Raw genomic sequence first — 61,704 nt, 5'->3', positions numbered from 1 at the left:
GGGTCTGATACACATGATAGACAAAAGAACGAAAATGCCCATGTTTATACCAATGCTGGCTGAACAATGAAGAGAGTACTGTTAAAATAACTGGGGATGTTAACACTCGGTAAAGTACAGTAAAATAGTGCCTGTCAGATAAGATGGTCCAAAAAATTTGTGATTAAGTCTTTTTTGCGTGGTTGATAACATCTTTCCAATGATTACTTTGTACCCATCATCACGGTTGAAATTATGTCTGTGTTTGTATATTTGTATGGCTTCGTGTACAAACCTTTGATGGTAGCCGGGAGGTTTGCAGAGAACCTTGGTCTCGGAAAAGACAATTTCATGAGAGCCCACCGAGTTGTAGCAATGATCGGCCACGGCAGAAGAATCAGTTCTGCCGTGTTTCAGATCTGACTTGTGCTCGCGGACACGATCAGAAACATGACGTTTCGTTTCTCCAATGTAGCAATCACCACAAATGCAACTCAATTTGTAGACTCCAGGATACTGTAAGTCAGGAACGACATCCTTCACAGATGGAATCAGATCACGGATTTTATGCACTGTACTGAATCGGACTTGGATCTTATGTTTGTTTAGAATTTTGGAGATCTTTTTGGTCACGCCAGCTATGTATGGTAACGTGATGGTTTTTGTCGGAGTTTCATGTGGCTGTTTCTGTGTGGTGGGAGAGACAGCTTGGCGGATAGTACGGTCAGAGTATCCGTTCATCCTGAGGGCCCGATGTACATGTCTTAATTCACCGCCAGGTGGTGTTTGTCAGAAATGCCATGTGCTCTGTGGTATAGCGTTTTGATGAGAGAGTTCTTTTGAGATGGGTGGTGGTGGGAATCCGGTTTCAAGTAGGAGTCTGTGTGGGTGGCTTTTCTGTAGACAGAATGTCCCAAGGAACCGTCAGGACTCCTCTCAAACAGAATATCCAAGAATGGTAGTTTACCGTCTTTCTACGTGACTTTACCGAAAAAACCTAAGAAGATGATTCCTTGCAGTCACGAAAGCTTCAAATCTAGAATTAGTACGTATATGCTTTGTCTGCTGAGCGTCACGTGATCACAACTGATATACGAGTGTTTTGATATACGAGTGCTTTGGATTACAAACACGTTTCCGGAACGAATTATGCTCGCAATCCAAGGTTTTTACCGTATTTGAAATCAAAGCACTGATGTGCCTGAAACGATGTGCAAAGTTACGAAGCAGAAAATGCAAACGGGGAGGATGTGCGTGGGTATGAATGAGAGTGTTTTGAAAACAAGTGGATGGATTTGGTTTCAGTTTGGTGGCATTTGCTTTTGAGTGTAATTTTTTAAGTAACTTTTTAGCTGAGAAACAAGGCAGCCGCTGCCACAGTAGTGTCAGCAGAGTTTACTCTCCAACGCACTCTCAAGCACACAAGTGTGCTGAACGAGTAACGAATTTGCACGTTTTGTTTACGTGACAAACCTTACTAACTGGTGGTGGCGGGTTTAACGACATTTATATGAACGCGATCTGACCCAAAAAACCTCCATTAGGGATAATATTGGTCACGAAAGCCCAACTACTGTTACGTGTTAAACTGTCAGTGGTGTAATTTTCTCCGCACTGGACTAGCACAATAGAGGTCGCCGGTTCGATGCCATCTCCCGGGCACGGCAGCGGAGGCAAAGAGGATGAATTTCTTCAATCACCTCATGTCCACCTAACAGTGTGTAAATGGGTTCCCATGTGATGAGATAAAGTGTGGTGTACGCCCACCCCTTGCCACAAACAATTGCACCGTAATCAATTACCGCTTGCTGACTTTGAGAACCAATTTAGAAAATGTTTACCGCGGTTACAATTATACCGTCTGGATAGTTTTACTCTTTAAACCTTTATATAAATGCAAATGTGTATTGCCATCCTGTGTTTGTTACGTAGACGCATTTAAGTGTCAATGTGTGTCAATCGCAGGGTCGATGGTGCGTGCGTGGCGGGTGTTGAAGTGTGGGCCTAGCACCGGCATTGTGGGGACGCACAGCTTCCCGCACATCATCATGGGAGAAAGTATGTTAAACTTCTTTCGCACCGTACCTAGCCAACCGTGTTAATCGGAGGGGCAGTTGGGGGGGGTGGGGGACAACAGACTAAGCGCAACCACACCACCTGTAAATTTTTTGTCTACAATAAAATTATTAATTAATTCACCGAACGCTATGGATTATTATTATTATTTTTGGGCTGTCCCTGTGCAAGTTTAGTGAGTGACTTCCGAGACACAACGTGTAGAGGGCTTCTTATTTATTTCTCAAACTTCAATCACTGAGCGACATATATATATATACACGGCTACGCATAGCTGACCCATCTACACAGCCCTATCGTCAGCGTCTAACTCTATAGCTGGCTGGCTAATATAGCGACGACAACGATGGGAGCCGTGCAGAGGATTGGCCATGCGGCCGGACGATGAAGAGAGATGACGGCGAAGACAGCGACGACAGCCAAGACCTGGGGCCCCACGACAGCCCTGAACCTTCGGTCATGTCCCCCTTATCTACTCCCCGACGTGGCCAGACCCCACCTCCGGCCACGCCTCCTTCTAGAACCTTCGAGCAGGTTCCCGGAGCTTTCCGACTGACCCCGCCTTTTACCTTTAACCCAATTAACCCCTTCTAGTTGGTTCTTATATAATGCACCCATATTTGTGATAATCCCTCCTGGTCAACAGATGGCACCCTGTCATTACATCACCCCCCCCCCACGTTTAAATACTAACTTTTTGTTAAGGAGCAATCCACAATGAAAAAGCAAAACCCAAGCAACAACTCGGGAAGGTAAAGGGAAGACCCAAGCTACAACTCGGGAAGTAGGGGTACAGAGAAAGAAAAACACATTTTCCTTCCACATAACGCGCGAGCGCGACCCCAAATACTCTCTCATACACACGGACATTCCTATCACCGGAATCTAATTTGACTGAGTCCTCGACGCTGGTCTATCCATGGGGGCAATCTTCGCATTCTTCAGAGGGGATGTGGGCTCAACCAGAAGACCCAGAGAAGTTGGTTCCATCCCCGGCTTCACAGGTGATGTGGGCTGGGCCGCAGCCGGCGCCTCCCAGCATTTGGTGAGACCTCGTGACCCGCCAACCTGCAGGGGCTCGGAAACTGTGGGCGGCACAACACAATCCTGATGCACGCTCTCCGTCGCTGCTTCCCCCGGCTCGTCGGACACATCAGACACCGGTCGTACAAAACTTGGAGAGAAGGTGTCAGTTTGGGGAGGAACGTAAGGCTTCAACCGCGACGGATGAACAAACCAACGGCGACGGCCCAACGGCAACGGCCCACCCGTATATGCACGCACTGCGGCCATTTGACCTCTACCACTTCCACGGGAACTTGCCATGGCCGATGCAATTTAGGGGACGTTCCCCACGTCACCTGCGGGCAGTGCAACCACGCCCAGTCCCTTATGGCTCAATGCAGCACATGGTCATGGTGCCCCGCATTCCGTTCGTGTTTGCCTCAGCCGCTTCGCGTGCTGCTGAGTTGCGCTTTGGCAGTGTTTGCCTTAGCCGCTTCGCGTGCTGCCGAGTTGCGCTTTAGCGTAAGTTGCAGGGGCGTAGGTAAGATCGTTTTACCCTTGTTCTTTGACAGACCCAATTGGACCTCCATGGAAGGTTAATTTTTTCTTCCATATGTTGTGGTCATGATTGACACACGCGCCACAACCAGGGGGAGGGGTAGAAACCGGTCCGGACCGGTCGGGCCAACGGCGGTTGGAACCCCTCTGAGGGGAGGGGGCTGGCAGAAGCTACGATCCCTCAGAACCCCGCCCCTCAGGCAGAAAGAGTATATAAGGCGGGTCCCTGAGAGCGCGAGGGAGTCCGTCTCAAGCCGAAGCCAGAAGCCGCCGGAAGAAGAAGAAGACCCTGGACCCCAAGCCGCCGATGTCCTTCTAAGGGCCGGGGCTCAGTGTGGTGCCAGTGGTCGTGGGGTTAGGACCCTGAGGATCCCTCGGCCTGATGCCCTTGTAAGGGCCAGGTCCGGACGGGCCAGTGGTCAGGGACCCACTGGGCCAGCGGTGGGTCAGCCTCCCCTAGGTCTAGCTAGCTGGAGGGCTGGAGTAGAGAGAGTTGTAGGTACGATAGCCCGGAGACTGTACCTCCCCAGGTTGTGGGTGGAAGGGGCCATTACCCCTTTGTGTTAGGGATTAGTGTAAACTGTTGGTAAAATAAACCGTGTTGCCTCTACGAAGACTCCGTCTCCCTTCAAGAACATTACACATACATGAGAAAAAACGGCCAAAATGCAATGGAAGCGTGGGGAGCCATCCTGTATGCTACCAAGACTCCTGAAACATGCTGATCCCAATAATTTTGAGCCGCACTAACCGCCTGACAGAGCATGGATGTCAGGGTTCTATGCAGGCATTCCACCATCCTGTCTGTCTGGGGATGGTACGGCGACGTTTTAATCTTCCTAGTGCCCAGCACGTCACAAACTTCGCGCAGCAGCTTCGAAGAAAAATTCCGCCCCTGATTCGTGAGAGGGGCAAAAACGCCTCGGCAATAGAAGTTGCCGACTGGTCAGGCAACGGCCAGGCCATCGGCCAATGCGAAAAATTCTAGATTTGAAGCTTTCGTGACTGCAAGGATTCATACTCTTAGGTTTTTTCGGTAAAGTCACGTAGGTAAAAAATAAAATTAAAATAAAAGTTATTATAGAAATAAAATAATTAATACTCTCTACGGGGAGAAATTTCACCTCTAGCTGTGACGGTCCGACCTGATGAAGGAGACTTGTGTTGCCTCTGAAACGTTGTGATTTATTATTATTTTATTTTATTTCTATTATTACTTTTATTAATTTTATTTTTTACCTACGTGACTTTACCGAAAAAACCAAAGTGTATGAATTCTTGCAGTCACGAAAGCTTATAATCTAGAAGAAGCATGTAATGTAGTTAACAGGTATACGTGTACTGTAGATGTAAGCCTAAAAGTAAAGCTGAAAATAAAGATAAGGGTTAATTGTGATGCAAAAAATATTTAACACCAACGAGGAGAAACTTATTCCCCCTCTGCGTGGCCGAAAAGGGTCCTAGAATGTCGAGCGCGACCAACTCGTTCATCTGCGACACTGAGATGGACTGCAGCGGAGGCTGGAACTTCCTCAGCGGTTTTCTGCACGCGTAGTCCGTACAACCCTTAATCAAGTGGTGCACATCACTCGACATTTCCGGCCAATAAAAATCACGCTGCAACGTTAACGTCTTCCGCACCACGAGATGTAATAATTTGTCCTCGTGCACCACCTGAGTCAACTTGCCTCGGAGGGTGGTGGGAACCACAATGCGATGACGATGCAGCCCTTCATCCCCCAACATCAAAAGGCAATCCCGAAGGATCGGTTGCGGGGTGTCAGAGGGAGCAGACTCCTTGTCCCCCAATTCAGCGCGACGCCACAAAGCCATAAGGGACACATCTTCCATCTGCAACTGCCCCCACTCGGCGCACGTATGGTGCAAAAGACTGTCACCCGGCGCGACCACCTTGGTGGGCTCCCCTTCATCAAGTGCTGCTATGACGGCCGCAGGCCCCACCGCCGGAGTTTTACAGAGACCCGCGCCGGATGAACACGCACAGCTCGCCCCTTGGGTTAGGCAGGATAATGCGTCAGCATTGGAATGCTGCACCCCTTTACAGAATATCACGCAGAACGAGTACTCCTGGAGAATTTCCAGCCAGCGTGAGAGCTGGCCGGAAGGTTGGTCCACTCGCAGGGAGTACTAAAGGGCTGCATGATCCGTGCGAACAAAAAATGATCTGCCGTAGAGATAAGGCCTATACTGTTGTACAAAGTACACCATGGCCAACTATTTCCCGCGGGTAACACAGTAGCACTGTTCCACAGAGGACAAAGCGTGGCTGCCATACGCGACTACCCTCTCTACTTCATTCTTAACCTGGGACAGGACGGCTCCTATACCCGTATCACTAGTGTCTGTGTCGAGAACAAACGGCAGGGAAAAATCCGGATCGTCGAGTGGGAACGCGTTGGATAGACGCTCACGAAGGGAAAAAAACGCAGCCTCCTCCTTCACCCCCCACTTGAATCTCTGGTTCTTGGCAGTCAGAACATGTAGGGGCTTAGCCACCATGGCAAACTGCGGCATGAATCTGCGATAAAATGACACAAACCCAACGAAACTGCACACCTCACCCATGGACTGAGGGGGTCGGCCAATCTCCTACGCACGCCGTTTTCTCAGGGTCCGTGGCTATTCCGTTCGAACTAACGATGTGACACAAGTAATGCACGGAAGTTTGCAGCAAATGACATTTAGCAGGCTTCAATTTCAGATTAGCTGATTGCATCCTAACGAACACAGATTGCAACCACTGGAGATGTTCTTCAAAAGTGCGGCTGAACACGATATCATCTAAATAGATGAGGCAGCCAAAACGAGTTCCATAAGCCGTTGTAAGGTGGCCGGGGACAAATGCAATCCCATCGGGAGACAGTTAAATGGGAAGAGTCCCTGGGGCATGCAGAATGCGGTCTTAGGCTTCGACGACTCCTCAAGGGGAAGTTGCCAAAACCCTGATAATAAGTCTAGCATAGAAAAAAAACACGCACCGGACAATGTGTGGGAGCGGGTATGCGTCGGCCACCGAGACCTTATTTAATTTACGAAAATCTACACAAAACCAGAATGCCATCATGCTTCTTAACCAGCACCATGGGCGCTCCCCAAAGGGCTGGTAGAGGGAGAATTTATATCGGCGGCTCACATGTCGCTCACCGCCTGTTGCACAGTGGACTCAAGCGATACAAGTTCTGACGAATTGGGATCGGCCTCCCCCATATCAATGCAGTGCTGCCAACAGGGAGTTACGGCCGATATCAAATTTACTTTTACAAAACACATCCGAAACCCGGCGCAGCAGCGCCTAATTCTCCTTGCCGCACCGGGGACAACTGCGGGTTTTCCTGACACAACGTCTCTGCCCACGACTCGTCGGATCCTACACCCTGTTCCACCGCGCCAACAATCCCGTCGCACGCAATCCCAGTTCCCTCGCAACAAGCGGCCATTGCGTGAGCCAGCACCATCCCTGCCTGAACCACAGCCGTTCCCGGGCCCGCATTGAGCACCTGCAAGAACGGCTACTGGTTCAGGCACTAGGCCCCGGGTCGCTGTATTTGATGTAGTCAAAAGGACACCCGCCTCCGGGTCAGTATTTCGTTTGCGGTAGCGCAACGGTATCAACATCTGCGTGCCTGGCGGGATTTCCACCGAGTCCCTCGCAAGGGCCTGGACAGTGACACTGGCCACTGCACTTTTGTGTGGAGATTGCAAGAAAAACAGTCTACGGCCCGACCGCATCTCCACACAGCTCTGATCAATCAGGATCTTGAGGGGCATCTTACTCAAAAATTCCGTGCCCAAAATGCAGGGCACTGCCAGCATCCTCAAGATCAACACAGGTCCAACCACCGCAATCTCGCCAATCTCGACACGGGCCTCAATCTGCCCTATGACACCAATACTCCCTCCGTTCACCGCGATGTATGCATTTAACACTGGCTTAAGATGCTGGTTCTTCAGCGGCAACAAATAAAAAATCATGCCTAATATAATGGTGGCGAAAGCACCAGTGTCCACCAGGACGCGTACCTCGATCCCCTGGATGGAGCTCGACACCGCTGAGGAACCCGATGCGGCCACGATCACCCAGCGCGCCAACTTCCTCCACTGCGTACCTGAGCTAGGCCACCCTTGCGCAGCTAGCCCCTGCCGCCCGGCGGCACTATCAGCGCGATGCGGGGTGGAGATGACCCGTGGAACCCCAGATGCCTGAGATGGTGAAATGGGCCGGGTGTGTCACGACTCACCTGTTGGGGTTGAGATGCGGCCGTTGGTGGAGCTGAGGGTGCCGGAGCCGTCGTCAGGGGCCGAGAATGGTTCTGGCAACCCCGCGCAAAATGCCCCGGCTGGCCGCAGCGGAAGGCGATCCCCCTCCTCTCGCGGTCTCCAGCCCCTCGGTCGTCGCATGGCCTCCCTGCGACTCCGACTCCATGCTGGGATCGCGGCCGCGACGTCCCCGCTCGGTGGCAGGTCTACGGCTGACTATCCCTCAACGCATCGCGGCGACCAGCCATCTGACTCGCCATCTCGGCAGGGTTCCCCCGTCCATGCCGCCATCTGGGACCACCAGTGCAAGTTCTCATGGGCCTGCAGACATCTGGCGGCCCAACGGAACGTCTGCTCTTTTTTGTCAACCACAGGCAGGACGACCCCCATCTCCTGCGCTAGAACCAACAACATCCTCTTCATAACAAGCAAGTCGAGGGCCTTCGGGTCCACTGCAGGGTACGCCGCCTCTCCCAGCGCCAACAACGCACTGCGTTAGGTGAGAGGCATCTCGGCCTCCACTCGCCTCCACTGCAGAAACTTCTTGCGTGTGTCGGAAGGCAGCTTGTATACTGCTATCTCGGCATATGCCCTTTGCAGAGTGGCCTTCTTATCAGCAGGGATGGCCCGGAGCGCCGCAAGGGCGTCGTCGTCCAATGCTGTCGGCAGAGCATTCAATGCCTCCTCCTCGGTCGAGTTCACCGACCGGAAAGCCGCTTCAAAACGCCAGGTAAAGGCGCTCCAGTCACCCTCTGTAGCAATTAATTCCCTGACAGGAGGTAATTGGCGGGTCCGATTGATCCCTTTTTCACATTTTTCTGTATCGGGCGTCGCTTCCGGCGATTCATGCCCATGTCGTACAATGGCCGTGTTTCTCCCGCGCGTTGCATAATGGTGGCTCCCGGCCATGTTTCTCCCGTGCGTTGCATAATGGCAGCCGCCAGCCATGTGTCCTCCGTGCCACGTGTGATGGCGGCCGCCGCTCCCGTGGACGTTCCCGCCAGAACACCGATTGACGGTGCCTGCTCCGTTCTCTCTGGCGAAGTCCGTGCAGTCCGACCCGCCACTGCAGTCACCATCATGAGCACTACAAGCTGCAAGACCGTCGCCCGCAAAAGCTCAAGCTGCTCCGTTACAGTGTGCCATCCGTCTTTGGGCTGCGGCTGTGGGAAGATCGCTCCCGTCTCCTCCGCCTCTGGCGCAGCCAATCTTCCAACCGCGGGGTCGGTGACCGGGACCGCGGTTCCCGGGGCTCTGCATGTCGTTTTAATCCCCACAGGTGGGTTCTGTTTCTTCTGATATTTAGACATTCTTGCTTTTTCCAACCACTTCTGACTCCAAATGTAGTGAGTGACTTCCGAGACACAACGTGTATATGGCTTCTTATTTATTTCTTACACTTCAAGCACAATCACTGGGCGACATATTCACGGCTTACGCATAGCTGACCCATCTACACAGCCCCATCGTCGGCATCTAACTATATAGCTGGCTGACTAATATAGCGACGACAACATTGAGAGCCGTGCAGAGGATCGGCCATGCAGCCGGACGATGAAGAGAGATGATGGCGAAGACAGCTACGGCAGCCAAGACCTGGGACCCCACGATAGCCCTGAATCTCCGGTCACGTCCCCCTTATATGCTTCCCGGCGTGGCCAGGCCCCACCTCCGGCCACGCCACCTTCTAGAACCTTCGAGCAGGTTCCCGGAGCTTCCCGACTGACCCCACATTTTACCTTTAGCCCAATTACGACCCCCTTCTAGTTGGTTCTTATATAATACACCCATATTCGTGATCATCCCTCCTGATCTACAGATAGCACCCTGTCATTACACAAGCACCGATAAGCGGCTCCCACGTGAGTGGGCGTCCGTGCGAGCGAGTCTCCAGTTAACGCATGATGCTGCGTTTTGCACCGCCCACAAGTTTGAATCTGCACTCACGCTCCACGTGGCCTCGGGTTAGACTCGGGGAATTGGCACGTCACAATCAAAGACAATGACACCCCCCCCCCCCCCCCAAAATATCCTTAACAGACTGATGGGGCAAGTGCTGTTCGCGAGCACCGATGAAGGCCGGCAAGGCAAACGAGGGGGCGGGTGGCTAACACCATGCCCGACCGCCTTTGTCTCCCTAGTGTGCGATGTTTACATACCACACTAGGTACTCATTTGAGGCTGAGTCGACCTAGGGGAGGCCCAGAACCGGTTCAGATAATCGTCACTGGTGTTGGCCGTGAGCGGTAATCGAACTTGAAGCCGCTGTGTTCGTAGCGCAGTGCGTTATCCACTGCGCCACCGCTCCCCAGGAATGACAACACACACACAGACAAAACACTTCAACCTGCCACGTACGGAGAGGGGCTCGTTACGTGACCGTTTAAACGCCGGGGGCATTTGGAGCGAGCGAGCCGGTAGCCGGCTGCTCCCCAACCCGCCCGGCACGCGCTGCGACCCTCAGGCCTCTTCTCGTCCCCTCTCGAGGGCCGTCGGTTGCTCCCAGTAATCGAGTTCGCAGTAACAGCCATTTAAGGCGACTCCCCTCCCTCAGTTAGCTCCTGATGTTCAACTCCAGGTGCGTTCCCCGCATCTGTGGTATTATTGGGCGCCGTGGTGGCGAGGAAATGTTATCTACCTCGCCTCGATGTCGTGGGTTCGATCCTGACCCAGACGCCTGCTGTATATTTGGAGTTCTCTTCCCGTGGTCTCGTGGATTTGTCTCTGGGTCCTCTGGTTTTTCCCTCCACAGTTACAATCGTCGCGCGTTTAGAGCATTTGGCCGCTATGATAAGCCACTACTTTGTTTAGCTATCATTTGTGATAGCCAGGTCGCTTCTGAAAAAGAGCTATGTATCTCAGTGGGGCCTTACCTGGTAAAATAAATAACAAATGTTTATTTTATGATTATTTATTATTTATAAGGCGCAGCAGACCCAACAAAAGGGCTTCAGAGTGCCATATCATTAAAATCTAAAAAAATATTTAGTTTACCTAACATATCAAAGGAATTTAGTAGGTCTAGTTTATTTCTAAATGGGAGAATCTCAGCGGTTAGGTGCAGTTCGATAAAGAGCTTCCGATGATCTCCGCGCTCAACCCGACGGTGGGACTGGGGTTCAGTGGTGCGAGCCTGGCACCAGCATGTACTGTGTGTGTATGTACTGTGTGTGTATGTACGTGTGGGCGGTCCCACACGGATGCCATATTTACTCTCTACAGCAGACGTGTAGGGAATTCCAACAAGACCTACATCTCTGCTTTATTAACCCGGTCAAGGCCTATGATACCATCAGTAGGCCTGGGCTCTGGGTTGTTCTTCGTGCTTTAGGAGTCCCTGGCCCTCTGCTCATGATCATTAAGGACCTTCATGATGGTGAGCGGGCCCGGGTAAAACTACGTGGCTGGGAGTCGGAGCCATTCAGTGTACATCTTGGGGTGCAACAGGGATGTCCTCTGGCTCCCACATTATTTAACATCTATTTTGACCACGTAGTTCGTGAGGCCTGCAATAGCTGATGTAATTCGTGTCTGACGAGGCACACACTGGGATAGGAGGCACCACACTTTATTCACTTAACAGTAACAGCTACAACAAGGCTATTCTACACCCCAACGAAAGAGAGGGAGGATTCTTCATGCCCAGAGCCTCAACACTCTCGGCTCCCGCTTCCACCAGCATGACCATGCACCATCCGAACCCCACACTATCTGACTCACACTGTCCCAAGGCCCCGCCTCTTCCCTTTCCCTTCCCCGAGCGTGGCCCCACCCCGCCTCTTGCCACGTCACTTCTCCTGACTCTCCCGATGGCACCCGAGCCAACGTAACAGGCCCCTCGAGTCCCCATCGGCAGGCAAGTGCAGGTAAGGGAGCGCGTCCCCTCACAATAGTCACACCCCAGGGACGCCATTTACGTCCCGGAGGAATTTCCATCTGGTACAGATACAATGGGAGGCTGATCGATGCCCGGGTGCGGTCAAGGGATGGCTCCCTATTGCTCAACCATGTTATGTATGTCGATGATCTGGTAATTGCTGCTCACTCAGAGGAGGAGTTGGAGGCGCTGCTGCTAAACCTGGAGATTGCCACGAAGAGGTGTGGCCTTACCATCAGCCCCACCAAAACTAAGCACCTGCTAAGGTATTTTATACCATCGGACACTCCACCCCGACAACTCCCAATTGGTGATGGGGCAGTTGTGGAGATAGTGGAGAGTTTCCCATATCTGGGCAGTGTGCTTATGACCGGCTCCAGTTTAACAGCAGAGGTCTCACTCTGAATCAGTCGAGTGGCATTATCTTTTCATCGGTTGCGTAACGCTGTGTGGAAGCTACTTGGTCTGTCGCTCCGCACGAAGCTTCAGGTCTTCTCGGCCAGTCATTCCCTCCCTTCTCTACGCTTGCGAAACGTGGACCCCCCTAATGGAACATCTTCACTAGTTAGAAACATTTAGGCTGGCCTGCCTACGATCCATCCTGGGTTTAACCAGGCTGGATTGTGTGAGGAGCTCACAAATCCTTGAAAGATCTGGACAAAGTCCCATCGGTGAGCTCCTCCGGCAGTTGTAAAGGAATGAGTTTACAATTTAGATTTAAAAGTGCATTTTTGCAGTGGCTTCCAAATATCGGAAGAGCATTCCAGACTGCCACAGAAGCGCATCTCAAAGGGCGCGATGCGGTGACCACCGTTTTTATTCGATGGTTTGCCAAAAGCCGCCGCCGCCGCTGCGAGGATGACCGAGATCAGCAAGGAGGCCATGGCAGCTGCCCTCTACACGATTTGCCTCACGGCTGCCCGTCGGGATGGTCATATTTTCTCAACTCCAATGAGTTGGTGGCCTTAAATTTTAAAACATGGCCACACATTGAGTTTGCTTGCAATTGAACCAATACTGCTGTAAAATGGACACTACCAGAAGACGTTGCTGATGTGGAGGGACTACGTTGGGGTATATCGTCTGCTCATCTATTTCGCTTCTACTTATATTCTCCACGAGGCTCTTCTTGCCCCACTTCACTGGAACAAACTCCCCCCCCCCCCCCATTAAGCCGTCACCGGCTCACTAAGTTTCCGCTCCTCACTCAAAGCTCACTTATTATATTGTTCGCGAGCTCACCCCACGACCCCCCTTAATCTCCCCCTCATAATCACTGCCACCGTGACTGTTCCCTCTTCATATTCTCATTACATGGCTGTCACTCATTCACCCCGTTGATTTAATCCATTCCTCATCATTCACTATAAAAATTTTGCTTTCACCGAATTCACGCATCACAGATTCGCCCCCATTGCTTCCTCTCATCTATTTCATTCACCTCATCTCCACCATTACATTCACACACGCTGTTGTTGTACCGTTGTTAATTCCTCGTAAAACGCCTTGGTTAATACGCTATATTAATTCCGTTATGGCTGATTATTATTGTGTTTATATAATGTTGTGCCGTGTTCTTTGTACACAGGAGGTACACAACTGTCCACCGTGCTTGTTATCTACTACTCACCCACAATTCTGGCTGGGTCTGTACGGGGACCAATCTCCATGGTGGAGAACACCAAGACCGACGAGGACTTTTTATCTCCTTGCCGTGTGGCAGCATCTCGTTTATTTCTGTCGACGGCTGTTGCTGCTGTGGCGCAAATTCTCATTGCGGAGAACTCAAATCACAAGCCGTCCCACGAACGCGCACGCAGCTTCAAGACCGGCTCGGTGTTAATCTGAATAGCCTTTCCAAAATTCTGACTTACTCTCCTGTGTGCTTGCCTGTCACTGACAGTCTTATCTCGTATGCAATTTTTGGGGATTGCAACAGATTACAAATTGATGTCGAGATTTGATATCCCCGTCCGTCGGCTTCAGGAGTAGCCACGTGGATTTGTATCAGATCGGCCATTGAATGATCCGATTGGGGCAGCCATTCACGAGATACTGCGCAGGTCTGAGATGTGGCACCACCACAACAGTCACAAACTGAACTCTTGTTAATTGTCCATTGATGGAGAAAGTATCCAAACATCTTCCACGCAGTGTTCGGATCCGATCAAGGAGGACCCAGGTCGTCATCGGTAGGTCGGATCCTGGTTGGAGGATTGTCGGGGTCGCTTGATGATGGGTTTCTGCAGCAGGTTGATGTTTGCCCCATCGTACTTTGGTGGTATTGTCATCGTGGCGGTTCTTTGCATATTGCCAGAAAGGTTTTCAGGATTTGAGCCTGTGCGGTGTACATTGCACTGTCACAGTGTCACGGTGTAATGTCAGTGAAATTGACAGTCAGGACGCTGCAGAGCTGTTTAGAATTGCAGACAACCATGCGCCTCGTCCTCCTCACTCATGAAAGGCGTCCGACGACATCGATGGGCGAATAATTCTTAATCAGGGAATTGGCAGCAACTTTGTTGAACCCTTGCAGGGCATTTTAAGTCACGGTTTCATTGGCAACTTATCTCTATTTGGATATATTGGCCGCACACCGGTGCAGTGCAACACACCGGTCCTCATAAAACTCTAAAATCTAAATTTGAATCACTAAATCTGTTTTATCAGTCTTTAATTGACCGTGTAGCCAAGTTTGATGTGATTCTAAGGTTTATTCAGTCTATTGAGACTTGATAACAAAAAAGGTCAACATTAACCATTGATTTGGGTCTGTTGAATCGAGGAATCGTCTGGCCAAGTCTAGAGCACGAGGAGTCAAATCTGCCTTGGGACACAGAGCAGCCAATCGTCATCAGGCTGGGTGCTGCTATATAGCAACAGACTGAAGCTTCTTCATGTTCAGCCGCTGATGTAAACATTCGTCTTCCGACTGCTTCGACATCCCGATAACTGATTTTGACGCACCACCACCCCGCAAGAGTTTCTGACTGTTGTTGTGAATTGCTGGAAAAAAGTAATTATTACGAATTAGTTTTTTTTTATACCGGTGTACAGCCAAATACGTTCATTCGCTCTTCATTGGTCACACGAAATCAGCATTGACGACACACGCACAGGAGAAAACGCTCGCACATTGATTTTTTTTTTATTCCCCAGTGTTCCAGTATTGCTGGTGTGAAAATACTTGTTACAGCGACAACATTGCATCCAGAGATGTGCAAAAATCTACTCTCACCGAGGCAAGTCCCCATGTCCAGCAGCATCAGCAATCGCTGACAGTCACCCCCCACTCCCTCTCTCCGTGTTATTCTCAAAAAGAAATTGCTGTGCATTAAATGCTGCACGTTTGCACAAGCATAAAACTGGTCCTAAGGCAACACCAGAAAACAGAGTTATAGGTCGACAGGGAAACGAACAGCTTATCAATCAACGGTAAACCACACGATTTCAGGAAAGTTTGCGTTCAACCAAAACGCGACCATCGCACTCGGTCATCATAGGATCCCGGAAATAAACTGTAACTGTGCCATCACTCACAAATGGATAAATGCCCCCAGTGTTTTACGAACACTTTCAAGTGTGAGTAAAAAACGTGATAGGAACATCACATGCCCAAGATTCAATAAAAAAAATCTCCGGCGATGCAAAAATTCAGTCTCAATTAAACATTGAAAGGAAAATCAACTTATTTGACAGCATTCACTATTTCCAGCCACTTTCCATAGGCGTCAGGACACCCAACACCACACCCCCTCTTGAAATGTCTCTGCAACCAACCCATCGTTTAGAAGCTACAAATCACTCGCCCGCCATGCCCATCGTGCATTTCTCAGCAAGTGCAGCAAGCTCATCTAGCTCAGCTGTGCTCGCAAAAAAAAACGGTTATAAAGTTATCGGAGCGGATATAAAAAATTTACATTTAGAATTAAGTCAATGTGTGTGCGTTTTTTTTTCAATAATGCCCAGAAATGTACCAATGAATTAAGATAGTTTGGCTCTTCTGCGTCAGGAATAAACTCGTACTTTGCAGCCATTAGAAACGTCGCTCTCTAAAGTAAAGTTGCATCCTCTGAATATGCCAATGCAGCGGCGTGGTTGATGTGGAGCGTTGGAAACCGAATGTAAAGTGTAAATCTCGCAGTGTGCACCTCAAATGATATCCAACGCGGTTCAGGTTTAGAGTTTTGCCAAGGCAGAAAGGTGCAGGCTTGAGTAATGCATTGCCCACGTGAGCGAGTGGGTCAGTGGATGAGCCAGGTGGAACATGGTTGAAAATGCTCCACTCGGGGTACCGATTTGTCATTAATAACTGAATACAAAAACTAAACATTTTATTTTACCAGGTAAGGCACCACTGAGCTCTTTTTCAGAAGCGACCTGGCCACAAATGATAGCTCAACAAAGTGTATTATCATCGTGTGGAAATTTATAGCAGCCAAATTACTCTAAACGCATGATGATTCTAAATGTGGAGAAAAAAACCGGAGTACCCAGACAAAAATCCACGCGACCACGGGGAGGAAATTCAAACTGCAAATGTGCAACAGGTGTCAGGGTTGGGATCGAACCCACGACCTCCTGTACACCAAGTGAGGGAGGCAACATCTCGCCACTGCGGCACCTCAACGCTTGGCTTCGTACAACAAATATTTCACGCTCACAAATAAGTCGCCTGCCATGGTGTGCGCCTGTTTGTTAGGGCAAGAATGCTGCAAATGCAAGATGACGTTAGAGAGTTACGTGAGCGCAGAAACACGAACCGCATTTTTTTTGCCCATGGAATTAGATGTGCGTGCACATGTTTTAATTCCCAAAGCACTGTGTGCAACTCACACTAATCACGTTGTTCTTACGGGCTGCCGTTTATATTAAAAAAAAGCGTTTGCCATCAAGAGACGCACACCGGCGAGCGCGCATGGGGGGACGTAACGGCGAAGGGTCGTCATCACCAGGGCATGCACGGGTCCGGGCAGGACCTCAGGTAAGCTTCGTAGGTGCCCGTTCCGATTTCCATGAGCGCCGTGTAGGTGGTCAGCTGTGCGCACAGACACGCAAAAGAGGAGCTCTCTCTCTCACACACCGCACCAGGGAACTCAGATGTGGCCTGAACACACGCCAGGGGGATACGCCACACCGGCACTGCTCAGAACGCCAGACACGTGTACCACCACCACTAACCCCCGGCAGGCTTCGCAACGGTTCCTGCTCCTACGCTATGAAGTCTCCGCGGAGAGGAAAAGGACAGTCAAGAAGGGCTGCTGTAGGAAGAACAAGTTCCACATTTCCACCGCTGCTTTGACAAGCCCACACCAAGACAAGACAAAGATCCCCTGTGCAGCCTTAACAGAATGTTGGGGCAAGTGCTGTTAGCAAGCACCTATGAAGGCTGGCAGGGCAAGCGAGGGGGTGAGTGGCTAACACCACGCCTGGCCGCATGCCTCCCAGAACCACGCCCGGCCGCCTTTGTCTCCCCAGTGCTGATGTTACACACCGCACGGGTACCAATTTCAGGCTACATCGACCTAGGGGAGGCCCAGGACTGGTTCAGATAATCATCATCACTCATGTTAGACATGAGCAGGAATGTCGAATTTCCAGCATCAGCTCTGTATGGTTGTGAACATGAGATGAGCATCAATGCCTCAATAATCACTCGTGATATGGGATCTTCCTTGCCAGTATCAAAATATAACAATAGATTTTACCCTTTATGGTAATAAAACAGTTGTGTTAAGATTTTAAAACACCAAATATAAACCTTTTGCTCACCCAGGGCTATAAATGCCATGATAGTGCATTGTATTTGTGTTGTTCACCTTTTGGCGTTCTCTGGTCTAACACTTTGAGACTAGGCTCTAAAGAAAGCTGTCTCTGTTAAAAAAACAATGCATATAGTATCAGATAATGTTTTTGTTTGCGAGTTCACCACAAGTACGTGTGGTTAATGCAAACAGGATTCCTTTCAAAAGGTTTCCGTTTGGTGTTTTAACGTCTTAACACAACTGTTTTATTGCCAGAAATGGTAAAATATTTTTTTATAATCACTCGTGACTTGGCTCTTGCTGCACCACTGCAATGTAACTGTGGGCTAAGCCAGAGGCTACGCGACTGCCAATTCGAGAGGGGCTGGCTGAACCACAGCAAATGCACGAACAAAGAAACATGCACCTTGTTGAGGACAGGCTTGGTTGAAAGGACATCGTAGATGGTTTCCAGCGTGACATTCTGTTGAATAAAAATAAGAGATACACATTATCACCATGGAGACATAGACACGCTCTCTCCCTACAGAGACACACTCTCTCTCTACAGAGACACTCTCTCTCCCTACAGAGATATGCTCTCTCCACAGCTACCTCTACGGCACTGCCCCGAGGAGGCAAGCACGCAGGCCGCTACTCTCCCCTCATGTCCCTAGCATGCTTGTCATCTTGTTCTACAAGTCACTACAATGCAGTAAAAGTAGAATTAAGAACAATTTGCTTTCCTCTTGATTTATTTGAAGAGTATTGCATTCATTCGTGCTGAGCTACAAAATGATCCTGGCCTGTTGTGTTTTTATTGCAGTCAGGAGCAGTTGAGACCAATAAACGTTTTCTCAAAAGGTAAACATCACTCTTGGGATTCTTCAGAAATACATTGATGCCCCTTCAAGGGAAATGTATTTTTTTTATTAATTAAGTTTTTAGAAGGCGCAGCAGTTCAAACAGAGTGCCGTAGAGTAAAATTTTCGTTCTTTTCTCACTCCGCTTGTCCCGGCGAGGGTCACGCTGGCGGCAGCGTGTTGAATAGTGGCGGTCCACACCTCCCTTTCCCTGGCGACAGACTCTAGCACGACTACACTATACATTACACCATAAACTACTACGCTATACACTACTATGCTTTACACTACTACACTTTACACTACACTATGCACTACTACACTACTACGCTATACACTAATACGCCATACACTACTACGCTATACACTACTACACTATGCACTACTAAACTATACACTACACTATACACTACTACGCTATACACTACTACACTATACACTACTACGCTATACACTACTACGCTATACACTACACACTAATACGCTCTACACTACTATACACTACTACGCTATACACTATTACGCTATACACTAATACGCCATACACTACTACACTTTACACTACTACACTATACACTACTACACTATACACTAATACGCCATACACTACTACGCTCTACACTACTATACACTACTACGCTATACACTACGCTATACACTACTACACTATACACTAATGCGCCATACACTACTACGCTATACACTACTACACTATACACTACTACGCTATACACTACTACACTGTACAATACTATGCACTATACACGACTACACTAGACACTATTATACACTATACACTATTACACACTACGCCACACTCCTATACACTACTACGCTATACACTATTAACACTATACACTACTCCACTATACACTACACTATACACGACACTACTATACACATCTCTAATTTATGTAACATATCACAGGAAACAAGAAGGGTTTTTAGTTTCTTTCTGAATGGAAGACTCGCGTACACAACCATTGCCATAGTCGAGACGAGGTCTTACAAGGGGCGGCATTCAGGACCACAGCTCAATCTCTGTCAGAGAGGAATGGTTCTAATTGTTTTGATTGATTGTCCGTAAGTAGAAACCAATCGGTTTCTACTACTTTCTTTACCCGGGGCAGAAACGACAGTTAATTCAGAATCAGAATCTTTATTTACACTGCAGGAGGAGGAATCCGATGAGCTATCAAGCTCTTTTATTCACAGATGTCCAGTAAGGGTATCACCAAGACGTCCCAATTACTAGTCGGGGTACCATTCCATTGACAGTTAAAGATGCTGCCTTGAGCCTCAGGTCAACAGGTTTACACTGCTGCCAAAACCCAGCAAATATTCTGTTTAGTCCTGATTGAGTTTCACCCAGTGGCCTTTTAAGTCTCTCCAGTTTCCTCCCATATCTAAACCCAAAAGACAAAGATCCCCCTGTAGCCTTTAACAGACTATCACGGCAAGTGCTGTTAGCGAGCAGCTGTGAAGGCCAGTATGGCACACGAGGGGGTGGGTGGCCAACTCCATGCCCAGCTAACCTTTGTCTCCCAAGTGGCAATGTTTAAACACCGCATCAAGTAATCATTTGAGGTTGAGTCGACAAGGGGAGGCCCAGGACCAGCTCAGATAATCGTCACTGGTGTTGACCGTGAGCGGGAATTGAACTCGGGGCGCCAGGTTCGTAGTGCAGCGTAGCGCTAACCTAAACTACCACTCCCCAGCTAATCCCGCACACACAAACAATGTGACCGGTATTGGCCAGACCACATCCCCAATGCTGCAACTTTTACCTGAAAATTACGCAGTTGGTATTACACACAAAGCAACAACATCGCCCCCCTTACTGTGAAAACTTGCCTCAGGAATTACCTCCTGAAACGGAGTCTTGAGACTCAGTGGGGCCGACCTGGGTGAACACGAGCAGCCGTAATAATTCAGGGGCATTGCGTCTAAGCTCCACGAATGCATACACTTTCTGTATATCGAGGTATTACTACTATAGTAGTCTCTTGGGCAGGAGTGACCTGGGCATGAGTTTGCATCAGTCTGGAACCCGTGCCTAACGGAGGGGGCCCTTGCCAATAAACAGCTGGCGGGTAGCAGGGTGGCCTCAGTGGGAGCACTCGTGGCCTCACACTCGTGTGGAGAGGCTTTTGAGTGGTGGTTCTGCCTCGGAAGCTACTGGACGGCTCGACGCTAAAACACAACAGGGTGGCCCCGATTGAGACACTGGAGATGCCACGACTGCAATGCCACGTCTCCCATCCACCCACAATGGGGCTTCTTCTCAACTCTCACAACACCACCACTGCCATTTCTGCCCCTCTCTCATCAGCCCCCTTGACGTGTTTATTTAACAAGCGAACAAAACCTCTGGAGATTCACGTCATCTTTCAGGGGAGGTCAAAAGCCATTCCTCTCCCCGCCCCCACCTTCGAATAAACATCCTCGAATCTGTGCTCTATGTCAGGCTCCTGCTTTGATCTTGGAGGTAGCCGACTCTTTGTCATGTGTTCCTAATAACCGTCAGCAGCCCTCGTGATTGTATTCATCTCTTGTTCTAAGTCTTCTTCTCGCGTGCTGCCTCCACAGTCGTGTACATTTGTCCAGCATCAGGCTCGTGTTGATATGGCCAGCGGTGGATAAACCATGACACACATGGTGGGTGGGTGAGCGAACGGGTGAGTGAGTTAATGAGTGAGCGACTGAGTGGGTGAGTGGATGAGTGAATGGGTGGGTGATTGAACGAGTGATTGAGTGGGTGGGTGAGTAAGCAAACGGGTGAGTGAATTAGTGAGCGAGTCAGTGGGTGAGTGAATGAGCGAAGGGTGGGTGGGTGAGCGGGAGAACGGGTGAGTGAGTGAAAGAGTGAGAGAGTTGGTGGGCGAATGGATGGGCTGCCTGAGTAGCCACACTTCTGCATGTTGACGCAATAGCCGACCACTCCTTGTGGGACAGCGATTTAAACACATCCAGGCCAACCAATTTGCCCGTGCAGCGGCAGCGATGCGTTTGACTGCGTCCTGCTTATCTGTGTTAACATCTCTTCCCACTGTGCTTCACTTACACGGCATTCGCTCCGGTTACGTATGCACGTCGGCTACGCGCGTGCGTGTGAAGCGCAACACGAAGCGGGTGTGCATCTGTGCGCGCACGCCCGTGGCAGAGCGCAGGCTCGGCTGCGCGTCGTGTACATGGGATTTTACGTACGGCCTGCGTGGTCCGGTTCATGCAGAGCATGGCGGGCGTCCTGCGGTCGTCCAGGAAGAACGGAGGCCTCCAGTGGTCATAGTTGGTTTCCAAGACGTACCACAGGCCATGCGCGGGGTCCATCCTGCACAGCAGAGACATACGCGGTACAACAACGACCACGGTCACCGTTAGCCTCCGAGTGCACCAACAGCCTCCACACGGTGGTGTCCCCACCGCTGCGTCGATACGGCCGTCAAGACGGCTGTATAATTGAGGGCGCTACGGTGGCACGATGTTTCCTACCTCGCCTGGTATACACAGGACGTAGTGGGTTCGATCCCAACCCTGACGCCTGCTGTATATTTGGAGTGTGCACGTTCTCCCCATGGTCGCATGGATTTTTCTCTGGGTACTCCAGGTCCCTCCACATTTAGAATCGACGTGCGTTGAGAGTATTTGGCTGCTATATATTTCCACGTGATAAGACACTTCGCTGAGCTATAATTTGTGGCCAAGTCACTTCTGAAAAAGAGCTATATAGATCAGTGGGCCTGACCTGGTGAATAAAACATAGTTTAGTTTTTACTTCAGTTTTATACCCACCTTGCAACGGGAAATACATAAAACACGCTGCTCATCGTGCAGAATTTACCATGGTTTCAATGTATATGTTGCACACACACGCCCACACAGATACACCCAATCTAACCTGAGTTAACAGCGGGGGCCCACACAAGTCTAAAGGCCTTATTTACATTTTAATGACTCTCTACTTACCGAACAACTTAAGCTTAACTGAATCATTCCTGTGCAGTGTTACTGTACACACGCGTCAGCAGGCATCTCACGACACGGCGTGCTGTGTTGTGTCTCTAGTGTGCGTATACTGCGTCTCATAGCCACGTCACAGCGTCTCATAGCCACGTCACAGCGTCTCATAGCCACGTCACAGCCTCGCATAGCCACATCACAGCCTCTCATAGCCACGTCACAGCGTCTCCCTGCTCAAGCTACGTCACAGCGTCTCCCTGCTCAAGCCACGTCACAGCGTCTCCCTGCTCAAGCCACGCCACAGCGTCTCCCTGCTCAAGCCACGTCACAACGTCTCCCTGCTCAAGCCACGTCACAGCGTCTCCCTGCTCAAGCCACGTCACAACGTCTCCCTGCTCAAGCCACGCCAACAGCGTCTCCCTGCTCAAGCCACGCCACAGCGTCTCCCTGCTCAAGCCACGTCACAGCGTCTCCCTGCTCAAGCCACGTCCCAACGTCTCCCTGCTCAAGCCACGTCACAGCGTCTCCCTGCTCAAGCCACGCCAACAGCGTCTCCCTGCTCAAGCCACGTCACAGCGTCTCATAGCCACGTCACAGCGTCTCATAGCCACGTCACAGCCTCGCATAGCCACGTCACAGCGTCTCCCTGCTCAAGCCACGTCACAACGTCTCCCTGCTCAAGCCACGTCACAGCGTCTCCCTGCTCAAGCCACGCCAACAGCGTCTCCCTGCTCAAGCGACGTCACAACGTCTCCCTGCTCAAGCCACGTCACAACGTCTCCCTGCTCAAGCCACGTCACAGCGTCTCCCTGCTCAAGCCACGTCACAGCGTCTCCCTGCTCAAGCCACGCCAACAGCTTCTCCCTGCTCAAGCCACGTCACAGCGTCTCCCTGCTCAAGCCACGTCACAGCGTCTCCCTGCTCAAGCCACGTCACAACATCTCCCTGCTCAAGCCACGTCACAACGTCTCCCTGCTCAAGCCACGTCTCCCTGCTCAAGCCACGTCACATCTCCCTGCTCAAGCCACGTCACAGCGTCTCCCTGCTCAAGCCACGTCACAGCGTCTCCCTGCTCAAGCCACGTCACAGCGTCTCCCTGCTCAAACCACGTCACAACGTCTCCCTGCTCAAGCCACGTCACAGCGTCTCCCTGCTCAAGCCACGTCACAACGTCTCCCTGCTCAAGCCACGTCACAGCGTCTCCCTGCTCAAGCCACGTCACAGCGTCTCCCTGCTCAAGCCACGTCACAGCGTCTCCCTGCTCAAGCCACGTCACAGCGTCTCCCTGCTCAAGCCACGTCACAGCGTCTCCTTGCTCAAGCCACGTCACAGCGTCTCCCTGCTCAAGCCACGTCACAACGTCTCCCTGCTCAAGCCACGTCACAGCGTCTCCCTGCTCAAGCCACGTCACAGCGTCTCCCTGCTCAAGCCACGTCACAGCGTCTCCCTGCTCAAGCCACGCCAACAGCGTCTCCCTGCTCAAGCCACCTCACAGCGTCTCCCTGCTCAATTTTCGGGATTGGCGTGCGTGGCCAGGTGGTCACGAGGGGTAATTATAGGAGGGAACCATGGGTGGATGTTCGGGTTTGGCTGGGCCAGTTCGGGAACGAGGGCGTGAGCGTGGCCGGGGCAGGGCGAGGCCACACGCGGGGGGGGGGGGGAATAGAAAGCGGAGGCTGAGAGAGCTCGGGGCTGCCCTGGAATCGGGATGGACTGGTTCTATCGGGATGGACTGGTTCTATCGGGATGGACTGGTTCTATCGGGATGGACTGGTTCTATCGGGATGGACTGGTTCTATCGGGATGGACTGGTTCTATCGGGATGGACTGGTTCTATCGGGATGGACTGGTTCTATCGGGATGGACTGGTTCTATCGGGATGGACTGGTTCTACGCCGCCATCGTCTTCGGGCCATCGTCTTCGGGCCATCGTCTTCGGGCCATCGCTATCTCCGTGTCGTCGCTGTCTTCATGCAGGCGTTGCTTGGGTGCTGTCCTAGCCCAAGTATCTGTTGTTATCCTGGCCCAAGTATCTGTTGTTATTCTAGCCCAGTCGTGTATGCTAGTCATAGCTAAGTGTTGTAGGATATGAGAGTACGTTATCTGCGCCCTACTAAATAAAGAAAGACAAGAAGTGTCCGAGAGTCATTACACAAACAATAGGGAGGCACCAATCCAGCTCGAAGCCAATGGTGAAAAATTCCCATTCCCAGAGCAGAGGCAAGTTAATAATAATTTTAACAATAATAATATTATTTAATATAGCGACGCTAATGCAAATTGCATCTCAACTTAATCCACAGCACGACATTTGGCACGGAGTGGTTTTGCTGCGTGTTTGAGCGGGGGTGATGTGCCGGTGTACATGCGTGCACACGTGCGCGCGTGTGCGCATGTGTGCGCATGTACGCACTTCCACACGTCGAGCGTGGTCTTGCGGGCGCGCGTGATCACGCAGCCCTCCCCGGAGGCGGCGCCACCCAGGATGAAGTACGCGGGTGCCAGCATGGGCGTGTCCGTGAGCATCTTCAGAGCCTCGTCGTAGCTGGGAAAGGCAGTGACGTGTCACGCATGCTCGCCTCCGCTTGGCGACATGCACGACAGAACACGGAAAGTTAAATTTCGATATCTAGCTTCGATAGCCAATCGGCGAATGGGCACAGGTTGTCAGCCGATGAACGCCTTTGTTGCCGCCGTTCGATGATATTGAAGCGAGGAAGCGACCGAAGACAACTGCGATTAAATTACACGTTCCACGAATTCCACCGTAATAAAAACAATGTACATACAAAACCACGGCGAGTGTTCTGATGCACAATGTACAGAAGATGCCCCTCGCAGCAGATACGCAAAAGGACAAAAAAGCAGGGCTAAGCTGTCGAAACGAAGCTTTCTAACGTGTGATTAAACTCGCAGTAGATAAGGGATGAAAAATACATCACCTCACTGTGATCTGTTAAACGAGGGAACAAAAAACCCAATAACCCAGCTCTTATCTGGGAGGCATTACTGGCAGCGAGGTGAGGCGCTGTGAACACGCCGCTCAGGAAACCTAGAGGACACGTTTTACCGTCGGTTATCTGCGCGTTCCACAGCGGGCTCGTTGAGACGACTTGGCGTGGGGGTCGGGCACAACACCAACGTCATGGCAAAGCTCCAACAGGGCGCAGCGCACGCATGGTCAGGGCACCGTGGCCACCCCAGGGAACCTCCGTCACCATGAAAGTCAAATGTGGGTCATGCCGCCTCCCGTTACCCACAACAGGCTGTGGACCTCGGAATCGATACGGCTTACACGCCCTCGAATAAATGAATACATAAAACGTGGCAATATTGGCGATTCAGAATGGATTACGCGGGTCAGGTCACATAAAGTGAAATGCGCCATACACCCTCCTCCACCCGACACAGTGAATGATATAATTTCTGCCACAACCAGTGACAGCAATTATCTGAACCTGGGTCCTGGACCTCCTCTAGGTCGACTCAGCCCCAAATGAATACCTGGCGCGGTGTGTATTAAACGTCGCCACTTGGGAGACAAAGGCGGTCGAGTGTGCGTGGTGCTGGCCACCCACCTCCTCGTGTGCTGTGCCGGCCTTCACAGGTGCTACTCACTAACAGCACTTGCCCCAACAGTCTGCTAAAGACTACACAGGGATCTTTGTCTTTGGTGCTGGCCACCCGCTCACCCACCCTGTTTTCAACAGGAGTGCTAAATGACCCGAGAAGTGATTCTACTGCTATAAGCGCCACGACGTGTAGGAAGGTGATCACATTGCAAACCGAATTATAATTATTACGCCGCTTTTCAGCAGGTGTGACATGCCTGTTATTGGTGTGGATTGAAGATCAAAATCAGCGCCACATTCCTCTCTGTTGACTGGTGATCCGGGAAAGACACCGACATTTAAGGCCGAGGGTGCCGAGTTAGGGTGTCACCACAGCTCCCGGAGCTGCCGAACCTCCAACGAGGCGTGGGCATTTTTATTGAGAGTGACGCAAGTAGGGAGCGTAGTGCTCAAGTGTGCAGGAAAGCAACTGATACTTTGTGATGCTACGAGAAACTCGACCTGGAAAAGAAGACTAAAGCTGTGCAACCATCACTGGACGTGTCGCTGTGGCTCCAACACCTCACTCCACCTCTCGCAAGCTCCACGACCATCACTGGTGAATGTTAACCTAACCTAACTTTTTTCTCTCAAGACAGCTAGTTAATCCATGATGTTATTACTCGTTTTTCTATTAAATATGCACGTTAAGAAAGTCTGCTATGTTCTTAAGCTTGATAGGAAATCTCCCAGTGACATAACCTCCACATTATTCACATCGTTTCTTGCAGGAGGTTTTCCGCTTAACATCGCCTCGCTTAAAATATAAGTCCTATCTTCCAGGTGCGCAAACACCCGTCGCTAAGCGAGCGGCGACTATACGAGGCGATGTGGTCCCTGTGGATTTGCCAAACCCAGGATTGGACGGGACCTCAAGACGCTGATCCACTGTAGGGAAAAAAAAAATCTGTCGTCCTTTGGGGTGAAGAATTACTCAAGAGGTTGCGGCTGCAGTGAGTACGTTGTGCACGCGCAGAAATTTATTCCCGTCTGTGACTCCTGTTCTTTGGGTTCAAGAATAAGAATTAATACAATTTATTTATATAAAACATAGTGATGCCCTCGAGGCTCCTGCAATGTGGGCCATGGTCCAAAAAACAAAAGCAGTCCCTTCTCTTGGGCAAAAACCGGACACCCTCTGCGTAGGGCAACGTTCTCCATGGAAAGGACAAGCCAGGGCACGTCGGACGGAATCACGATGCCGTGGGAGGCCACGAGCACGACCACCAATAGCAATTAAAACCGACTCGCTCACGTTCAGACCGCACACACAACACAGCTCGCGTACCAGCTCCCAGGAACTTGGCGACAAACGCGTCCTCCGCACACGACTCAACTGGCAGCGTACGGCGTCGTGTATCGTCAGCGACTGTCTCGCTGACAAAATTCGGCGGAGGCCCGCAACAGCTACATGCGGCCACCGAGGAACGTGACGAACCGCTGCATCAAGCCAATTCGTCTGCGTCGCGCACTCAAGTCTGTTAATTCGCGGTCGCGCAATAATTTCTGAGAAGGACCGTTTTGACGATGTTCAACAATGGCAACGTAACAACACGCTGAGACACGTGTTGCTACGTTGCCTGTGATGTTATCGTATGCCGTTGAAGGAGGGTCATTGCCCGACACTTTTATTTTTATGGTCACATTGTTGTTGACGAGTGCGTCGAGTTTTTTTGATGATTGTACTTTGCGTGCGACATTGCCAATGCACCAGCAGCATCACCCAGGTAAGGCCCCACTGAGCCATATAGCTCTTTTTTCAAAAGCGACTTGACTTTGACAAATTATAGTTCAACAAAGTGGCTTATCGTGTGGTAATTTATATCAGCCAAATACTCTAAATACGTAACGTTGATTTTAAATATGGATCGAAAAACCAGAGGACCCGGAGGACAAATCCACGCGTTCACGGGGAGAGAGACAAGCAAACTCCAAATATACAGGCTGAGGCCTAAAGTTTTGATGCCGTCCTCTCTACCGGCAATGTCGAAGGGTAACTTGCGTCACACCAGCAGTGGATTGATCACGGCTGATGTGAATTGAACCTCACCTGGTTGCATTTTCCAGAACTGATCTCGTAAGGAAACTCATCCAATGGCCGTCCCTCTGCCCCAGGATCCACTCAATAATGCCTGCTCACATCCACACAGATGCACACACACACGCACACACATGCACGCACACACATGCACGCACACACACAAACACACATACGTGCACACACACGCGCACACATTCACACACACACACGCACACACTCACACATCATACGCGCACGCACACACACGAGTGAATAGCCGCACGGGAGCGCCCTTCGTGGTCAGCGTGAACATCAACCCTGTGCATTCCAGCGTGTACCTATGTAGCAATCCAGACCGATACGAGCGATGCACGCACGCATCCAACACAATTACTCGCAGATACACTACATATAAACAAGCGCCCTGTCACTATATATATGAACATACAAAGGTCCCCTGTATAGCCTGAGCAGACTTTTGGGGCAAGTGCTGTTAGCGAGCACCTATGAAGGCCGGCACGGCACACGAAAGGGTGGGTGGCCAGCACCACGCCCGACCGCATTTGTTTTTCCCTCATGTTGTTGTTTACACACCGCACCAGGTACTCATTTGAGGCTGAGTAGACCTAGGGGAGGCTAGGGACCAGTTGAGATAATTGCCACTGGTGTTGGCCGTGAGTGGGAATCATACTTGGGTCGCCGTATTTGTAGCGCAGCGCACTAACCGCGACGCCACCACTCTCCATGTATGCATCCAATAGAAATATACATTTAACACGTAACACCCTCCTCCACCCGACACAGCCAATTAATAACGTTGTCACATTTCAGGCAACCGTCTGATGATGCCGGCTGTAACCACCAGCGAAACGTCCGCACCCAATTGTGGATTGTCCGTGGATCGCTCTCCAACAACAACACCGGTGGTGCTGAAGCGGTCATAAATGTATACTATAGTTCACATGAGGAACTTTATAAATTGACTGTCAGGTGGAGGTGGGTTTTATGAAACCAGTTTTACTCATGTTATCTGACTCAAACATCTATATCTATTATCAATAAATATACATATTAAACACGTTCCTGAACGCACGCCCAAAGAGCCAAAACATCTAGAGTCCAACAACAACAGTGAACTTGTGTCTTGCATTGATTGACGTTATAGGAGCTTGGGAATTACAAAGTGCAACAATGCAAGGGAAGAAGCAGAAAGAGAAGCATTGTGACCTACAGTGTGGTGAGTGATGGGGTGAGTGTGTGTCAGTGGATGGGTGAATGTGTTGTTGTGATGTGCAGTGTGGTGAGTGAGTGGATGGGTGAGTGAGTGTGTTGTTGTGTCCTGCAGTGCAGTGAGTGATGGGGTGTGTGAGTGAGTGGATGGGTGAGTGAGCGTGGTGAGTGATCGACACGGCCACATCGGGGGATAAGAGCTGTGACACCGAGTTATCAGATCCTTCACAAAGCAGGGAGCGCGTCATCGCCACTGACCGATGTAGCCTCCGTCGATGTTGAAGCGCTCGTTCATTGTGAGGGTGAAGGCAGCCTGCGCTCACGAACACACACACACCCAGTCACATACGAACATACACACGAACACACGCGCACCCAGTCACACGCTCTAACACACGAACACATACGCACTCACTCACACACGAATACACATGCACCCAGCGACACACGAACACACGGGCGCCCAGTCTCACTCGCACCCAAAATACAAATACGAGCTGATGGGGTGGGCCAATAACCTTGGGCCTTTCTCAGCGAGGGCTGAGATTCTCGAAGTGGAACATTGCGTAGCGTGCCAGAGCTGAAGCAAATGCCTCTCCTGTTTGCGGTGTGCACAGCCCGAGGGAGGTACGTACAGGCCTCATTCCCGTCAACATCCCCACATATCACACAGCTCAAGTGATGTACGTACAGGCCTCATTCCCGTCAACATCCCCACGTATCACACAACCCGAGTGATGTGCGTACATGCCTCATTCCCGTCAACATCTCCACGTATCACACAGCTCAAGTGATGTACATACAGGCCTCATTCCTGTCAACATCTCCTACGTATCACAAAACCCGAGTGATGTACGTACAGGCCTCATTCCCGTCAACATCCCCACGTATCCGGCGAAGTTGGTTGAGCGGAACACGGTCTTTCCCGAGCGCTGAAAGTCCAGGTTGACAACGAGGGGCGCGAGGCGCGCCGGCACCATCCACGAGTTGTTTCTGGAGTCCCAGCTGCAGAGACAGAGAGACAGAGACACAGAGAGGGAGAGCGAGACAGAGAGATAGAGAGAGACAGAGATGGGGGGAGGCGCATGCACGCGGACGCCGCAGCCCGGCAGAGTATGGATTTCAACGCAGCGTGGCACGTGACATCCTCAATTTACGCACACTATAGGAGTGAAGTATTGGAAAATGACGGCAGGAAACTCCTTGACGGGAACACACTTCTTTTATTAAATCTTGACTTGTAACAATACAACGCGTGGCCTCTCTTCTTCACACCGCACTTCTCTTGACTCAGGATTCTGTGCTGCCGGCTCTCTGTGCCTCGTGTAGACTCCGCGCCTCGGCTACACTCTTCTCTCGCCTCGTGTAGACTCTGCGCCTCTGCTACACTCTTCTCTCTCTCCTCGTGTAGACTTTGCCTCTCTCTCGCTGGCTACACCGTATGCATACTCGGCTCGTGCAGACCGTTCTCTCTCGCTGGCTACACCGTATGCATACTCGGCTCGTGCAGACCGTTCTCTCTCGCTGGCTACACCGTATGCATACTCGGCTCGTGCAGACCGTTCTCTCTCGCTGGCTACACCGTATGCATACTCGGCTCGTGCAGACCGTTCTATCTCGCTGGCTACACACTATACATTACTCAGCTCGTGTAGACCTTTCTATCTCGCTGGCTACACACTATACATTACTCAGCTCGTGTAGACCTTTCTATCTCGCTGGCTACACACTATACATTACTCAGCTCGTGTAGACCTTTCTATCTCGCTGGCTACACACTATACATTACTCAGCTCGTGTAGACCTTTCTATCTCGCTGGCTACACACTATACATTACTCAGCTCGTGTAGACCTTTCTATCTCGCTGGCTACACACTATACCTTACTCTCTTCTACTCTCCATTTCTCTCCTCTCCGGGCTCTATCTCTACACCTTCGTCTTCATTCTTAGATGGTTCCACTTCTGCCCCTTGCTCCTCTGTGCATCACCTTATATACCCCTTCTTCCCGGGAGACGGAGCGGATGCGGACCTCAACGTCGGCACCGCTCCTCCGTTACCCAATCCCCACGCGCTATCCCCACGATCCGGTTCCGCTCAGCGCGTGTTTCCACTCTCCGACCAATCACACCGCGCTGCTACCCGATCACTCCCTCTGGGCGCGTCACCGGCACACAGCCAATCAGCAGCACTACCCCCACCCGCGCACTGACGCCTGCTCCTCCCCGTCAGCGCGCGTCACCACACACACACCCGTACATACGCGCTGGCACACGACATATACACCCAGCGCGTATCACCACTACATCACCCCCTCCCACATAGCTCGCAGCCGGCCCGGCTGCTAACAACAACCAACCACGACGATAAAACGACAACCAACAAAAAAAAAAACCCCATAACCCCCCGAGTGTGCCCCGTAACATAACACAACAACAACAACAACAAGAATAACTATGTACAGATTGACAATGAACGCGAAAAGTCAACAATAACACGATACGAGCAAATACGAAACGAACGCGCCCCACGTCCCTGCGACTACACGCAGTGACGAGGCGCTCCAGCTGCCCCGACTCCTCACGAGGCAGGTCATGCAAAGTAGCACGACCTGGCGCGAGTCCGTCTGGCTGGTCCATCGTATGGGGCGGGACACTGACGACCGTCCGGCGGTTCCGGCCGCTCCAGACGGCGCGGAACGGGCCTGAAAGGGCCGGCCCCGCCGCGGAGATCCGGCCGCCGGTGATCGGCAGCTGTCAGTTCCGAGACACCTGGGAGCAGATCAGGCGACAATACGTGTGGATCAGGCAGAGACATTTCCCCCTCTGGGTCGCCGGTCACGTCACACGCCCGGCCATCACGACACAAGGGGAGGCCATATGGAGGCGAGAACGGTTTCAGTCGGGAGGGGTGAACGTACCACCGGCGCTTTCCCCACTTTATCTGAACGCACTGGGGCCGTGCAACGCGCACGACCTCCACGGGTCCCCTCCACGGTCTCAACAATTTAGGCGACGTAGCCAAGGGTGCCTGAGGGCAATGCAGCCAGGCCCTGTCACCTGGTTTCCATTCATGCATGGACACCTTCCGTGCCCGCAACCGTTCATTAGCAATTTGGCGAGCCCGCGAATTAAGCCGTGCGGCCTCCCTCGCCTCTGTCAGCTTATGAATATTAAACTTAATATGTTCTGCCAAATTAGAATTAGTTCGTGGAGCGGACAGGCCAAGTTGCGTTTCTATTGGCGGGTCAGCTTCCCGACCGTACATCAAATAGAATGGGGAAAACCCCGTAGCTGCATGGGGGGCCATTCTATACGCGGCAAGGACTCCCGGGACCTGCAGGTCCCAATCTACATGTGCCTCGCACACCTGCTGGCACAGCATGGAAGTCAAGGTTTTGTGGAGTCTCTCCACCATCCCGTCAGTCTGCGGGTGGTACGGGGAGGTACGCACCTTCTTGGTACCCAACAGATCGCACACCTCTTGCAACAATTTACTCGAAAAATTTTTACCTTGGTCGGTCAGCAGGCGTTCGGGAGCCCCCTTGTCCAGGACATAGCCCTGGACGAAGGCATCCGTCACAGCCGCTGCCGACTGGTTAGCGAGAGGCCACGCCATAGGCCATCGGGTAAAGTATTCGACCCCCACTAACAAATATTTATTCCCTCTCGGCGTGACTGGGAAGGGCCCCAAAATATCGAGTGCAACGAGCTCGTTGGTACGCGAGACCTGAATAGATTGCAGCGGTGGATTAGCTGCCACGGCCGGTGGTTTACGCCTGGCGCACTCAACGCACCCCTTCAGAATATGCACCACATCACTTCCCATTCCCGGCCAGTAATAGTCACGCTGAAGCAGGGCAAGCGTCTTGTTAACTCCCAAGTGCAAGAGGCGTTCGTGTGCCGCCAAGACAACCCTCCCCCTCACAGCGGAAGGCACCACGAGTGCGTTCCGCCGGGACAAACTGTCCCATTTCAATAACACGCCCCGCTCAAGTACATAGGAGCCGGTACGCTCCTGGTCCCCCTCGGGACCCCCAACCTTGCGGCGCAATGCTAGCAGCGAGCTGTCCGCCATCTGGAGGCGGCCCCATTCGCTGAGCGACAGCGAGAGCAGCGAGTCCCGACCCTGAGAGGCAGTGGAATCATCCCCACTCGGTGCGCCCGCTGTCGCAGCCAGTGCCCCCATCTCCCCCGCAAGCGTCGGTTTACAGCGCGCCGATCCCGACAAACACGCGCATTCATCACAAGGCAACAACCGCGACAAGCAATCGGCATTCGTGTGTCGCAACCCCTTACGGTACGTAGTCGTAAACTGATAGTCCTGGAGGACTTCCAACCAACGCGACAACTGGCCCGAGGGCTGGGCGACCCTCAATGAATACTGTAGCGCCGCGTGGTCCGTTCGGACTGTAAAGTGACGACCATACAGATATGGCCTAAACTGCTGCACAAAAAAAACAATGGCAAGCAGCTCGCGACGGGTGACACAGTAGCGCTGCTCCGCCGGAGACAACACCCTACTACCGTAGGCGACAACTCTTTCGACCCCCCCAACGACTTGGGATAGCACCCCCCCAATGCCCGTGTTGCTAGCATCCGTGTCCAGCAAAAAGGGACTGGCAAAATCGGGATAACACAAGGGTGGGGCACCCACCAAGGCGTCCCGGAGGGAGCGAAACGCGGCCTCCTCCTCCGGTCCCCATTTGAACTTCACTCCTTTCGCCGTTAGAGCGTGCAAGGGTTTTGCAATAGTGGCGAAGTGCTCAACGAACCGCCGATAATAAGAAGCAAACCCGATGAAACTACACACGTCGGAAACGGACGTAGGTGTCGGCCATGAACCGACACAATCCGTCTTCGCGGGATCGGTGGAGATCCCCGAAGAATCGACAATGTGACCCAAGTATCTAACGGACCTACGAAGGAGGTGACATTTGGCCGGTTTAAATTTCAACTTAGCCGATCGCATTCGCAAGAACACCCCTCTCAATCGCCGGAGGTGTTCCTCAAACGTTTTACTGAAAACAATGACATCGTCCATATAAATCAAGCATGTATCCCACTGCAAGCCCGACAAAACCAGCTCCATAAGTCGCTGAAACGTCGCTGGAGAGGAGTGAAGTCCCATGGGTAACCGGTTAAACTGGAACAGCCCCCCTGGAGTCCGAAATGCTGTCTTAGGTTTCGACTCTTCGTCGAGCGGCAACTGCCAAAACCCCGATAACAAATCAAGAGTCGAAAAATATCGCGCACCAGACAATGCATCGAGGGACTCATCCATCCTGGGGAGCGGATACGCGTCAGCCACAGAGATCTTATTCAGGCGACGGAAATCAACGCAGAATCGCAGGGACCCGTCCTGCTTCTTAACCAGCACAATAGGCGCTCCCCACGGGCTAGAGGAGGGTGAAATAATATCGGCTTCTAGCATATCGTTAACAGCCGACTGAACATGTTCCTTCTCCACGGGACTCAGTCGGAAGGGATTTAGCCTGACCGGCGCCGCATCGCCCGTTTCAATGTGATGGTGCAACAAATCCGTGCACCCAATATCATACTTATGTTTACTGAATACATCAGAGAATTCAATGAGCAACTCGCGCAGCGCACCCAACTGCGCCGCCGACAAATCGTCCGAGGCGGCACATAACGAATGGACCCACTCAAGGTCTTCCCTTGGCTCAACGTTCCGCGCGGGGCTCGAGCCCACCTGCGCAACCAACCCATCATCCCCAGGAACCTGCGCCGCGTGAGCCAGCACGGTGCCCTGCGGGATGACAGCTGGTCGCGACCCCGCGTTCAAAACCATCACAAACGGATCCCTGTCAGCCCGCACCAAAGTGTGAGCCACCGATAAATCAAGACCCCCGACAGCCTTGTTAGAAGGACCCAAAAGCATACTCTGTCCCGAAGCCTCCCTCACCCATGGTTTTCGCAACCGGAGGGGAATCAACATCTGTGAACCCGGGGGCACTTGCACTGTCTGCGTCGCCACCGCTTGTATCGTAGCGCACGCCGTCCGAATGTCAGTAGGGCCCGTCAAAAATGAAATCCGGCGACCCGATGGCAGTTCAATGCATCGTTGATCGATAAGAATTTTAATGGGCATTTTAGCCAAAAAGTCAGTGCCCAAAAGACACGGAACTGCCAAGGAAGACGAAACGAAAACGGGTCCCGATAATTTGATATCTCCAATGCAAATGGACGCCCTAACCTGACCGATAATGCCCAACGATCCCCCATTAGCGGCGTAAAATGGCACATCCACTGGAAGCAGCGGACGACATTGGACTGGAAGAATATTATAAATGAGGTCCGATATAATAGTTGCCGATGCCCCCGTGTCCACTAACACCCTAATCTCAACCCCATCAATAGATCCCGTAACAACGGACGAACCCGCCGAAGCAGCCACAATTCTATGCCCCAATTCCGCCCATTCAATGTCTCCCTGGTCCCGGCCGAACCCCCCTCGCCGAACCGAATCCCCGAACCTTAACCGGCCCTCCTCCGCCGCAATGCGGCGTCCCATGTGTGCCGAATAAACAGGCCGAGCGTGTGAGGTGCCGCGACTTGCCGGGGATTGTAGAGATGACTTGGGCTCTCGGTCGTCGTCCAGCCGAGCTCCCATGGCGCGCTGCCGCGGAGCGCGGCACCCGGACGCCACGTGGCCCCGGAGGCCGCAGTTATAGCACGTGACGAGGGTCGGAGTAGATCTTGGTTGCTCCGACTTTCGGCCCGATCGCAGAGGCGACCGGGCCCCCGGCCTCCAGTCCCCTGGTCGTCCCGTGGCGAACGCCTCCTCTCGTGGGCTGACGACTTGGGGTTCGGCGACCACCAACCCCGGGGCTGCGACGACAGCAGCGTTGCAACCAACGCCTTGCTTCCGTTGTAGGGCCTCGTGCGCTTGAATACTCGTGGCGACTCTCAAAGAAGAAATATCAATGTCGTCAGCTGTGTTGATAGGGACCCCCAGGTCCTGCGCCAACTTGAGCAGCTGCTCCAAAACCATCGCGTCTTGGCCCTCCTCGTCCATCCGAGGGAACGCAGCATCAGCAAGAGCCAGCAACGCCGTGCGATAGGCCAGCGCGGTCTCCGTGGCCGCTTTCCGTCTTGCGTAGAACTGATGGCGGCATGTAGAGGGAGGCCCGTAGACCCTGGCCAACAAACCCAGCGCATCCTTCAGCGTGGAGCGGTCCGACTTCCGTGCAGCCCTGAAGGCCGCGAGCGCATCGTCGTCCAGCATGGCGGGCAATGCCCGCAGCGCCGTAGCATCGGACCACGCTGACATCTCTTGATGCGCCAAAAACCTTCGCTGAAATTGGCCCCAGTCTCCGCCTTCCGCCTTGAAGGCTGACAACGTGGGCAGGCGCTGCTGAAAAATGAAGTCATCCGCCTCGTGGTTCCTCTCCGCCTGTCCGTCGGTGTCTAAGATGGCGGCTCCAGCAGCAGACGTAAGATGGCGGACCCCCTCGCGCGCTGATGAAGTCGATGCGCGCGCTTGGGAACCCACCACCACGTGGCGCTCGCCGTTCCCGCCAAAAGTAGGCCCAGGCGCAATGGCGGGAATCCCCCATTCGTTTTGGCGGGAATCTGCGGGGCGACCTTGTAAAATGTCCCCCACCGTCCCCGCTCCTCCCGACGAGCTGATCTCCGCCAAGATGGACGCGGCGGCGAGCAGCAGCTCCGCCAGTCGGGAGTGCGCCTCACGAAGCCCGGCGTCTGTCCCCGGTCGCTCGGCCGGCGCCGTCGACGGACCCTGCAGCGTGGGCAAGTCCTCTTCCTCACCCCCCGCCACCAGCGGCTCCGAGTCGTCCAGGTCTTCCTCGCGGTCAATCCCGTGGGTCCTACGGGTCTTCCTCGTCTCCATACTTGGAAGCCCGTTTCACTTCTGACGCCAGATGAAGTATTGGAAAATGACGGCAGGAAACTCCTTGACGGGAACACACTTCTTTTATTAAATCTTGACTTGTAACAATACAACGCGTGGCCTCTCTTCTTCACACCGCACTTCTCTTGACTCAGGATTCTGTGCTGCCGGCTCTCTGTGCCTCGTGTAGACTCCGCGCCTCGGCTACACTCTTCTCTCGCCTCGTGTAGACTCTGCGCCTCTGCTACACTCTTCTCTCTCTCCTCGTGTAGACTTTGCCTCTCTCTCGCTGGCTACACCGTATGCATACTCGGCTCGTGCAGACCGTTCTCTCTCGCTGGCTACACCGTATGCATACTCGGCTCGTGCAGACCGTTCTCTCTCGCTGGCTACACCGTATGCATACTCGGCTCGTGCAGACCGTTCTCTCTCGCTGGCTACACCGTATGCATACTCGGCTCGTGCAGACCGTTCTATCTCGCTGGCTACACACTATACATTACTCAGCTCGTGTAGACCTTTCTATCTCGCTGGCTACACACTATACATTACTCAGCTCGTGTAGACCTTTCTATCTCGCTGGCTACACACTATACATTACTCAGCTCGTGTAGACCTTTCTATCTCGCTGGCTACACACTATACATTACTCAGCTCGTGTAGACCTTTCTATCTCGCTGGCTACACACTATACATTACTCAGCTCGTGTAGACCTTTCTATCTCGCTGGCTACACACTATACCTTACTCTCTTCTACTCTCCATTTCTCTCCTCTCCGGGCTCTATCTCTACACCTTCGTCTTCATTCTTAGATGGTTCCACTTCTGCCCCTTGCTCCTCTGTGCATCACCTTATATACCCCTTCTTCCCGGGAGACGGAGCGGATGCGGACCTCAATGTCGGCACCGCTCCTCCGTTACCCAATCCCCACGCGCTATCCCCACGATCCGGTTCCGCTCAGCGCGTGTTTCCACTCTCCGACCAATCACACCGCGCTGCTACCCGATCACTCCCTCTGGGCGCGTCACCGGCACACAGCCAATCAGCAGCACTACCCCCACCCGCGCACTGACGCCTGCTCCTCCCCGTCAGCGCGCGTCACCACACACACACCCGTACATACGCGCTGGCACACGACATATACACCCAGCGCGTATCACCACTACAGGAGTACCACAGTGGTTTCCCCCCATTAGAAAGACTCTGCCCCGCCATGTGGAATGTGGAATTTCCGTCAGACTCCGGGCAGTAAACGGGAGATGAGCACCACCTCAATGCTCGATTTTGAGCGGGAGATCGCTGAGATTTTCGACTCAATATTTCGGATTTCAACCTCATCAGCAATTCAGAAGACAACTAAAACATGTGCACTCGCATGAGAACACACGTGTCTACCTACATGTGTGTACATATGTAGTGTCAGCGGAGCGGGAGACAAGGTTCTTGACACAGCTACCGTTGCTCGTTTTCCTCGATGTGGCGGAGGCTCTTGCCAAGCACTCTCCGATTTTACATTTACATGCAAATTTCATCTCTAGCCCCGCCCATTTACCGTTGGGCTACACCCATCTCAAACCTTTATAACATCCTGCCTTAGCAGCTCTCCCACCATATATTTTTCCTGCCTCAGCAGTTATCCCGCTATATTTTCTCACCTGATGACAATTACTCGTGTTGCGATCGAAACGTCGTGATATTGTTATTCTTTTTACTATTTTTCATAATTGTTTCTATCTACGTGGCTTTACCGAAAGACCCAAAGAATATAAATTAACAACATTTCAAAGACACCATGTAGCCTGCACAGGCTGCGGGGCAAGTGCTGTTAGTGAGCACCTATTAAGGCCAGCATTGTAGAGATGGAAGCAGGGGTATGGCACGTCTCCAGTGCCAATGTGTGCACACTGCTCTCGGTACACAATTCAAACAGAGTCGACCTGGGATCAAGAACGGCACAGATAATTGCTACCGACATGAGCCATGGCCAGGAATTGAACTCAGGTCGTCAGGATCTAGGCACGAAACCCCGACCGCGGCACCTACGTAAGCAGAGCATTACATACATGTGTACAAAGACAAAGATCCCCCGTGTAGCCTGAACAGACTGTTGGGGTAAGTGCTGTTAGCAAGCATCTACGAAGGGCAGAAACGGCACACGAGGGGGTGGGTGGCCGGCACCAAGTCCGGCCACCTTTGTCTCCCTAGTGGCGATGTTTACACATCGTACCAGGTACTCATTTGAGGCTGAGTCGACCTAGAGGAGGCCCAGGACCGGTTCAGATAATCGTCAATGGTGTTGGCCATGAGCAGGGATCGAACTCGGTTACTAAACAAAAAAGCCAATTTTTTATTTATTTTACCAGGTAAGACCCACTGAGCAATGTGGCTCTTTTTCAGAAGCGACCTGGCCACAAATGATAGCTCAATGAAGTGGCTTACCACATGGACATTTATAGCAGCTAAATACTCTAAAACGCCTGTTGATTCAAAATGTGGAGGGAAAAAACAGAGAAACCTAACAAAAATCCATGTGACCACGGGGAGAACATGCAAACTCCAAATATACAGGCGCTAGGTTCGTAGTGCAGCACGTTAACCGCTATATTACCGCTCGTACACATCACACACACATACGATCACTTCATCACAGACACGAGCGGATACACTCACCCCATGAACAATCCAAAGTCCAGGTTTCTCGCGTGGTACATTTTCCCTAGGGAGGCGAGAGTCGCACGATTAGTCGGATGCTGTTGAAGCCCGTCTGCTGCTCGGGCTCAAAGAGCCCCCCCCCTCTCTCCCCCCCCCCCAAAGAAAGCCGTAGCCTCCAAAACACTGCAGCGCCCGCGCGAGCACTCCAGAATTCATGGGCAAGCGGACGGTGGAAGAACGCATTGCGGGTCAGACACGACGTCACGCTTTCACGTGAAAGCGTAAATATACTCGAGATCTTACCTTGTCTAGATATATGTGTGTGTGTGTCGCTTTATTCAAAGGCGCTTTACAGCAGATATGAAATTGTACGTAAGATGAGAGTGGTGGAGATCAAAAGTGGCGGTGTAGTGATAGGGGTTGGGGTAGTGGCAGGGGTAGTGATAGGGGTTGGGGTAGTGACAGGGGTTGGGGTAGGCCTGGCCATAGCTGGGGGGCAGGGAGTATCAGTAGAATAGCCTAGGGAGAAGAGATGGGGGTTGTTTTAAGAGAGGAACAGAAGCAGGTCAGTGAAGATAGGTTTACTCTCCAACACACTGGTGGGCTGAACTAGCAACTAATTGGCATGTTTTGTTTACATGACATACCTTACCGGTTGGCTGTGTTGGGTGGTGGTGGGTTAACGACACATTTATACTTACGCAATCTAACCCCAAAAAACACTCTTATTATGAGTATGTAACCGTACATGGAGGTTGCATGCATAGCAGGCCGAGCTGAATTCCCAGGGCTTTTATAGCTTGTTTCTATTCTATCCTTGCATAGGATACATACGTAAGAAGATATTCTACGTGATCACAAAGGCTTCCTGCTCATCTGTGTTATCAAACGCAGCGAATTTGGTCATTACCATCATCCTTTAAAAAAGCGATGATTTTAATTCCGCATGCAAATTGAGGGTAACCTCCACAGAATATCAGTGTATCAGTGCCGCTCTGTGTAAGAGGGTGGGGCACCTTTTGTGTCCATGGCGACCAACGACGTGCAGACGGTGAAAACCTCGTAGAACACATTGTAGAGAACCACCTCACCTGCGTAACGCACACACGCATGTAACACACACTCACATGCGTGTAACACACACACACACACATACGTGTGTAACACACACAAACGCGTTACACACACACACGCATAACACACACACGGAAGAAACACACACGGAACAAACGCAATAAACACGCAACACACACACACACAAGCAACAAACACACACGCATAAGACACACGCGCACAACACACAAACACGCCTAACACACACACGTGCGTAACACACACAAGCGTAACACACAGACATGTATCAAACACACACGTAACACATAAGCACAACACACACGCATGTAACGCGCACACGCGTAACACACAGACACGTAACAAACACACACGCATATAACACACGCGTACAAAACAAACACGTAACACACACACACGGTAACTTACATGTGCGTAACACACGAGCCCGAAACACACACATGCGTAACACACACACACGTAACACACACAAAGGCGTAATGCAAACGCGGGTAACTTTAAAAGTGACACTGGAAGGTTGTCCTATTTAAATGTGTGTGTGTGATGACAATGACTGTGTGTGTGTGTTGTGTGTTGATCACGTGCTATTTCCGTGCCCAGTGCAAAAGTCTAAACTAGCACGTGGTGTGTGAACGCGTTAGTATTTACACACGCACACGTGTCGCGCCGTGTCTGCATGTCCGTCATCGTGCCAGCGTCGCGGTACACCGTGTCTGTGTCCGTCACCTTGTCTGTGTGTCTGTCATTGTGTCTGTCACCATGTGTGTGTTTTTTATCGTGTCTGTGTGTCTGTCTTTGTGTGTGTCATCGTGTCTGTGTCTGTCACCATGTGTGTGTTTGTTATCGTGTCTGTGTGTCTGTCTTTGTGTGTGTTTGTCACTGTGTCTGTGTTTCTGTCATTGTGTCGATCATCATGTCTGTGTCTGTCACCGTGTCTGTCATTGTGTATGTCAGTGTGTCTGTCATGTCTGTGTGTCTGTGATCATGTCTGTGTGCCTGTCATTGTGTCTGTCATTGTGTATGTCAGTGTGTCTGTGTGTCTGTCATGTCTGTGTGTCTGTCATCATGTCTGTGTGTCTGTCATCGTGTCGGTATGCCTGTCATTGTGTCTGTCATGTCTGTGTGTCTGTCATCATGTCTGTGTGCCTGTCATTGTGTCTGTCATTGTGTATGTCAGTGTGTCTGTGTGTCTGTCATGTCTGTGTGTCTGTCATCATGTCTGTCACCATGTTTGTGTGCCTTTCATCATGTCTGTGTGTCTGTCATCATGTCAGTGTGTCTGTGTACCTGTCATCGTTTCCATGTGTGTGCCTGTCATCATATCTACGTGTGTGCGTGTGTGCGTGTGTGCGTGCGTACCCAAAGGCACCCCAGAGACTTCGGAGATCCCTTTGAGTTCATCTGCAAAAGGGGCTGGGAATGTGCTAGCGAGCGGGCCCTGCAAGACAAGCAAGCACACACACACACATTACACACATGATAGACACGCAACCTACACTCATACACACGATCACCACATACCACCTTGCATATAAAGACAAAGCTCCCCCCTATAGCCTTAATGGACTGTTGGGGCAAGTGCTGTTAGCAAGCATCTATGAGGGTCAGGGCGGTACACGAGGGGGTGGGTGGCCAGCACCATGCCTGGCTACCTTTGTCTCCCGAGAGGGGATGTTTACTACACACTGCAGCCAGGTACTCAATTGAGGATGAGTCGACTTAGGTGGAGGCCCAGGAACTGTTCAAATAATCGTCACTGGTGTTGACCGTCAGCAGGAATCGAACTCGGGTTGCCAGGTTTGTAGCGGAGCGTGCTAACCGCTACCCTACCGCTCCACACCTTGCATATATATACACACACACACACGCAATTAGACATGACACAACTGGCACACACAACTAATACGAGGTGCAGAACAAACATAATTGGCATCTAAGTCCTGATGTGTGCGAGGTGAGGTGCCATGTAGAGTGGGCATGACGCCCGTGGGCTGCAAAGAGGGGATAGGCGATTATGCGAGTGCAGTGATTACAACACTAAACTACACATTCGGTGGCCCGAGTTAGATTCCTGGCCACGGCTAACATCAGCGGTGAGTAATTACCTAAACTGCCCATGGCCCCTCATTTTACCAATCCGCACTGACCAAACTAACATTAAGACTAAACTATGTTATTTATTTTACCAAGTAATGCCCGACTGAGCTATGCAGCTCTTTTTCAGAAGCGACCTGGCCATCACAAATGGTAGCCCAACAAAGCGGCTTATCATCACGTAAACATTTATAGCAGCCAAATACTCTAAATGCGTGATGTTTCTAAATATGGAGGGAAAAACCGGAGGACCCGGAGAAGAATGCACGCGACCAAGGAGGGAAGAGAAACACGCAAACTCCAAATATACAGGAGGGGTCAGGGTCGGGATCGAACCCACAACCTCCTGTACACCAGGTGAGGTAGTTAACATCTCGCCACCATGACGCCCTTGGGGTGGTGAAGTATGGTTAAAGCGTGGGGAGGCCTTAATTCCAGCAGTGGACTGACAAAGGCCGAAATTACAATGAATTTTATTTTAAATTGGATTGTGTAGAGCCCAAAAAGAGCCACTCCTCTTATGTTCCGAAGTGAAGTGCAAATGCATATCTGTCAACCCCTTATCATACCTACCTCATTACAGACCAATTAAATCCTTAAATGTCCCCCGTGCCCTTATAAATATCAACGTTCATCCTACAAAGTCTCATCACAAGGGAGAAACACACAAAAAAAAGACAAAACATTTGTTTTTCCCGTATTGAAACGGCTGTACGCCATATGGACCTGAAAACTCAATTTCCCTGTACAAAAATACGGGGTAAACCGTATGGGTTGACAGCTATGCAAGTGCGTGCCCCTCATCCGCTGTCGGAATGTGTTTGGCCCCTGCCATAGGAATGTGTAGTCTTCACCTTGGGCTCAGGGCTGAGCTCGCTCGAACTGTGAGATACCGCACATTTACTTTGCCGGGAAGCGATATCAAGAAAACCTCTAGGGTCGCAGATTTCAATGTAAATGTAGGTTTTGTGTCAAAGTTTTATTTTGTGTAACCAGATGAGAACTTGAGAGACCCGGGATGGAGTCTCGTTCGGCAGAGTGACACAGGTCACCGACAATGACAAAAAGGAAAATAAATAAAAATTAGAAAAACAGAAGCATATCACGTGAAGAGTTGAAAATATTGGAGGACTTATCATCGATGCAGAGACGTGATATCCAGAGTGGGAGACATAATACCCAGAGTGAGATTTGGTTTCAGAGAAAGTGGGTTAATTGGATATTTTTGTCCCAGAGAGTCTAGAAGTTGGTACATGCGTGGACTTGTGTTGGTACATGCGTGGACGTGTGTTGGTACGTGCGTGGACATGTGTTGGTACGTGCGTGGACGTGTGTTGGTACGTGCGTGGACGTGTGTTGGTACGTGCGTGGACGTGTGTTGGTACGTGCGTGGACGTGTGTTGGTACGTGCGTGGACGTGTGTTGGTACGTGCGTGGACGTGTGTTGGTACGTGCGTGGACGTGTGTTGGTACGTGCGTGGACGTGTGTTGGTACGTGCGTGGACGTGTGTTGGTACGTGCGTGGACGTGTGTTGGTACGTGCACCCTCCGTGTGCTGTGCTGCAAAGTCTGTGCAGGAAGGGCAAGTGGGGTAGGTACCAGAGCGACGTCAATGATCTCCACGAGCTTCCCACTCGGGAAGAAATCTCCTGCCAGCTGCTTAATCAGGTCGACCAGCGACACCAACTGTTCACACACACAAAGACAAAGATCCCCATACAGCCTTAACAGACTTTTGGGGCGAGTGCTGTTAGCAAGTACCTACGAAGGCAGAAGTGGGTGACCAGCACCACACCGGACCACCTTTGTCTCCCGAGTGGCGATGTTGACACACCGCACTGACTACTCATTTGAGGCTGAGTCGACCTAGGGGAGGCCCAGGACCGGTTGAGATAACCCCCTCACTGGTGTTGGTCATAAACGGGAATGGAACTCGGGTCACCGAGTTCATAGCCCAGCGCTAACCTCTGCGCCACCGCTCACACAAACACGCGGTTCACCCCGTGCAACACGAAGCAAGAATGAGCCAGTGCAATCGTGAATAGAGAAAGCAATCGTGAACTAGCGCCCTTGCTCAATGCACTGGGGGGGGGGGGGCACGCACCTCGGCTTTCTTCTCGGTGATCAGCTTGGTCCAGCGCTGGGCTGGCGGGAGGTCCAAGTCGATCTTGTACCAGGGAACCTGCCCTTTGTACCTGCAATCACAGGCGCGACCATCATTCCCCGCTGAAGCTGCCAGACCTATAACCCAATCAATCGGTTGGCACCAAATAACTTAATTCCATTCATAAATTGATCTTTAGTGATACCAAAGTTGGCCCACCAGCAAGTTCACGTACAAGGAGTCTGCTTGTCCTTAAACCTGCACGTGATCATCGACTCCCCCCAAAGAGTTTTCCCCACCCAATATCTGTCAACTGGAAACCACCATCACCTCCTCCTCCTCCTACGGGTCAGAGATGGGGCCCAGCGATTAGCGCTGCGTTCGCTGCCACTCGCAGAGGCTCACAGTTCGAATTCAGCCAACACCCCCCCCCCCCCCATTATTTACTGCTGGAGAAATAACCACGACAATACCACGCGGTGGACGTTAAAGATCCCCCGACGTCCATCGCAAGAGTAGCCCATTGTGCGCTGGCGTCTGAGTCCAAATTTTCCAAAACAAACAAACACAATTGTTTTTTTATTTTATCTGGTAAGGCCCCACAGAGCTATGTAGCTCTTTTTCAGAAGCCAGCTGGCTATCACAAATGATAGCTCAACGAAGTGGCTTTTCACGTGAAAATTTACAGCAGCCAAATACTCTAAACGCGTGGGTGGGGATGGAACCCACAAAATCCTGCACACCGTGGTCGCCAGGTTTGTAGTGCAGCATGTTAACCGCTACATTAACACTCGTGCGCGTCACACACACGATCGCTAAATCACTGACACGGGTGAACACACTCACCCCATTGCCATTTACTATTTAGAAATTTTCATATTTTTACCATGTAAGGCCTACTGAGCTATGTAGCTCTTTTTCAGAAGCGACCAGGCCACAAATGATAGGTCAACAAAGTGGCTTATCACGTGGAAATGTATAGCAGCCAAATGTTGATTCTAAATGTGGAGGGAAAAATAGGAGGACCCAGAGAAAAAATCCACAGGACCACGGGGAGAACACGCAAATTCCAAATATACAGCAGGCGTCAGGGTCAGGATCGAACCCAAGACCTCCTGTATACCAAGTGATGTAGTTAACATCTCGCCAAAAAGAAATGACCCACAAATATCAATGAGGATTATATATCGCAATAATCGAATGGCCCCAGGTCACTCTTGTAAATGAGACTCACCCTAGCCTATTGTGCTCTCACCTCGCTAAACAAAATCAACATCCAAAACTGACTTCCATTCCTATACCCCCTCCTCGCATATGCCACATCTGTCACCACGGAGAGTTAAAGCATGGTGCGACTCATAGGATGCACGATGGTTAGTTGAGAAAAATGCGATTCTGGCTCCCAATGCTACAAGATCGATTGAGGCTGACCTTGTAGATAAGAACAATAATTGCTCAAAGGCAGCTCAGGACACACAGCCCAGGTAATGCATCTTCAGCATCCTGATGTAAGTTTGAAGCTTCATTTGTGAGAAGTAGACTTTAACATCAATTCCGATCACGCAAACTCCGGTCATCCTCGCAGCGGCTTTTGGCGAACCACCGAACAAAGACGGTCACCGCATTGTGCACTTTTAGATGCGTTTCTGCGGCCATCTGGAATGCTCTTCCTTCTGATATTAGGAAGCCGCTGGAGCTATTCACTTTTAAAAACAACTCGATTGAAAACTCTTTTCTTGCGAACTGATTTTTGTTTAGTTTGTTGTCTTTCCCCCGCACCTCCGATGAGCGCGGTTGGCTACGTAGGGTGCGAAACAGGTTCACCGCACATACGTACATACGTCCTGTGATGCCACTGCAATGACGTTGAACTCAAACGTACGAGTGACATCAGCGATGCGCAAAAGTGACGCTCCTCACCGTGAAGTCTCGTTTCTCACTCGGGAAGCTTTAGACTTCCGGACCTCCCTCTCACCAGACACCTCCACACTTCTCTCCAGCAGATGCCCTCCGTCTGCCCCCCACAGCCGCCCACTGGGCACCCTCTGCTCCACTTTGACTTCCTATGCAGTTTTCCGGAGGAGGGGGGGACGGGACGTCAAATGGCCACTTAATTGTCCCATTCCCACGTGCTCTTTGCGAGGTTTAGAGTTTGAGAAGTGGTGTTCTATTCCCCCCTGCCTGACCACGTGGATCGTGATTTATGTTCTTGTTTACATACCGTACAGGCTGTTTAGAGATATCGGTTCAAATGCAGAACAGACTAATCCGTTCATTCACTTCCAACCCCAGCTGCACAACATCACGAGTCGCCACTCGTGATAAGGGGACACTTAAAAACCCTAGTCCGTCACGTCTATATTATTCCAATGAACAACTTTTAATCTTTTCGGCGTGTACAAATTCTGTGCGGTGTATTTCAGTGAGGAAATGTATACGGTTAAAATTGACAGTTAAAAACGAGAACAATTCCATCAGAGAACCACGATCGTGTTTGAATTGAAAGGTATTGAGGACCACCACTAAGGCAACAACACCACCTTGTCAGAGTGCTGTTCGTTAACCCAGCACACGGCGATTAATGAACCCACGATCACATGGGCAGGCATGCCCCCACAGCTGTTCCCCTCCCACTGTCTCCCCCCTTCTCTCCCTCCCATCCCCCACCCTCTCCTCTATTCCCCCCCCCTTATCTCCCTCTAATCCTCCACTCTCCCTGTCTCCCCACCTTTTCTCCCTCCCATCCTCCACCCTCCCCCTCTCTCTCCCCCCTTTTCTCCCTCCCCCCGTCGCCCCACCTTCTCTCCCCCTCCCATCCTTGTGTGGAATATCATTCCATAATTGCCCTTTCTCCGGAGATTATATTCATTCCACAAGGCTACATACCTCAGTGGGCCTTACCTGGTAAAAAAAAAGTTTGTTTGTTGACCATACTTCACCGCACTGGGAGGTTACCCTGGATATGGTTCTGACATCACTCGCCACTGGTGATAGCCATAGTTGGGAATCAAACTCAGTTGGCCGAGATCAAGAGTCCAGTGCACCTACCACCAAGCAAGCAAGGAGCGCCCTCCAGTGGCGAGAGATGGAACTGCTGCCAAGATCGAAGATCTTATCGCAAATTCGCCGTTAACGTAAATTAGGGGGGGAGGGGGGGAGTCATTGACAGCCAAAAGGAGTCCATACCTATCAACCCATACGTTTTAGCCGTATTCTTGTACAGGGAAATTGAGTTCAGGTCCATACGGCGTACAGCCGTTTCAAAACGGGAACATTTTTGTCTGTTTGTGTTTCTACCTTGTGAACGGACTTTGTTGGATGAACGTTGAGATTTATAAGGGCACGGGGTGACCAATAAGGTCTGTAATAAGGTAGGCACTGATAAGGGGTTGACAGGTATGAGAGTCGTCCACAGAATCCGCCACTCATTTCAATGGCGACCCCTGTAAATGCGTTCAAACGAACGAGACGACAGTGTGGTGGATACAATCATCAGACATGATTCCTTGTAAAAGGTTTCAGTTTGGTTTTTTAACATCTTAACAGCTTGACTTGAAGCTTTCGTGACTGCAGGAATCCATACTCTTTGGTTCTTTCGGTAAAGTCACGTAGGTCGAAATAAAATAAAACAAATCACGACATTTCGATCGCAACACAAGCAAACTTCATCAGGTGGGACAACCACAGCAAGAAAATGCTGAAGTCGGTGGGAGAGCTGCCGTGGCAAGAGGTTATATAGGTAAGAAAGGGGGGAGGAGGCAAGGGGGGGAGAAATTAGAGGGCACGGAAGTGGCTATGTTAATGTGAGGGATTAGCATAATGTTAATGTGAGAAATTAGCATGTAACTGTAGAAAATGTAACCCGTAAAAACAAAGTTTTTCACTATAAATCCTTTATATGCGTGGCATCGGTTTTATTTTATTATTAATTTCTGTTTTTCTTGAGTAAGAGTTTCATTTTTATCACATTGGTATTTTAAATTAAATATGAAAAAAAAAATTCCTAAAAAGTGGAAAATTTAGGAAAAATTTTTTCACGAAAATAAATTGTCACACACAACGAGTCTGTGTGCAAAATGTCAGCTCGATTGGATCACGGGAAGTGGGTTAAAAAACGACTGAAAGATTTGCACGGTCGTAAGCGCGCAAGCAAGCAAGCAAGTGAACTTAATATAAAGGATTTAAAAAGGAGAGCGGCCTCCTTTTTTTCTACAGTTACATGCTAATCCCTCACATTAACATAGCCACTTCCGTGCCCTCGTCTAGGAGGGCGCTCTCCTAGCTTACTTTTACATGCTAATTTCTCACATTAACATCACTAGCCCCGGCCACTTCTTTATAACCCTTGAGCTACACCCATTTCAAACCTTTTAAAACAGTCTGCCTCAGCAGCAGACCATGCTTTCCCACCTGATGGACGCTTGTGTTGCACCCGAAACGTCGTGAATTATTTTATTTTATACCTACGTGACTTTACCGAAAGAACGAAAGTGTATGGATTCCTGCAGTCACGAAAACTTCAAATCAAGATTCAACACCACCTAGCCAGTGAACTGGAACACGTACACCAAGCCCTCAAGATGAATGGGTACTCGGACCGCATTATTCGCAAAGGTTTTCTCCAACCATGGAGAAACAATCTCCTGAGAATCCAATCAAAACCATCACGTTACCATACATAGCAGGTGTTACCAAAAATAATTCCAAAATCTTATACAAACACAAGATCCAGGTCCGATTCAATACAGTACACCAAATCCGTGATATAATCCCATCTGTGAAGGATGTCATTCCTGACTTGCTATACCCTGGAGTCTACAAACTGAGCTGTGGCTGCGGCAGCAGTTACATTGGGGAAATGAAACAACATGTCTCGGTTTAACACGTAGGCTTTCGCGACCTATATTATTCACAATCAACGTTGTTGGGTTAGATCGCGTTATTTATAAATGTGTCGTAACCCTCCCCCACCCGACACGCCAATCAGCAAAAAAAGTGTCACGTTGACAAAAGACAAATAGTTAACTGCTTTCGCCCACCGGTGTGTTGAAGCGTGAAACCACAACATTTACAATTTTTTGAGTACGACGTTTCGCTGGTAATTGCGTCCAGCATCATCGGGAAATTCGCCAGAATGGTGAGGCTCTGCTCTTGCTCACGGTCTTAAATAGAGCAGCAGCAGCAGGGTGACATCATCATTTAACTAAAAAAATTGTAAATGTTGTGGTTTCACGCCTCAACACACCGCTGGGCTAAAGCAGTGAACTATTTGTCTTTTGTCAACGTGACACTATTTTTGCTGATTGGCCATGTCGGGTGATGGAGGGTTACGACACATTTATAAATAACGCGATCTAACCCAAAAACGTTTATTATGAAACATGTCTCGGACCGTGTTCACGAACACAAGGCAGATCTGAAACATGGCAGAACAAATACCTCTGCTGTGGCTGACCATTGTTATAACGCTGTGGGCTTGCATGATATTGTTTTTTTCCGAGACCAAGGTACTCTGCAAACCTTCGAGCTACTATGAAAGGTTTGTTCATGAAGCCATCCAGATATATAAACAGACAAAACTTCAACCGAGAAGATAGATACAAATTGAACAATCATTGGAAGGATGTTATTAGCCAGGTAATACCTTAACTTGTTGTTTCATTCGTACCTGCCGGTTTACTGCTAGCCTTGCCCACGTCCCCCCCCCCAGCCTCAAGTCCTCTTTCTCTTCTTCCACCATCTTCCCACTTCTAGCCCCGCCCACTCACGTCCTCTTCCCCTAGCGCTCACGCCCCCCTCCCCCTACCTCACACGCCCCCCCCCCCTCTATCTCTCTCCCCCCTTGCCTCCTCCCCCCTCTCTTACCTATATAACCTCTTGCCACGGCAACTCTCCCGCCGACTTCAGCATTTTCTTGCTGTGGTTGTCCCACCTGATGAAGTTCACTTGTGTTGCGATCCAAACGTCATGATTTATTTTATTTTATTTCTATCTACGTGACTTTACCGAAAGAACCAAAGAGTATCTTAACACCTGTTTAGTTGCCAGAAAAAAGGGGAAAAAACTATTATAATATTTTGGTACTGGCAAAGGAGATCCCATGATAAATAATTAATTTTTCAACAAGTGACGAGCCTGGTATAACGCAGGACCGTTTATGTTCAAGGTATCTTCTGCGTAAATTTCAGCGCCGTGCTCATGTTTTCGTACCGGACGCCACCACACAAGGCACGCGACCCCCATTTTCCTGGATGTCTGTGCACTTCGGCCATAATAACGCAGTCATGGGTTTCATAAAAACCCACGCACGTCATTCCAGCACCTTGAACATTTACATAGTAAAGGCGATAAACTTTTAACACCTCAAAAAGGCAACACACGCGCACCTCCATATCATCGGAATCAATTACTCGCGAACCCTTTATCATTCCACGGCGCGCAGTCGAGTGTGTTAGATCTACGCGGCATGCCGTCTGGCCAAACTTCGTGGGGGCGCGACTGAGGAAGCAGTTGAGAGGTCCGGCGGTGGGGGCTGACGGACATCTACTGTTGTCACCGCGGGCGCGGACCAACGGTGAGAGGAGGGGGGGAGGTGGGGGACTGGATCGGCCACTGAACGGCACGGAGGGGAGTTCGTCCGTCCTCACTTGCGAAACAGTGACCTTCTTTCCTAGAATTCTGACTATGCCGCAGCTTACCTGGGACTTTGAAAAGCGCTGATCTCAAAGATCACGAGAGAGGAAGTGGTGTAAATTCCACCGCTGGGTTACACACCCATTATTTAGTTTGATTACTCCCGCTCAGTGCTGTCATTTGACATCCCCGGTTATCGTGGCTCTGAGTGGCAGTGGGTTCATTACGAATACTGTAGTTAATATTTTCTATCCACTGCTGAATGAAGGACTCCCAAAAACTGTCACCCTGCAAGCACGATGCATCTCACTCCTACAAAAGCTGGTCTCATCGCTCCATCTCCGTGGTTGTCGTTCCCCTTGGGTGCGCGCACTCCTTCGATTACCATTCTATCACCAGTCTTGTTCGTCTGCTGCTATCGCTTCTGATGCCTCCTGCCCACTTTACTTCCCTCAACGATCAATATGATGTTGCTGATCCATGTGTCTGTGAGTGTAATTCCGATCAAATATAAACACACACAGACATTACCACAACAAGTTACAAAGAGTGGCTGCTATTAAATTATAATTTAATGCTGTTTGGTATCTTGCCAGTGCAGCACATTGCGTGCGTCATGAAATTTTTTTCATACATTTCTGATTTGTTATTCTCCAATTGGTGATTCCTGTTGGACTGCATTCTCTCTAACTGTGGTCTGGTAACAGCTGAGCATCTCCCGTGCCCTATGTGGCATTACCTAACGCAGTGCTCGTGTAAAGCCCAGGGCCCAATGCAACCCCTTACACAAATACTGATCCGTCTCTCCCAGAACATCGCTTCCCACGTAACTTTCTTACAATGGAAGATCAATCTTATCAACAGCTGTTTCAGCTAGAAATACAAGGGAGGCCAGAGAGTGAGAGAGAAGAAATACTGAGGTGGGCGACAGAAGAGATGAGACGCGGAGATGGGAGGAGCGATAGAGAGGACATAGGATGAGATGAGCGCCAGAGTGACACGGAGAGAAAGAAATAAACACAGGAGTGAACCAAGGGACAACGGCGATATCGTAGACAAATTTTCTATACAAAATTTGATTCAATTCTATTCTTGCATCTGGCAATGTGTTCAGGATCTACGGTGGCAAGATGTTAACTAACTCGCCTGGTATACAGGAGGGCGCGAGTTCGATCCCGACCATGACACCTGTATATTTGGAGTTTGCATTTCTCTTACCCCTTTGATTGCGTGGATTTTTCTCTGAATGCTCCGGTTTTTCCCTCCACATTTAGAAACATCCATTTAGAGTATATGGCTGCAATACATTTCCGCATGATAAGCCACTACGTTGAGTTTCATTTGTAGCCAGGTCGCTTCTGAAAATGAGCTATATAGCTCAGTGGGCCTTACCTGGTAAAATTTAAAATAGTTTAAATAGTAAATGCCAATGTTAAAGTCTTTTAGCCACGAGAGGGCTTCAGGAGTCCATCTAGATTTGCTATTCCTCTGTTGACGGAGCGCAGACTACAGCGGTCTTACTATACAGTATTATCCATAGTTTGGGTACCATGGCCACAATCGCACTACCGTGGCTTCTTTAATTTTAAATTTTACACTCATGAAGGAGATGTGTGCATTGGCCTGTTTGATGTTCTGATGCAGTTGATCGTGACACACCACCAGTATCTCTGAGGAGGAATTTCAAAGCCAGGAGGTGCAAAATATGTGGGTCTTGAGTGAGTTGTTTTTCTAGAGACTGAAGAGTTCACACAGAAAATGGACAAAAAACAAACACACTGAAGATTCACGTGGAAACAGAAAAGAGACCACAATGAGGAATCTACGAGGCTAGAGAGATGCACACAACACGAGAGACGCACAGACACGAGAGGAAGTTCTGTATGACACCAGATAATTCGAGCCTCGACAATCGGTGAGATCGATTCTCTGAAACGCAAGGGATTCTGAAGCCAAGTGAACGCCTCCCTCCGCCACCAAAGACTTTGCGTGTCCCCCACGTGTCGTGCGGACACCACCGGAATTGAGCAGTGGTGTCCGGCACAATATACGTGCTGTAGATTACAAGGTTTAAAGCCCAAGAGAAGACCATCTCCCTTAGAGAGCGCACAGACTCCTACACAGGGAAACAGGGTTGACCACCCAGGCATGTTTAAGACGCAGCAATGCGTGCAAGGAAACCTGCGTTTCTCAAGGTCATGATTCATGCAGTCGATCAGCGTGGAGTGTTGTTCACGAATGGGAATCCTTACGTGGGTCCCTTCGGGGGGTACATGCCACTCCGGCACTCTTCGGTGTACTGCACACACCACACACAGAAGCAAGACAACAATGAACGCCATTCACCACGAAGTGCAGAAGTGACTAAGTGTAGTGGTGACTGGCTGTAGTAGTGACTGGCTGTAGCGGTGACTAGTGTAGCGGTGACTGGTGTAGCGGTGACCGGTGTAGCGGTGACAGCGGTGACTGGTGTAGTGGTGACTAGTGTAGCGGCGACCGGTGTGGCGGTGACTAGTGTTGCGGTGACTGGTGTAGCGGTGACTGGTGTAGCGGTGACTAGTGTTGCGGTGACTGGTGTAGCGGTGACTGGTGTAGCGGTGACCGGTGAAGCGGTGACAGCGGTGAATAGTGTAGCGGTGACTGGCTGTAGTGGTGACTGGCTGTAGTGGTGACTGGTGTAGCGGTGACTATTGTAGCGGTGACTGGTGTAGCGGTGACTGGTGTAGCGGTGACTGGCTGTAGCGGTGACTGGCTGTAGCGGTGACTGGCTGTAGCGGCGACTGGTGTAGCGGCGACCGGTGTAGCGGCGACCGGTGTAGCGGCGACCGGTGTAGCGGCGACCGGTGTAGCGGTGACTGTGTAGCGGTGACTGGTGTAGCGGTGACAGGTGTAGCGCTGACTGGTGTAGCGGTGACTGGTGTAGCGGTGACTGTGTAGCGGTGACTGGTGTAACGGTGACTGGTGTAGCGGTGACTGGTGTAGCGCTGACTGTGTAGCGGTGATTGGTGTAGCGCTGACTAGTGTAGCGGCGATCGGTGTAGCGGTGACAGCGGTGACTGGTGTAGCGGCGACTGGTGTTGCGGTGACTGGTGTTGCGGTGACTGGTGTAGCGGTGCCTGGTGTTGCGGTGACTGGTGTAGCGGTGACTGGTGTAGTGGTGACCGGTGTAGTGGTGACCGGTGTAGCGGTGACCGGTGTAGTGGTGACAGCGGTGACTGGTGTAGCGGTGACTGGTGTAGCGGTGACTGGTGTAGCGGTGACTGGTGTAGCGGTGCCTGGTGTAGCGGTGCCTGGTGTTGTGGTGACCGGTGTAGCGGTGACCGGTGTAGCGGTGACCGGTGTAGCGGTGACCGGTGTAATTGTGACAGCGGTGACTGGTGTAGCGGTGACTGGTGTAGCGGTGACTGGTGTAGCGGTGCCTGGTGTTGCGGTGACTGGTGTAGCGGTGACCGGTGTAGCGGTGACCGGTGTAGGGGTGACAGCGTTGACCGGTGTAGCGGCGACCGGTGTAGCGGTGACTAGTGTTGCGGTGACTGGTGTAGCGGTGACTGGTGTAGCGGTGACCGGTGTAGCGGTGACAGCGGTGACTAGTGTAGTGGTGACTGGCTGTAGCGGTGACTGGTGTATCGGTGACTAGTGTAGCGGTGACTGGTGTAGCGGTGACTGGTGTAGCGGTGACTGGCTGTAGCGGTGACTGGCTGTAGCGGCGACCGGTGTAGCGGCGACCGGTGTAGCGGCGACCGGTGTAGCGGCGACCGGTGTAGCGGCGACTGGTGTAGCGGCGACCGGTGTAGCGGCGACCGGTGTAGCGGTGACTGGTGTAGCGCTGACTGGAGTAGCGGTGACTGGTGTAGCGGTGACTGGTGTAGCCGTGACTGGTGTAGCGGTGACTGGTGTAGCGCTGACTGTGTAGCGGTGATTGGTGTAGCGCTGACTAGTGTAGCGGTGACTAGTGTAGCGGTGACCGGTGTAGCGGCGATCGGTGTAGCGGTGACAGCGGTGACTGGTGTAGCGGCGACTGGTGTTGCGGTGACAGGTGTTGCGGTGACTGGTGTTGCGGTGACTGGTGTAGCGGTGACCGGTGTAGCGGTGACAGCGGTGACTGGTGTAGTGGTGACCGGTGTAGCGGTGACTGGTGTAGCGGTGACTGGTGTTGCGGTGACTGGTGTAGCGGTGACTGGTGTAGCGGCGACCGGTGTAGCGGCGACCGGTGTAGCGGTGACCGGTGTAGCAGTGACTGGTGTAGCGGTGACTAGTGTTGCGGTGACTGGTGTAGTGGTGACTGGTGTAGCGGTGACCGGTGTAGTGGTGACAGCGGTGACTGGTGTAGCGGTGACTAGTGTTGCGGTGTAGCAGTGACTGGTGTAGCGGTGACTGGTGTAGTGGTGACTGGTGTAGCGGTGACTGGTGTAGCGGTGACTAGTGTAGCGGTGACTGGTGTTGCGGTGACTGGTGTAGCGGTGACTGGTGTAGCGGTGCCTGGTGTTGCGGTGACCGGTGTAGTGGTGACAGCGGTGACTGGTGTAGTGGTGACTGGTGTTGCGGTGACTGGTGTAGCGGTGACTGGTGTAGCGGTGCCTGGTGTTGCGGTGACCGGTGTAGTGGTGACAGCGGTGACTGGTGTAGTGGTGACCGGTGTAGCGGTGACTGGTGTAGCGGTGACTGGTGTAGCGGTGACCGGTGTAGCGGTGACAGCGGTGACTGGTGTAGTGGTGACTGGTGTAGCGGTGACCGGTGTAGCAGTGACTGGTGTAGCGGTGACTGGTGTAGCGGTGACTGGTGTAGCGGTGCCTGGTGTTGCGGTGACTGGTGTAGCGGTGACTGGTGTAGCGGTGACTGGTGTAGCAGTGACTGGTGTAGCGGTGACTAGTGTAGCGGTGCCTGGTGTAGCGGTGCCTGGTGTTGCTGTGACTGGTGTAGCGGTGACTGGTGTAGCGGTGACCGGTGTAGCGGTGACAGCGGAGACTGGTGTAGCGGTGACTGGTGTAGCGGTGACTAGTGTTACGGTGACTGGTGTTGCGGTGACTGGTGTAGCAGTGACTGGTGTAGCGGTGACTGGTGTTGCGGTGACCGGTGTAGTGGTGACAGCGGTGACTGGTGTAGTGGTGACCGGTGTAGCGGTGACTGGTGTAGCGGTGACTGGTGTAGCGGTGACTGGTGTTGCGGTGACTGGTGTAGCGGTGACCGGTGTAGCGGTGACAGCGGTGACTGGTGTAGCGGTGACCGGTGTAGCGGTGACCGGTGTAGCGGTGACTGGTGTAGCGGTGACTGGTGTAGCGGTGCCTGATGTTGCGGTGACTGGTGTAGCGGTGACCGGTGTAGCGGTGACTGGTGTAGCGGTGACTGGTGTAGCGGTGCCTGGTGTTGCAGTGACTGGTGTAGTGGTGACTGGTGTAGCGGTGACTGGTGTAGCGGTGCCTGGTGTTGCGGTGACCGGTGTAGTGGTGACAGCGGTGACTGGTCTAGTGGTGACCGGTGTAGCGGTGACTGGTGTAGCGGTGACTGGTGTTGCGGTGACTGGTGTAGCGGTGACCGGTGTAGCGGTGACAGTGGTGACTGGTGTAGCGGTGACCGGTGTAGCGGTGACCGGTGTAGCGGTGACTGGTGTAGCGGTGACCGGTGTAGCGGTGACTGGTGTAGCGGTGACTGGTGTAGCGTTGACAAGTGTTGCGGTGACTGGTGTAGTGGTGCCTGGTGTAGCAGTGCCTGGTGTTGCGGTGACTGGTGTAGCGGTGACAGCGGTGACTGGTGTAGCGGTGACTGGTGTAGCGGTGACTAGTGTTGCGGTGACTGGTGTTGCGGTGACTGGTGTAGCGGTGACTGGTGTAGCGCTGACTGGTGTAGCGGTGACTGGTGTAGCGGTGACTGGTGTAGCGGTGACTAGTATTGCGGTGACTGGTGTTGCGGTGACTAGTGTTGCGGTGACTGGTGTAGTGCTGACTGGTGTAGCGGTGACTGTGTAGCGGTGACCGGTGTAGCGGTGACAGTGGTGACTGGTTCTAGCGGTGACCGGTGTAGCGGTGACCGGTGTAGCGGTGACTGGTGTAGCGGTGACTGGTGTAGCGGTGACTGGTGTAGCGGTGCCTGGTGTTGCAGTGACTGATGTAGCGGTGACCGGTGTAGCGGTGACCGGTGTAGCGGTGACTGGTGTAGCGTTGACAAGTGTTGCGGTGACTGGTGTAGTGGTGCCTGGTGTAGCGGTGCCTGGTGTTGCGGTGACTGGTGTAGCGGTGACAGCGGTAACTGGTGTAGCGGTGACTGGTGTAGCGGTGACTAGTGTTGCGGTGACTGGTGTTGCGGTGACTGGTGTAGCGGTGACTGGTGTAGCGCTGACTGGTGTAGCGGTGACTGGTGTAGCGGTGACTGGTGTTGCGGTGACTGGTGTAGCGGTGACTGGTGTAGCGCTGACTGGTGTAGCGGTGACTGTGTAGCGGTGACTGGTGTAGCGGTGACTGGTGTAGCGGTGACTGGTGTAGCGGTGACTGGTGTAGCGGTGACTGTGTAGCGGTGACTGTGTAGCGGTGACTGGTGTCGCGCTGACTGTGTAGCGGTGACTGTGTAGCGGTGACCGGTGTAGCGGTGACAGTGGTGACTGGTTCTAGCGGTGACCGGTGTAGCGGTGACCGGTGTAGCGGCGACTGGTGTAGCGGCGACCGGTGTAGCGGTGACTGGTGTTGCGGTGACTGGTGTAGCGGTGACTGGTGTAGCGGTGACCAGTGTAGCGGTGACAGCGGTGACTGGTGTAGCGGTGACTGGTGTAGCGGTGACTGGTGTAGCGGTGACCAGTGTAGCGGTGACAGCGGTTACTGGTTTAGCCGTGACTGGTGTAGCGGTGACTGGTGTAGCGGCGACTGGTGTAGCGGTGACAGCGGTGACTGGTGTAGCGGTGACCAGTGTAGCGGTGACAGCGGTGACTGGTGTAGCAGTGACTGGTGTAGCGGTGACTGGTGTAGCGGTGACCAGTGTAGCGGTAACAGCGGTGACTGGTGTAGCAGTGACTGGTGTAGCGGTGACCGGTGTAGTGGTGACAGCGGTGACTGGTGTAGCAGTGACTAGTGTTGCGGTGTAGCAGTGACTGGTGTAGCGGTAACTAGTGTAGTGGTGACTGGTGTAGCGGTGACTGGTGTAGCGCTGACTGGTGTAGCGGTGACTAGTGTAGCGGTGACTAGTGTAGCGCTGACTGGTGTAGCGGTGACTAGTGTAGCGGTGACTAGTGTAGCGCTGACAGCCTGTAGCGGTGACTAGTGTAGCGCTAACTGCCTGTAGCGGTGACTAGTGTAGCGGCGACCGGTGTAGCGGTGACTAGTGTAGCGCTGACTGGTGTAGCGGTGACTAGTGTAGCGGTGACTGGTGTAGCGCTGACTGGTGTAACGGTGACTAGTGTTGCGGCGACCGGTGTAGCGGTGACTAGTGTAGCGCTGACTAGTGTAACGGTGACTAGTGTAGCGGTGACTAGTGTTGCGGTGACTAGTGTTGCGGTGACTGGTGTTGCGGTGACTGGTGTAGCGGTGACTGGTGTAGCGCTGACTGGTGTAACGGTGACTAGTGTTGCGGCGACCGGTGTAGCGGTGACTAGTGTAGCGCTGACTAGTGTAGCGGTGACTAGTGTAGCGGTGACTGGTGTAGCGGTGACTGGTGTTGCGGCGACCGGTGTAGCGGTGACTAGTGTAGCGCTGACTAGTGTAGCGGTGACTAGTGTAGCGGTGACTGGTGTTGCGGTGACTGGTGTAGCGGTGACTAGTGTTGCGGTGACTGGTGTAGCGGTGACTAGTGTTGCGGTGACTGGTGTAGCGGTGACTGGTGTAGCGCTGACTGGTGTAACGGTGACTAGTGTTGCGGTGACTGGTGTAGCGGTGACTGTGTAGCGCTGACTGGTGTAGCGGTGACTGGTGTAGCGCTGACTGGTGTAGCGCTGACTGGTGTAGCGGTGACTGTGTAGCGGTGACTGGTGTAGCGGTGACTAGTGTTGCGGTGACTGGTGTAGCGGTGACTGGTGTAGCGCTGACTGGTGTAACGGTGACTAGTGTTGCGGTGACTGGTGTAGCGGTGACTGGTGTAGCGCTGACTGTGTAGCGGTGACTGGTGTAGCGCTGACTGGTGTAGCGGTGACTGTGTAGCGGTGACTGGTGTAGCGCTGACTGTGTAGCGGTGACTGGTGTAGCGGTGACTGGTGTAGCGGTGACTGGTGTAGCGGTGACTAATGTAGCGGCGACTGGTGTAGCGGCGCCTGGTGTTGCGGCGACTGGTGTAGCGGTGACTGGTGTTGCGGTGACTGGTGTACCGGTGACCGGTGTAGCGGTGACCGGTGTAGCGGTGACCGGTGTAGCGGTGACAGCGGTGACTGGTGTAGCGGTGACTGGTGAAGCGGTGCCTGGTGTTGCGGTGACTGGTGTAACGGTGACTGGTGTAGCGGTGACCGGTGTAGCGGTGACCGGTGTAGCGGTGACAGCGGTGACTGGTGTAGTGGTGACCGGTGTAGCGGTGCCTGGTGTAGTGGTGACTGGCTGTCGTGTCTCTCGTCTCACCGGGGGCACGAACTGGGCTCCCGCCAGCAGAGCGCCAAGCAGCGCTCCCAGCGCAGGCAGCAGCCTCATCGCTGGTCGACTCGCACGGTGGACCCTGCTGGTGGACGATGACCCTGCTGGTGGACCCTGCTGGTGGACTCTGCTGGTGGACGATGACCCTGCTGGTGGACTCTGCTGGTGGACGATGACCCTGCTGGTGGACTCTGCTGGTGGACGATGACCCTACTGGTGGACCCTGCTGGTGGACGATGACTCTGCTGGTGGACTGGGGCCCTGCTGGTGGACGATGACTCTGTTGGTGGACTGGGGCCCTGCTGGTGGACGATGATCCTGCTGGTGGACTCTGCTGGTGGACGATGACCCTGCTGGTGGACTCTACTGGTGGACGATGACCCTGCTGGTGAACTCTGCTGGTGGACTGGGGCTCCGCTCCACAGTCCACACCACCGCGTCTGAGTCGGCGCTGGCACGGCTCGATCCCTGCTCTGGCTTCCGCCTCCCGCGTCGATTCGCCGATCCAAACTAATCACGCAACTCTATGACGGTCTTTCGATTCTTATCGAATTACAGCTTCTTTTCAGGATTCAATAATCAGCAGCTTCAGGCTGACGATCGGGAAGAATGATATCGAGACAAATTGTTGATGTCGGGCACAGACGAGAGAAAGAGACAATAGAAACGAGACGGTGATAGCGAGAATCACGGGAATCGATTCTTGACCACGCAATCAAAATCGCCTCGCCGCCTCGCGCCGCCTCGTGACAGCTGGTGGAGGAGTGGGGGGGTCACGGTGGGGGGGGGGGTCACGTGTCGTATCACTTCTTGTCTGTAGACCGCGGCAAGGTAAAGTAAAAGGTAAAAACAACGAGCCGACCTTTACCCTAAATGACGTCACGTGATTTTGGACGATTTTTGACCCCCCCCCCTCGTCACAAAAGTCAGACCCCCCCCTCAAATATGACGTCACAAAGCTCTGCCCCCCCCCCCCCCCAAAAAAAAAACATGCTTCAAATTCAATTCGCTTTAAACTATTGTCATGGTAGTGCGTTTTTAATGTGGCGCTGCACTCCGATGTTGCAGGAGAAAACATTTATTAAAAAGTCTATTTAAAGAAGTAGAACGTGTTGTCTATATTTATTTAAAGTGACTTTCCCTTGTCGAGGCCGATCTGTCTGTCTGCTTCTGCCTGAGTGCGGGAAGTCGCCTCTGTCTGCGGGAGCACAGAGGCCGTGGTTTTCACCGGTGTTGTCGGTCCGTCTGGACCAACAATAACAACAGCAGCAGCAGCAGCAATAATAACAACACTAACACGACCATAACATAACGTCAATAACAAAACAACTATAACAACAAGACGAGACGTTGAAAAAATTATAATTCGGTCCAAACAACAACAAAAAACCCTTAATATTTCAAGAGCGCACGTGTGAACACGGGACGGTGGGTCCTTAATAAAGAACGTCACGGAGGAGTCCTTTAGAAGACCCGCAAGGTTTGCCAACCCCTAAGTCATCATGGGAAACATTTTTC

At 51.7% G+C, this 61,704-nt stretch overlaps 1 protein-coding gene across 1 annotated transcript; it reads right to left on the bottom strand.

The window, feature by feature from the left end:
* Positions 1-14,897: 14,897 nt before the first annotated feature.
* Positions 14,898-60,712, bottom strand: ASAH1 (N-acylsphingosine amidohydrolase 1). Its single transcript, XM_078867952.1, has 14 exons — positions 60,175-60,712; positions 53,902-53,948; positions 45,017-45,107; positions 44,512-44,598; positions 42,178-42,256; positions 40,743-40,817; positions 39,745-39,790; positions 30,062-30,206; positions 29,460-29,514; positions 28,002-28,083; positions 24,754-24,885; positions 21,588-21,711; positions 17,945-18,001; positions 14,898-16,811 (listed from the first exon to the last, which is right to left on the bottom strand). Exons 1-14 carry the CDS (start codon positions 60,241-60,243, stop codon positions 16,722-16,724), a joined length of 1,179 nt encoding a protein of 392 aa, XP_078724078.1. The 5' UTR covers positions 60,244-60,712; the 3' UTR covers positions 14,898-16,721.
* Positions 60,713-61,704: the final 992 nt, after the last annotated feature.

This window comes from Lampetra fluviatilis, chromosome 25 (genome assembly GCF_964198595.1).
Source record: "Lampetra fluviatilis chromosome 25, kcLamFluv1.1, whole genome shotgun sequence".
NCBI lineage: Eukaryota > Metazoa > Chordata > Hyperoartia > Petromyzontiformes > Petromyzontidae > Lampetra > Lampetra fluviatilis.
The sequence above is the reverse complement of the archived record's forward strand: the minus strand, read 5'-3'. Positions and strand labels throughout refer to the sequence as shown.

Bases quoted from the DNA above. Each gene is read 5' to 3' on its own strand.
- ASAH1 (XM_078867952.1), bottom strand. From the start codon at position 60,243: ATGAGGCTGCTGCCTGCGCTGGGAGCGCTGCTTGGCGCTCTGCTGGCG. The intron at 39,791-40,742 runs GTGCCCCACCCT...TCGCCTCCCTAG, and splicing joins GGTCGCCATGGACACAAAAG to GGAAAATGTACCACGCGAGA. The intron at 30,207-39,744 runs GTGAGTGTATCC...CTGTCTCTGCAG, and splicing joins GACTTTGGATTGTTCATGGG to CTGGGACTCCAGAAACAACT.